Source organism: Blastomyces dermatitidis (genome assembly GCF_000003525.1).
Source record: "Blastomyces dermatitidis ER-3 genomic scaffold supercont1.1, whole genome shotgun sequence".
Lineage (NCBI taxonomy): Eukaryota > Fungi > Ascomycota > Eurotiomycetes > Onygenales > Ajellomycetaceae > Blastomyces > Blastomyces dermatitidis.
The window spans coordinates 709,446-773,514 of NW_025544774.1; the positions used below are offsets into that span (position 1 = coordinate 709,446).

The window sequence follows — 64,069 nt, forward strand, 5'->3', positions numbered from 1 at the left end:
TTTCATTTTAAAATCTGATATATAGTCACTTTGCATGTTTTTTTAATAACTAGTCTCAGTGAGATTCATGTCAAGAAATGTATGAGATCAGATCAAATGAGATTAAATGTGAAATTTATAATCTCAGCAGTCAGTTTAGTAAGAACATCTTCAGAGCTTTTCTGACTGTACATGTATAGAGCTCTATGTTAATCAGAACATCTTTATAAACTTCAACTATTAGAGCTTTTATTAAAGTGTCTGCAGTCATGTTAATAATATCTATTTATATGATTTTGAGAATGCCTGCAGCGGCAGTATCACAGACATAGTAATATTTGATATTGATATAATATACATTACAAGTGATCTTCTCATCATTTACTACAGTGATTACTTCATTGTTGTCAATATATAGAAGAACTGTAAAATCAAAGAATAGAAATTCAAGCTTCACAAGTAGTTCATACAGCTAGATTACAGTTTTGAGACTCTCAGAGACAGATATATATTCTGCTTCTGTAATACTCAGTGCTACAATCATCTGCTTGATGAATTTTTACGTAATTAGTCTGCTAGTGAGACAGGTGAGATTAGACTGACCGTGTGACCGTGTCTGAGATCAGGACCAGATTTTTTGATAGTCTCATTGCCAATTCGACTGATCTCATTACACAGTTTTAACATTAGATAGTAGTTTCATACTGTCTCAGTGAGACTTACTGTCTACTCTTGTCACATTTTTCAAATGAGATCATGATTTCCACTTCTCAATTTAAATTATTTTTATTGCTTTAAATGACTTTAAATCTCATTTGAGCATTATCAAAAAGTGTTACTTTTTAAAAAATTAAAAATAGTCTAAAAAAAACCTTAAAATGTCTAAAATAGTAACTTTATGCCAAGAATGAGGACTAAATAGAATCAAATGAGATCACTTTCTCATTTTTTTCAAGTCATGATTTCATTTTAAGATCTGATATATAGTCACTTTACATGTTTTTTTAATAGCCAGTCCCAGCGGATTCACGCCAAGAAATGTATGGGACCAGATCAAATGAGATCAAACATGAAATTCATGATCCCAGCGGCCAGTCTAGGTGAGATAATCTAATATAGATTTACAGTCATCAATGTCATCTGCTTAATCAGAATCTGTAAAGACTTTAAAGTTAAGCTCTTCTGCTCTGATGATATAATGAATATAGTGATCAGTTATACTGTAAATGTAGAAAAAGAGCTGTTTAACTGCAGTTCAACATGCTTATATAGACTTACTTAATTAACAGATAAGCTTAGCAGTTGTAAAAGATATATTGAGATAGACTGACCGTGTGACCGTGTCTGAAACCAGGATCAGATTTTTTGATAGTTTCATTACCAATTCAACTGATCTCATTACATGGTTTTAACATTAAATAGTAGTCTCATACTGTCTCAGTGAGACTTACTGTCTACTCTTATCACATTTTTCAAATAAGATCATGATTTTCACTTCTCAATTTAAATTATTTTTATTACTTTAAATGACTTTAAATCTCATTTAAGTGTTATCAAAAAGTGTTACTTTTTAAAAAATTAAAAATAGTCTAAAAAAAACTTAAAATGTCTAAAAATAGTAACTTTATATCAAGAATAAGACTAAATGAGATCAAATAAGATCAGTTTCTCATTTTTTTTAAGTCATGATTTCATTTTAAGATCTGATATATAGTCACTTTACATGTTTTTTTGATAGCCAGTCCCAGCGGGATTCACGTCAAGAAATGTATGAGATCAGACTAAATAAGATCAAATGTGAAATTCATGATCCCGGCAGCCAGTCTAAGCATGTCTGAGACCAGAACCAGATTTTTTGATAGTCTTATTATCAATTCAACTGATTTCATTACACAGTTTTAACATTAGATAGTAGTTTCATACTGTTTCAGTGAAACTTACTGTCTACTCTTATCACATTTTTCAAATGAGATCATGATTTTCACTTCTCAATTTAAATTATTTTTATTACTTTAAATGACTTTAAATCTCATTTAAGCATTGTCAAAAAGTGTTACTTTTTAAAAAATTAAAAATAGTCTAAAAAAACCTTAAAATGTCTAAAAATAGTAACTTTATGTCAAGAATGAAACTAAATGAGATCAAATGAAATCACTTTCTTATTTTTTTCAAGTTATGGTTTGATTTTAAGATCTGATATATAGTCACTTTATATGTTTTTTTGATAGTCAGTCCCAGCGGGATTCACATCAAGAAATATATGAGAGCAGATTAAATGAGATCAAATGTGAAATTCATAATCTCAGCAGCCAGTCTAACTGTGTCTGAGACCAGGACCAGATTTTTTGATAGTCTCATTATCAATTCAACTGATTTCATTACACAGTTTTAACATTAGATAGTAGTTTCATACTGTTTCAGTGAAACTTACTGTCTACTCTTGTCACATTTTTCAAATGAGATCATGATTTTCACTTCTCAATTTAAATTATTTTTATTACTTTAAATGACTTTAAATCTCATTTAAGCATTGTCAAAAAGTGTTACTTTTTAAAAAATTAAAAATAGTCTAAAAAAAACCTTAAAATGTCTAAAAATAGTAACTTTATACTAAGAATGAAACTAAATGAGATCAAATAAAATCACTTTCTTATTTTTTTCAAGTCATGATTTCATTTTAAGATCTGATATATAGTTACTTTGCATGTTTTTTTAATGACTAGTCCCAGCGGGATTCACATCAAGAAATGTATGAGACCAGATCAAATGAAATCAAACGTGAAATTCATGATCTCAGCGGCCAGTCTATATCGAGATGAGTGTATATAATAAGATATTGAAATAATTCAATAACTTGCTGATATTTGAACTTATTAAAAGATTCAGAATTGAAGAGTGAGTCAAAGATAAGTTTTATAAGAGTTGTTATAGTCTGAGAATCAGTCATTCTGAATTTCTTCAATATTGATTTCATATAGATGACTTATGACAGCTTGATATCACTGTTATTCTACTCAATCTTCATACTTAAATAGTGATTTACAGATCTCAGATCTTTCACTGTGAATTGATCAGTAATTTAATAAAACATCTATTCAATGATATTCATGTTAAGACCTATTGACTTGATATTATTTATATAGAGAATGAGAAATATTTGAGAATCTCTTTTGAATCAGAGACTCTTATTATAATGAGAGGATTCAAAGCTGATATTCTTAAGATGACTTGTAGGTAAATTGAATCACAAGTAGAGAGTCTGTTTCCGGCTGTAGAGGAACTGCAGAAGCAGGTATATATAATCAGTATCATTATTATTATTATTGTTATTATTCTTTAATTATAGATGTATGCAGTCAGAGACTATGACATCTATCTGAGAACTTTTACTTCTCAGAGTTTTTTCTATATCTATAAAGTCAACTATTATACATTTATTAATTTCAGATATGCAAAATCAGAAAATTTCAGCTCAGAATATAAAAACTGTTTATAAATTACAGTATTTTAACATCTTCTGATACTTTGAAATCATTTGACAATATCATGACAAAAGAAAAGAGAACATAGTCTTAAAGATAGACACATTAAATAGATAGATAGAAAAGAATAGAAAGAAAAAAGTAAAGTAAAGAGAGACTATAACAAAATAAACTATTAAAAGATAGTATATAGCTGTTTTAACAGACTATATCTGATCAATTTCCTCCTCTTTATATTCAGATATTTCTGAATTTAGCTATTTTCTTGTAGCTGCTTGAGTTTCTGATAGAAAGTCTATTAAGTATTTAATTCCTGTCTCAGTTAAGAATAAGAATCTCATATTTAATTAATTTAGATTATACTTCTCTTTCAATCTGACTCTGAGACTATTGTATAATGCATAGTGTATTATAATATACTCAGAATTCTCATTTACATTGCAGAATGAGCATTCTATTGAATCAAATCTATCATCAAATATTTGTATATAAGATTTGAAATAGTTATGTTCTAGTTTCAGCTGTGTTATAGATGAGAATATTTTCTTTTTACATTTAATTGAATAAGATTTTCACTTAAGTTTTATTTTAAATCTTGAATAATGTATACTCTTCTTTTATTTCTATCAGCTTTTATTTCACTTATCTAAACATAATTCTTTTATCTTTCTCTTTATAAAAATCAGGATATAATTTTTTAAATTGATCTGCTTAATTCTAAGCTCTTTTTTACAGCTGAATCAGTCAATTCATTGTTATGAATATTCATATGAGTAGAAACTCAGTACAGATGAATTATCAGTTTTAATATTCTTCTTTTTTAAATTTTCAAAACAGAGTTTAAAATCAGTTCAAGATTCATTTGATCATTATAAATCTGACTATTTCTAAGTCTTTTTAAAGTAGCTTGACTATCAGAGAATATTCATATCTCTTTTGAACTATTTTCTCTTTTATGAGATTTTATTTCAATGAGTTTAAAAGCTTTTACTATTATAAATAGTTCAGTATCAAAGACTTCAGATTCACAGTCTAAATTTCAAAAATCTGAGATAAAATTAATATTATCTTTAGTATAAGTAATATCTGTGTCTAATCTATTCAAGTTCTTATTTTTTAAGTCATCTGAATAAATCAGAATAGAGTCTTTTATACTAATTGTAGAAATTCTCTTCAAATTCTATTCATATTCTCTCTCTTTAGATAATTCACTTATTTACAAGTCTATGAGAGATTCAAGCTTTTCTCTTCAGAGAGATATCTTCTCATGATTAACTTTTTCAACATTTAATAAAGAAAATTGATTTTTAATCAGTGAGTATAGTCTGTATAGTTGAGAGAGTATTTTCTTTAAAGAATTATTTTCATTTCAATCAAGAAATCTATTTCAATTCAGTTCATTCTCAGAGTTAATTAATGAAAATAAAGAAGAGACTCTTTCTCTGATTATATAATTTAAGCTCATCTTTATAACTCTCAGAGTATAGTTTATACAGATCTTCTTAAATCTAATAGTAGAAGAGAGAATTAAAGCTTCAATTTTCATTACTTTAATAGAAGATGATTTAAATACTCTCAGAATTCTTCTCAAAGCTCTGTTTTACAGACTTTGAAAGAGTTCAGTGAAATTTTCTTGATTATTTTATTAAACTTGAACTTTATAATCAGCTACTGAGATAATACAGACTATATATAACTGTCTCATAGTCTGAAAGAATAGATCTCTCTCTGTATTTAATAGTTTAATTATACTATTCAATAGTCTTTCTATCTTGATAGTTCTTTGTTGAATATAATATTTAAAATTCAACTTGAAGTTTAATTATACTTCTAATTATTTGATATTTAAACTGAGTTTAATCTCTCTATTTAAAAGAGTTAGACATAGTTCTTTCTCATTGAATTTAGAAAAGAAATGAATTAACTCAGTTTTATTCATATTAAATTGAATTTAATTAATATCTACTCTAATAAAGATTTTCTTTACTACTTTTTCAATCACTTCTAAATTCTCTTTGATTATTTTTAAACTGTAGTCTAGATCAATATTATTCATATAACTTAAAGATCTTACTATTTTCATATCTCTATTCTTTAATAGATATGCAGTGTATATTATAAATAAAATGAGTGAGATTGAAGATTCTTACAGTACTTCTATTTTTATCTCAGTTTTATCTTATTTCATTTCATCAAAGAATAGTTATATGATTCTTTTAGATATAAAACAGTTAACTCATTTTATTAGAGAAAGTGACAGTTTTAACTAACATCTTCAAAGTCTGAATTAACTTTGACTTTGAAACATGATTGAATGCTTCTTTTATATTAATAAAAACTGCAGTTGAGATCAGATCTTCATGCTTTGCTATTTAAATATTATAAATAACTGAAAGAACAGTGTTAATTACAGAGCATTGTTTTCTATCTCTTATTTATTCACTGAATAGAAGAGAATCATTAATAGAGCTTATAAAAGACAGTGAAGTAGCTATTATCTTTTCTAAAATCTTTTCTAGACAGTTCAATAGATATATTACTCTATATAACTTAGAAATTAAAGTTTTTCTATTAGATTTTATAAGAATCACTTCAGTGACTTCTCTTCAGTATTCAGAATAATACTCATTTTTTAAGAGATTGAAAAAGAGCTCAAAATATTCATTCTTTAAGTAGAAATATATATTTTGAATAATTAAGTAATTAATTGAATCAGGCTCTGCAGCAGTTTTAACTGAACTTGAGAAGATAGCTAACTCTAATTCATCTTATATAAGCTCAGACTATTTTCAGTCATTTTCATTAATATAGTTATGAAGTGATATATTCTCTTTCTCTCAATCTAAATCTGATGAGTTTTGAAAGAGAATTCTTATAAAAGCTTAACATTTTTTCTCAAAAGAATTTGCTGCATATAATTCATTCTAAAACTCATATTCTAAGACTGAAAGTTTTACTACACTTCTTGTTTCAGTATAGTTAAAAGCTTTAAAATCTTTCTTTTCTTATACTTCTTTAAGAAATTTGTTTCAACAGTCTGTTTTAACTCTTTTAATATCTGAAAAATATTCATTTCTGATAGCTTTAAACTTTTTATTAGATATTATATCATTCTTTCAATCTCTTCTAACAGTAGCTAATTGTTTTCTTTTAGATATAATATTCTTATTTTATCAAGATTTGAAATGCTCAGAAGACTTTTTCTTTAAAATATTATCTCTAACACTTATTAAAATAATAGATGTAATGAGCTTTACTCTATTCTTAAGTATTTCATTTAAGATATCTTAACTGAGATTTCAATATAGCTTACTCTACTTTTCAGATTTTAACAGTTTTATACTTTCTTCAACTGCTTTTCAATCAGCTTTTTTAAAGTTATACTGATTAGAGAGAAGAGGATTTTCACTTATTTATTTTTCACTCAGTTCAATATCAAATTAAGTAATCTTATAACCTGATTTCAATGTCTCATTTGAATTAATAAATCAGTTTACAAGTCTTTTTTCAATTAGATTTTATGATATGAAGATTGAATCTATAATAGATTTCTGTTTCATATCTTTTCTAAAGAATGTTTATTGATCAGACTTGTTAACTAGATCTATTGAATAGTCAAAGATTCATTTAATTAGATTATCTGCTCTTACTACTCTTTTACATTCTGAATTTCATCAGAGATAATATATATTAAAATCTTCTACAATTATAGAGTTTCTTAACAGAGTTATGTTTTAAAATCCTCTATTAATTATTCAGATATTATTATTTTTCTTCAATAACTTTTCATTATAGATATTTATAAGCTGTATAGTATCAAACTCATTCTCTTTATATATAATATCATTCATCAGAATATCAGAGTCAGATATAATATTACATCTTAGATTAAATTATTATCTTGATCTCTTTCTTTCATAGATCACTACTCTTGACTTTATCTCAGACTTTTGAGATAGAAAGCAGTAGTAACTTGAATGAGAAATAATGTATTTTTACTCAGCATTAAAATTCAGTTTCTGAAGAAGTATAAAATGAACTTTTTATTCAAATGTAATTTAATGATAAGAATAAATACAATTTAAGTTTCTATTCACATTGTTTTGAATAAATGTGATTTTTGAAGAGTTTTTAAACTTTTTTTATTATTTTTGTTATATATTCATACTAAAAGAGAGTAGAGATAGAGTAGAATCTAATCACTATCATCAGATAATAGATTATAACTATTTTAAAAAGTAGAAATCTTAACTATCTGTATTATATCTAGTTTATTATCAGAGTTATTTCTCAATTCTATAATCTTAATAGAAGTTTGAGAATTCACATTCTATTTATATTTAGCTGAAGAATTAAAGTTTGAAGATTTAGATAGTTAAGAGTTTCTTCTTTTTAAGCTTGTAGTTGCAGATTTACTGACTTGACTATTCTCTTCAGTTCTAGATTGACTTTGAGCTTCATCTTTTCTTCAGTTCTTTTGAGTTCTTGAAGTAAATATACATTCTTTTGAGCTAGATGCATGTTTTTCTTTGTAATTAAAGCACTTAAGCAGAGTGTGTTGACATATTTCATCACTTTTTGAGCATATTTCATATTTATACTCACTAGTTTTGTGATCTCTAGCACAGAATGCACATTTTGAGTCTCTAAAATAAGAGATTATAAAGTGTTCATATCTTTGACAGTTTGAACACTGTGTTTAAGCTTTGAGATTCATTCTTGAGTCTTTGTAATCATGAACTCTTATTTTCAAATCTGTTACTCTTACTTCAGAGATCTTTGATTATTCAAGTGTTTTTATATATACTAAAACAGAGGCATTTCTTCTGCTTTATCTGAACTCAATTGAATTTAGTCATACAGACTCTTTTCTCAGTTGAATAGAATTGTATTCTTTTAATTCATTTTTGAGAAGTAGTATTCCTTCTTCACAGTTAAAAATTTGAACTCAAATATTATGAAGAATGAATTTGTTTCACTTTTCATCTCTCTCAGATAATCAGTATCATCATTGAATTCAGTCAGTTGTTTTACATAGAGCTGCTCATTAAATTACAGATCTGTATTTAGAAATGCTGTGATGAAATCAACTTAATAAACATTTCAAGTTTTTGCTGCTATCACTGTAAGTATAGCATGAATAAGAGAAACAGAAATAATAGAGATATAGATATTATTAAAATCAATACTCTTTCATTGATGAAAACTCTGAATAACTCATCTTATCTTATAGAATGATATACTGCTGTTCACATTAATTTTAACATGATAAACTCAGTGACTGTCAAGAATCTGAGTTTTTATAATTAACTTATTTATAATCTTGAAATTTTTATACTCAGCTGCAGAGTCAAGCTCTTTCTTTATAACAGCTGTTCAAGTATCTTTTTATGAAGATGTAATTGTCTTCTTATATATTTGCAGAACTTTAATCCCTGTAACAGTCTCAGAGTCTCAGTATATGATACAGATCTTGAACATATAATAGAACTGAAATTTAATAGCACTGAATGTCTTCAGAGTAATAAGATTGAAAGTTGTAATATTTTTTTAAGATCTTCTGTGTCTTTTTAAGATTGCAGGTGACTTCTTACTAACTTTATTATAGAGATATCTGACTTTGCAGCCTGTATGTGACGGGCTGCGCCCGATCAATTATATAGACTATTTCATTACATTTCATAGATTTCGCTGAAAGCTCCGATTCTCAGTCACTAATTCTCAGCTGAAAAACTCACAGAATTTCTATTCTTCTGCTCTGAAGCTTCACTATATACACATATAAATATTCACTCTGATCACTGATTCTCATACTTTCTCTTTTTTCCTTCTCTAACATTTTTCACTTTTATATTATAAGACTTATATATTATACTGATCTATTTAGCATAGGCCTCTTACACTTGAAAAACATTCATCATCTTCTTATTAGAAATGATTATTCACACTCATTGTCATCTCATTAGAAATGATTATCTACTGAGATATCTGAATATGTAACAATGTGTAAGAAATAGAGAAATAATTAAACAGTTAAATGAATACTGAGTCTCTAGATAAAAGCCTGCTCATCAGTCACTCTGACTCTGTAACAAGATTTTATAAAGAGAATATCAGTGAAAGATCTAAGAGTTCTGACATCTTAGATATATAAGATATTTATACAATTACATTTCTTCTGACTTCACAGATATCACACATTTGATGAATGATACAGCTATGTCTACTGATAAGATGAGAGAACTCTTGAACATGAGTATAGATGCAGTGTCATAGTGACTCTGAGTAATGTTGAAATTATAACAGCAACAGTTAGCTGATATGCATGTGACTTAATAATATCAATATGAGAAAATTCAACAATTATCTCAACTAGAAACCTCTGTATAAGCAATTTCAACACTGACTGAATTAGATATAAACATGCAAGCACTGAAGAAATGTCTAGATACTTCTGCATATTTTAATACTTCTAATCTCACTCTCTATTCATTATAGAGATTGAAAATGCTTGTAAAACTAAGTGTAGATAAAGATATCATCTGTAAGAAGTCTACGTCAAATAGATCAGTATAATAAATAGAACTTATATAACAAAGAGAAAAACGTTAGAGAAGGAAAGAAAGAGAAAGTGTGAGAATCAGCAATTGAAGTGAATATTTATATGCATATGTGATGATGTATGCAGTGAGACTTTGAGGCAGAAGAATCTATACATGTTTGTGACAGCTGAGAATCAGTGATTGAGAATGACTGAGAATCAGAGCATATATATTCATAGCAGCTGAGAATTGATGATTGAGAATGACCAGAAATCAGAGTGTATATATTTGAGAATGAAGTGATTGAAATCTGTAAAGTGTAATAGAATAGTCTATATAATTGATCAGATGCAGCCTGCTATACTAGTTTCTTTCTTTCAGAAGCAGTTCTCATCAGTCAAGAACTACTGTTTCAGATAACACAGAACTCAGAGTTCAGATTGATTGATTATAACTGACTCATTTCACAAGGTATTATCAGCTGCAGCTATATAATCTCTCATTGAGAATATCTTCAATCTCTTACTTAAGCTTATTATCTTCTTCTATAGTCTCTGACAGTTGTCAGTTGAAAGTCAGTTGAGAAGAGAACAGGTCAGTGATAATATAGTGAAGCAAGCTTGTGTGAAAGATATCATGAATTTCTGATAATATGTCAAGATAGTAGTTGTGACTATCTAGAACTTCTATCACTTTATATCTAATATAACAGTAATCTAGTATATGAGATGAATATGTGATTTGTATATTTTTAAGATTCAATTATATCAGATCTTCTATCTTATATTATTTGATGAGATCTGAGTGAACATTGATTCAATCTTCTTAATTCTGTTTAATACTTATTATGAAGACTTCTGCTCAATCACAGATATCTCAGAGTTTTATTACTATATTATCAGTGATCTGAATCAGACTGTGAGAGTTCAGTGTGAACTGTGTGATCTCTAGAAGATCTAACATCTTTATATGATAACTATGTGTAAGAAAGAACAGACTTACATCTGTTGAAACAGCATCTCAATCATTGATAGTAATCTCTGTGTGTAGAAGAAGATCATGTCAATCATCTTATAAGTGATTACAGAATTTATAAAGATAATTCTTTACAGTCTGAATTATTCATTCTAATGCATTATCAGTCTCAGAGTGATAAATAGTTAATAAACAGTGTGTAATCTTAAGAACTTGACAGATTCTTATTCAGAGAATGCTTATGAATTAATGACTCTGATCTAATACTATAGATCTTGATAATTCATATATCTGATAGAATGAGCTTCTTAGAAAAGCTTCAGTGACTTGTTTAATATTTATCTTATCACAGAGTTTCAATATTACACTGTTACTTAATTAATTTATAATGATCAGAATGTTTCTACAATTCTTACTCTTAGAGAGATTAACAGTGAAGTCAATTATCACATCTCACTAGATTCTATTAGAAATATTGAGTAGTTTCAGCAGTTCTTTTCTACAGTTCTTTCATAAGATAATGAAAGAACAATGATTGCAGTTTCAGATAAAGTATCTGATACTATTTAATATCTCAGATCAGTAGAACTCTCAGAAGATTATTCTATACAGTTATTCACAGTCTGAATAATCAGTTATATATGAATTATACATCTCTTACATTATCTGAGTGTGTAAGAGTTTGAAGTGAGAGACTCAGCATCATTCACAGAATCATAGAGTATTATTATCATCAATTGAATATTCTGAGATATCAGTTCTTATATATAGTTCTGAGGGAAATTGAGTTACTTCTTGCTGTACTTCTTTAATAAGTGCTTGAAGAAGTTCATCAGTTTGAGCTGCTATATATCACAATTCATTCAGTGTAGGTTCAGAGAATGTTCTGATCAGCAAAGTGTGTATAGTATTATGAATAATCTTATCATAATCAACTAATATCTTCAGATTCAAGAGTCAGTGTTCTTGATTCATTCAGTGTATATCTCTTATATTGAATAATATATCTTGTTCTCATTATAAGAGAGTATCTGTCATTGAGTTCTGACTGTCAGAGCATTAGTGTATTATAAAATGAAAGTGACTTAGAAACTCTGATCATTGCATCTGTCATTCAGTGAGTTTACAGATCATTGTAAAATGCTTGAAATTCTTATAATCTGTGATTATCTTAAATTCAGAGATACTTCAGAGTTCAGAGTCTCATTCTTCTAGATAATATACAATTGTAAGAAGTTTCTTATCATAGATCTCATAGTTGCATTCAGCAGAACTCAGTTTCTTAGACATGAAGATGCATGATCATAAGATGTCTTCATTATTATATTACAATATAGCTTTCTCTATAACATAGTCAGAGAAGTCAGCTTCAATAACTGTTTTATAATCAGAATTAAATGTCATTAGCAGAGAGATATTAATGAATATCTTCTTTATCTATGTGAATACAGCTTCAGTGTCTGCTAATCACTGAAATACTGAGTTCTTTCTGATGAGTTCTGTAAGTGATCTCACAATATCTGAGAAGTTTTGTATAAATCACTGATAAAAGTTAGTAAATCTGATGAAGCTTTATACATCTTTCACAGTATATAAAGCTTCTCATTCAAAAATGATGAAGACTTTCTCAGGATTTATTTGAATTCTCTTGCCAGGTTCTATGATAAAACCTAGATATTTAGTACTCTTGACTTCAAAGTCATACTTGTCAATATCTATTGATAGTTCTGCTTCTCATAATTATTATAATACTCTTTACACATGTTCTTGATATTCTTTTCTGAACTCATCAGTGAAGATGAGAATGTCATTAAGATATACAGATACAAATTTATCAAGGAAATTCTGAAGTGCTTAAGTTGATATACTTCTGAAATGTACTGAAGACATTAATCAGTTCAAAGAGTGTAACTATTCATTCAAAGAGATTATAACATGTTTAGAATACTGTAAGTCATTCATCTTCTTCAGTAATACAGATTTTATAAAACACAGTGATAATATCTAGTTTTATAAACTATTGAGCTTGTCTGATATGAGCTAGAGTTTCATTGATAAGAGATAAAGAATAGTGATTCTTCTTGACTAATCTATTCAATTCTTGATAGTTCACACAGAATCAGAGTTCTTTATCTAGTTTCTTTGTAAAGAGAATAGAAGCTGCAGTGAAAGAGTTACTAATATATATGAATTTCTTATTCAACAGATTATTGAGTGTCTTTCAAAGAAGAAGAAGTTCATCTTGAGACATGTTATAAAGAGAATCTCATAATGACTCAGAGTTCTTATTATTTTTCTTTTCTATCTTGATACTGTGATCTACTTCTGAGCCTCATAAGAGGAGTATATTCATAGTGATGTCTTGTTAGAAGTCATCTAGATATTCATAATATTATTAAGAAAGTTTTGTATAAGAATCTATTATTATAACACAGAATAACTTTTCTAGAGTCTTTTTAATATCAGTCAGACTAATGAAATAGATTGACACATGATTCTGCTGTCAGTGATTCTTTCAGCAACTTCTTTTTTTGAGCATTTTATAGATATTAGTACAGATCTGTGTCAGATCTATAGTCTTATGAATATGATTCTTATGAATTCTATCATTGTTAAAGAATATTAAACTCCTGTTTCAAGTATTCAATAAGATGTCTTATTCAGATAGTCAGATAAGTTCTAACATAAGATTATAATCAAGATTATTAACTTTATATGCATAGATGTCTTCACACTGATATTCTTCAATATCTATGTAGTTTTATCATGTAACAGATGTAAACATCTTTTGAATCATTGAATTCTGCAACAAGTCAGAGTTTTGATAAGAAGATATACTGAAGATTATAACATCTTACAACTGAAGATTTAATCATTACATAGTGATATAGACTGCTGTCTATCATGGCTTTCATATTATACATATTATTAATCACAGTAGATACAAGAATCACATTCATTATTATTTTCTCTTTAAATTATTATTATCTGATCTCTTCAAGCTTCTGTTTACAAATTTGAACAGAAGCTAATCTTTTCCCTGTTTCACTGAGACATTCTTGTAGTTATCTTCTGAATCTTTCTTCACTGCAATGTAATTGATGTGAACAGATACTGATTCATTCTTTGAATAAGAAGACACTGATCTTTCTCTTGATTGAGAAGATATATAGATTAATTAACAGTTGAAAGTAATGTGTTCTGATCAGTTACAGTTGATGTATACTTCATATTAATGTTGATCAGTGACTTCTTCGGGAGTGATCTCAGAAACTCAGAAGCCTGTTTGAATAGCAGAAAGTCTTGCTTATGTGTAGACATTCAAGTCTACTCAATTCATAGCATCTGCATCATTGTTATTCTTCAGTGCAGGTGTGTGAGTGACTGAGTTATTTCTCAGTGCAGATGTGTGAGTGTAATATCTTCTATCACTGTTCTGTATACTCTTGAGCTTGATAAGACAGTTGTTCAATATCTGAAGCTGTGTGCAGAAATCTTCATAAGTCTGGTCTTTATCTATGCTTACAAGAGCCTGTAAGAGTTTGAAAGTTAATATCTTCTTAAGCATGCTAATCTTTATTCAATTCTCTCAAGATTAATCACCTGCTTCTAGAATCTTGATATTGAAGTCAGAGATAAATGTTATAAGAGAAGTATTTCTCTGTCAGACACTCTGTAATCAATCTAATACTTTCTGTTATATGACAGTGTCTTGAAACAGAATATCAAGATGTTTGATAATATTATCAGGCATTTGTAATGCTGATTCACATACTTTCATTCATGAATAAAACTTCTGTTTTATATAATCTTTCAATTATTCATTGATATATCAATCTTGATTGATTAGTGAACTGATGACATCTTTATTCACACTCAGCTTTATAAGCATTTTCATTCTTCATGATAAGTAGAGAGTGAGATCAGAAGTATTAAAATATGTAGAAGTATCTAAGTATTCTTTCAGTGCTTTTGTATTTGATTCTGTAAATGCTGGAATTGCATGAGTTTCTTATTAAGTTAATTATTAAATTTCCTTGTATTGAAGTTGTTAAGTTGCATGCATATCAGCTATCTGTTACTGTTGTAATTTCAACATTGCTCAGAGTCACTGTGATATCACTTCTATACTTGTATTTAAGAGTTCTCTCATATTGTCATTATATATGTTGTTCATTGAGTGTATGATATCTGTGAAATCTTGAAGAAGTATAATTGTATGAATATCTTATATATCTAAGTGTCAGAACTCTTAGATCTTTCACTGACATTTTTTTTGTAAGATCTTATTATAAGGTCAGAGTGACTGATGAGCAAGCTTCTATCTGAGAACTTAGTATCTGCTTAACTGTTTCTCTTTCTTACACATTGTTACATATTTGAATATCTCTCAATAAATAATTGTTTCTAATGAGGAGATGATGTATGAATAATCATTTCTAATAAGAAGATGATGAATATTTTTCTAGTATAAGAGACCTACACTGAATAGATCACTATAATAAATAGAACTTATATAACAAAGAGAAAAACATTAGAGAAGGAAAGAAAGAGAAAGTGTGAGAATCAGCAATCAGAGTGAATATTTATATATGTATATAATAATGTATATAATGAGACTTTGAGGCGGAAGAATCTATACACATTTGTGATGACTGAGAATCAGTGATTGAGAATGACTGAGAATCAGAGCATACACATTCATGGCGGCTGAGAATCAGTGATTGAGAATGGCTGAGAATCAGAGTGTATATGTTTGAGAATGAAGCGGTTGGAATCTGTGAAGTGTAATAAAATAGTCTATATGATTGATCAGGCGCAGCCCGCTACATCATCAGTTTATTAACTAATCAAGATCAATATATCAATGATCAATTGAAAGATCACATGAGACAGAAGTTTCAGTCATGAATAAAAGCATGTGAATCAGTGTTATGAATATCTGATAATATTATTAAATATCTTGATATTCTGTTCTGAGACACTGCTATGTAACAGAAAGTATTAGATTAATTACAGAGTGCTTAACAGAGAAACACTTCTTCTATAACATTCATCTCTGACTTTGATATTAAGATTCTAGAAGCAGGTGATCAATCTTGAGAGAATTGAATGAAGATTAGTATGCTTAAGAAGATATTAACTTTCAAACTCTTATAAACTCTTATAAGTGTAGATAAAGACTCAACTTATAAAGACTTCTGTATATAACTCTGAATATTGAATGACTGTCTGATCAAGCTCAAGAGTATACAGAACAGTGATAGAAGATATTACATCTCAGTCACTTATACATCTGTACTGTAGAATGACAATGCAGATGCTATGAATTAAGTGAACTTAAATATCTATATATAAGCAAGGGTTTTCACTATCTGAACAGGCTTCTGAGTCTCTGAGATCACTTCTGAAGAAGTCACTGATTAACATCAATGAGAGATGTACATTAATTATAACTGATCAGAATATATCACTTTCAACTGCTAATCAGTCTATGTATCTTCTCATTCAAAAGAAAGATTAATATCAGCAGTCTGTGCTAATCACATTGCATTGCAGAAAGATTCAGAAGATAACTATGAGAACACTCTGATAAAACACAGAAAAGATTAGCTTCTGTTCAAATTCATAAATAGAAGCTTGAAGAGATCAGATAATAACAATGTAAAGAGAAAATAATAATGAATACAATTCTTGTATCTACTGTGATCAATAATATATATAATATGAAAGTCATGATAGACAGTGATCTATGCTACTATACAATGATTAAATCTTCAGTTGTAAGATATTATAATCTTCAGTATATTCTCTTGTCAAAACCTTAACTTCTTACAGAATTTGATAATTTAAAAGACATTCATATCTATTACATGATGAAACTAAACATAGATATTAGAGAACATTAATGTAAAGATGCTTATATATACAAAGTTAATAATCTTGACTATAATCTTATGCTAGAACTTGTCTATCTGAATAAGATATCTTATTAAATGCTTAAAACAGAAGCTTAATATTCTCTAACAATAATAGAATTCATAAAGATAATATTCATTCAGAAGAATGTATAACTGCTGAATAATAACACAGTTACTTTTAAATAAGCTTACAAATTTAAAGAGGCTCTAGCAGCTGCTAATTAATTTACATATAAGAAGTCAGTGTATGCTTGTAATCTTATACTGACTTAAGTAATCTTTAAATCATATCAACATCTGTATTTTCTTCTGTACAATTAATACTGAATCTGTATTTAATATTATATAGAAACTCATCATAAGCTCTGCTTGTATATAAGTATAATGAAAAAATAATAATAATAATAAATTTTCATAATAAATGCTTAAATTATAGTGAATATTAATTATTACTTAGCTTCTACTTCAGTCTATCACTGTGTACACAAGATAAACTGACTGCTGAGACTATGAATTTCACATTTGATCTCATTTAATTTGATCTCATATATTTCTTGATATGAATTCTGCTGAGACTAATCATTAAAAAAACATGCAAAGTAACTATATATCAAATCTTAAAATGAAATCATGACTGAGAAAAAATAAGAAAGTGGTTTCATTTGATCTTATTTAGTTTCATTCTTGGCATAAAGTTACTATTTTTAGACATTTTAAGGTTTTTTAACCTATTTTAAATTTTTTAAAAAGTAATGCTTTTTGATAACACTTAAATAAGATTTAAAGTAATTTAAAGTAATAAAAGTAATTTAAATTAAGAAGTGAAAATCATGATCTTATTTGAAAAATATGATAAGAGTAGATAGTAAGTTCTACTGAGACAGTATAAGATCACTATATAATCTTAAAACTATGTAATAAGATTAGACTGATTATATAACTGTGTCTGAGATCAGAATCAAACTTTATAGTTATTATATTATCTAAAAGTATTACTTCTGATCAGAATTTGTGTTCATTACATTGATTTCAAATCATATTATTTCAAATATTAAAGATTTCAGATTTACTTTTCAAATAAAAATCTAGTCTTAGATAAAGAATATATTTGAATTCTTTGTCACATTTTCATTTTGATCTCATTATTGAGAATGATATTAAACAAAATCATGAAATTACTTCTCACTTACATAATATCATAATATAGTACTCATTTGTTGAAAATTTAATAAAGAGTGTTATCAAATATCATTACTTTTCTAAACACAGATTATAATTCATATAATTTTAATTATGAAAAAAATATAAAATATAAAAAATAAAATAAAAAACAAAAAATAAAACAAAAACAAGAAAAAATCAAAATGAAAAAAAAATAAAAATAAAAATAAATAAAATAAAAATAAAAAAATAAAAAATAAAAACAAAAAAAATCAAGATTACAGAACTACAGTATCTTTAAAATACTCACTTCTCAGAGTCTTTGCAATATTTATCATCAACTATGTATTTCTCACAGTGAGAATAACACAGCTGTAATAAGCTATTATTTTAATATCATCTAATAAATAATCAGTATATATCTGTATAAATGTGAATATTTAGAAAATATACACTTAAAAAGTGTAATCAGAGTGAACTCTGCTGTCACTTGAATAATATCAAGAGTAGAATGCTGGAAATGATAATTCTCTCTATTAATTTCATAGATAAGATGTGTGAAGAATTAAGATAATCTTAAGATATATAAGATTCTCTGACTTCTGATAAAAATAAATCTCACAGAGAGACTCTATTTTCATAATATCAGAGACTGAGTATTATTAAAAAGTATTACTTTCATATAATATATATACACTTACTGTAATGATTCACTCTCTGTGTATGTAACTGAGAGTTGTAGCTTTTTCACATTATATAACTCTTTCTGAAATGCTGCTGCTGATTTATAATCTATGCAGTCTCTCAGTTCAGTATGTACTGTATGTATACAGCTCTGCATGCTGAGATCATGTTAATCATTATAATCTGATATGATACTCACTTTTCACAGATCATATTTCATTTGAGAGAGGAAGAGAAAGATATAACTATGATTTTATTAAGAGAGAATGAATAATTAGTAATATTAAATATAATTTAATTAGTCTATACTCTTCAATTTAGGAGTTTCTAAGAGTATTTTAATAGTTTTCATATCAGCTTGAACTTAGTGATGAATTGAAAAAGAAGAGAAAAGAGAGAAGAAAGAAATAAGAATAACTTATCTTTATAATGTAAAAACAGAGAATTGCTGCAATCATTCTCTCTAGTAATAAAGATCTGTTTTCTGCATATATCTCTGATATAGATTATATAATAACTGTATACAAAGAATATTAACAGTGTATGTATTGAATGAAGATAATGTTACTATGTAATACTATAGCTGTTTCTATACATCTCTGAAAACTGTTAATATTTTCTTTATCTCTTTATATTTGATAAGTCAGTAACATATTTCAATACACTCTCTCTTTCATTATTATTATTATTATTATTATTATATTATTTCTGACTATCTCTTCTATCTTCATCTCTCTTTAACACTTACTGAAATCAATTATATTATCTCTCTTCAAATATTCTGCAGTTCTGTGAACTATTAAGACACATAAGCATTATCACAGATTCAAGAAAGAGAAGAAGAAGATGTTTAAGTAAGAGAAGATAGATTATAAGATATATTATAATATCTTGAAGAGACTCTGTAAGAGAGTAGAATAATAATAATTTTAAGTAACACTTCTAATAGATTTAGACTAAACTAAGTATAGAAATAATACAGATGATACTGTCTATAAGAGATTGAAGAAGAAGACAGTGAAGAGTCTTATATAGTAGTAATGAAATCAGAAGAAGTTCTGAGAATAATTTGAGTTCAAGATAAAGAGAGAGAGAGAGAAGAAGAGTATTACTATAAATAAGTAATAATAGAAGAAGATTAAGAGAATGTTGAAGTAAGAGATAAAGAAGTTAAAACTAGTAAGTTTTTTATTTATTGAGAGATAATAATTTTTAATAATACTTCTATTCTCTAATTAATTAGCAGGAGTTAACAGAGAAGAAGAGAATTAAGATCTTATTCAGATCTTAAATACACTTCATAATTCAGAATATTAAGAAAATAGTTCTACTCTCTGAGTATGTTAATCTACTTACTACTGAGATGAAACCTGAGACAGCAGATCAGAAAATACAGGCTTTTGAGACATAGATTAATCTGACTGAGAGAGAGCAGTGAGAACTCTTCTCTAGAAAGATAGTAGAGAGAGATTTTAAGATAATTATCATCTCAGATGAGAAGAAGAAGAAGAAGAAGAAGAATAAGAAGTGAATTATAAAGAATAATAAGAAGAATAAGAAAGAGAAGAAAAATAATAAATAGAAAAAGTTTTTTTTCTTTTTATATTAGTTAGTTATAAGTTCATAATTATTAATAATTGAAATTGATTTTAAGTTTTTAAAAATTATTATACAAGTTGTAATCAAGTCAGGAATAATATATATATATATATATATTTAACTATCATGATTCACAAATTACTATAATATATAAGTATCAACATTTTTTCAACATTGATATTTATAATATTAATATATTTTTAATAATATTATCTAGTAATACAATTTGATAAGACTCTCTTTTATAATATTAATATATTTTAAGAAATATGATAGAGATTAATCAAGATTATTTATTTACTTTTATACATTAATGATATTCAATCTGAGTTAGTACTAAAATTATAACTAAGCTAAGAAATAAGATTATTTTCTCTTATATTAATTCTTCTTATATACATCAGTGATCAGTTATTGAAAATAAATTATTATCTTTCTTAAATTATTATTATATCTTCTGAATTTACTTCTTTTACTTCTTTTACTTCTATTGAAGATTTATAAACTCTTTAAGAAATTACTGTGAATTACAAAGTCTATATTATTTATAATTCAACACAGAATACTCTCTTTTAATTATAATAAATAATTACTTCATTCTTCACATCTGATTTCAGACTATGAAATTTATGAAAAACTCAATATAAACACTGAGATGAACTATGAAATAATTATTAACAGATTGTATTATAGATTACTGAAGAGTTATCTCTCTACTATAATTACTATAACTTTATTCAGAAATATTCATTATAAACTGATCATGACACTGAAGAAATTTTCTGATGTCTGAAGTTATCAGAATACAGATAATAAAAGAAAAATAATCAGAAAATTACTACTGAGCTGATAAGTTACTCTATCAGATAATAATTTTTAATAATACTAACTTTCTAATTTGAAGAAAATCATGTGAAAATAATTATATATCAGTACTCTGATTTCATAACTCTTATCTGATAACTTCTATGAACAATTACTTTGTATATATATATCTCTGAATCTTTCTCTTCAATCAATTGAAAACTCTGAATTCTGAATACTTCTTCAAATACTTAATTCAAATCTTTATATTTCACATCAATTCTGTCTTCAGTTCAATCTCAAGATATACTACAAAGTTAATATACAATATCTAGAATCAGAGTTGAAGAATCATCAAAGAGTATCTCTCACAGTAAATGTATAAACTAGTATAAACAATCTTACATTTATAAGAGTTATATGTTATTATATTGATGAGAACTGAACTTATCAAGAGATATTAATTGAATTTGAATCATTGATTAGTAGTTATACTGAGAATTATATAGCAGAGATATTAATAACTGTGATTAAAAATAACTATTAAAATATTAGTCTTAGTCTTCTTATAATTATAACTGATAATGCTGTGAATAACTACACTATGATGAAGAGTTTAAAGCAAAAATTAACTTTGCATTTCTGAAATAATAAACAAGATCATATTCTCTGTATTGCTTATATGATTTAACTTATAATATAAACACTGATAAAGAATCTTAATATTGAGATGAAGAATAATGAGATAGCTGATTCTTGAAATGAGAATGAGATGAAAGTGATTACTTAAGTAACTTTTATATTCACTTTATAAAAGATAATATTTTTCAATAATACTTTTTAATATTGTTTTTTAATAATGCTTTTTAATAATACTACTGTTAATTTTTGAATAGATTGACTAATAATTTAAATATTACAGAATTGAATCATTGTTAATACAATTTGTATCTTCTCTAAATAATAATAATAATTTCATGATATTTAATAAATAAACAAATCAGTCACATCACTGAATATAATACAGAATGTTAGAATACAGTGAAGTTTAATAGATAAAATAGCTATTTAGACTCTTTGATTATATCAGATGATTAATTATTGAATATAATACTCTGATTAAGAAAAGATTCATATATTGAAACTTTCTAATATAAAGTAAACTCAGTTGAAATATATGATTGATTTACTGTTTCAGTTTTATAAGACAATGAAGACAGTTTTAATCACTTGTACACTAATACTGCAGTCAGTCTGATAAGTGTATAATAGTTTATTTACTTATCTTAAGAAGCAGTTAAATCACTTAAAAAGAAATTCAGTCTGAGATAATACTATAGCACAGACTATTATTACTGTAAGAAATAAACTGATTTATTACTACAGTAAAACTGAACAATCTTTTACAGAGTACTATACTGTAGCAGCTCTACTAGATTTCTTCTATTAAGTTAATATCTACACTTCTCAAGATTGAATAGAGAAGAAATGAGACTTATATATTAAATTAGTCTGAGACTACTATAATGCTAACTATCAGAGATATGAACAAGCAGATATTTGAGATATAAAGACAGTGAAATACAATTCTCTAGTAAGTAACAATCTTTGATAATACTTTATATTATATAGAACTATAATACTAACTTTGAAACAGAACTTATATACATTGACTACAACTGAAAATTAGACAAATCTATATACTTATAAAACTGAATTTAATTACTATCTTTAAGATAATTTGATAAATTTACACATCAAATCAATTCTAGAGTTATAAAAAATTATTAAGAGTATATATTCAACTATTACACTGATGATATATGATATGCTAATAATTTCATTAATAGAGATGAGAATGAAGTGAAAGTTCAACTCAAGTTAAGATATTTATCACTATTACTGAGAATAATTACAAGAAGAAACAATCAAGAAACTTATAATTATAAAATATAAAATTATCAGATAGTTTAATACCTCTAATCACAGTATATTAGAGAAGTGTAGTTTTTATAAGAAAGTGAAGAATAAATTTATACAAGAATGTATTTAGTTATTTCATAAGTGTTATTAATAATCATTATCAAATTCTGATTATATAAGTAATCACTGAATAAACTGAATATGACTGATTTTACTCTTCAGTCTCAGTCTTATTCTGATTTTAAAAGAATGATCATCTTTCACAGTTTATTCTGAGAAATTACTCTCATTTCACTGTTCTTGAATTAAATCTGGTCATTTTTCATGTCATTTCTCTCAGAAATGATTCATTTTCAGATTTTTTTAAGGCTTGATTCTTGTGATGGGCTGCGCCTGATCAATTATATAGACTATTCTGTTACACTTCACAGATTTCAATCACTTCATTCTTAAATGTATACACTCTGATTCTTGGCCATTCTCAATCATTAATTCTCAGCTGTCACAAACACATACACTTCAATTCTCAGTCATTCTCAATCACTGATTCTCAGTCATTATAAATACATATAGATTCTTTCACTCTAAAGCCTCACTGCATATATTATCACATACATATATAAATATTCACTTTAATTACTGATTCTCACACTTTCTCTTTCTTTTCTTCTCTAATGTTTTTCTCTTTATTATATAAGTTCTATTTATTATACTGATCTATTCAGTGTAGGTCTCTTACACTAGAAAAACATTCATTGTCTTCTTATTAGAAATAATTATTCACATATCATCTTTTCATTAGAAATGATTATTCATTAAGAGATATTCAAACATGTAATAATATATAAGAAAGAGAAACATAGTTAAGTGAATATCAAGTTCTCAGATAGAAGCTTACTCATCAGTCATTCTGACTCTGTAATAAGATCTTATAAAGAGAATATCAGTAAAAGACCTGAGAGTTCTGACACTCAGATATATAAGATATTCATACAATTATACTTCTTCAGATTTCACAGATATCACATATTTAATAAATAATATAATTATGTCTAATAATAATATGAGAGAACTCTCAAGTGTGAGTATAGATAAAATATCACAGTAGCTTTAAGCAATGTTGAAACTATAACAATAACAGATAGCTGACATGCATGCCACTTAACAGCTTCAATATGAAGAAATTCAACAATTAACTCATACAACTTTAGCATCTACAAAAGCACTGAAAGAATACTTAAATACTTTCATATATTTCAATACTTCTGATCTCACTCTCTACTCATCATGAAGAATGAAAATAATTATGAAACTGAGTGTGAATAAAGATGTCATTAGTTCACTAATCAATCAAGATTGATATATTAATGAATGATTGAAGAATTGTGTGAAACAGAAGTTTCATTCATGAATGAAAGCATGCAAATCAGCATTGTGAATGCCTGACAATATCATCAAATATCTTGATATTCTGTTTCAAGACACTGTTATACAACAGAAAGTCTTGAATTGATTACAGAGTATCTGACAGAGAAATACTTCTCTTATAACATTCATCTCTGACTTTGACATTAAAATCTTAGAAGCAGGTAATCAATCTTGAGAGGATCAAATGAAGATTAGTATGCTCAAGAAGACATTAACTTTCAAACTCTTACAGGCTCTTATAAGTGTAAATAAAGATCAGACTTATAAAGGTTTCTACACACAGCTCTGAATATTGAACAATCATCTTATCAAGCTTAAGAGTATACAGAACAGTGATAGAAGACATTACACTCACACATCTATACTGAGAAATAACAACAATGATGCAGATGCTATGAACTGAGCAGACTTAAATGTCTATGTATAAGTAAGAGTCTTCACTATCTGAACAGGCTTCTGAGTCTCTGAGATCACTTCTGAAGAAGTTGCTGATCAACATTAATGAGAACTATGTATCAACTGTAATCAATCAGAGTACATTGCTTTCAACTGTTAATCAGTCTACATGTCTTCTTATTCAAAGAATGAATCAGTGCCTATTCACATCAACCATGTTACATTAGAGAAGAATTCAGAAGATAACTATAAGAATGCTCTGATAAAACAGGGAAAAGATTAGCTTCTGTTCAAATTCATAAACAGAAGCTTGAAGAGATCAGATAATAATAATTTAAAGAGAAAATAACAATGAATATGATTCTTGCATCTACTATGATTGATAATATATATAATATGAAAGCCATGATAGACAGCAGTCTATGTCACTATATAATGATAAAATCTTCAGTTGTAAGATGTTATAATCTTCAGTGTATTCTCTTATCAAAACTCTGACTTCTTACAGAATTTAATGATTTAAAAGATATTTGTACCTGTTATATGATGAAGCTGATCATAGATGTGAGAGAACATCAACATGAAGATGTCTACATATATAAAGTTAATAATCTTGATTATAATCTTATATTAGAACTTGTCTGACTATCTGAACAAGACATCTTATTGAATGCTTAAAACAGAAGCTTGATATTTTCTAACAATGATAAAATTTATCAAGATGACATTCACAAGATCATGAATCTGACACAGATCTCTGTCAATACATATAAAATGCTTCAAAAAAGAACTCACTGATAGCAGAATTATATATCAATCTATTTCATTAGTCTGACTGATATTAAGAAAGCTCTAGAAAAGTTATCTCATACTATAATAATAGATTCTCACATAAAACTCTCTTAATAATATCATGAATATCTAGATATCTTCTGATAAGATAACATTATGAATATATCTTCTTTATAAGACTCAGAAGTGAATCACAGTATCAAGTTAGAAAAGAAGAATAATAAGAACTCTGACTCACTGCGACACTCTCTTTATAATATGTCTTAAGATGAACTTCTTCTTCTTCAGAAGACACTCAATGATCTGTTGAATAAGAAATTCATATATATTAGTAACTCTTTCACTGCAGCTTCTATTCTCTTTGTAAAGAAGTCAGATAAATAACTCTGATTCTATATAAACTACTGAGATCTGAACAGATTGATAAAGAAAGATTGTTATTTCTTATCTCTCATCAATGAAACTCTAGTACATATCAGATGAGCTTAATGATTTACAAAGCTGAATATCATTATCATGTTTCATAAGATTTGTATCACTGAAGAAGATGAATGACTTACAGTATTTTGAACATATTATAATCTCTTTGAATGAGTAGTCACATTCTTTGAACTGACTAATATTCTCAGTATATTTCAGAAGTATATTAACTAACCACTCTGAGATTTTCTTAATGAGTTTGTATCTGCTTATCTAGATGACATTCTCAGCTTCATCAATGAATTCAGAAAAGAATATTAAGAGTATATATAAATAGTATTATAATAACTATAAGAAGCAGAACTATCAATTGATATTAATAAGTATAATTTTGAAGTTAAGAGTACTAAATACTTAGATTTCATCATAGAAGCTAGTAAGAGCATTTGAATAAATTCTGAGAAGATCTCTGTCATTCTTGAATAAGAAGCTTTATATACTGTGAAAGATATATAAAGCTTCATTGAATTTGCTAACTTCTATCAGTGATTTATATGAAACTTTTCAGATATTATGAGATCACTTACAGAACTCACTAAAAAAGACTCAGTATTTCAATGATCAGTGAATACTGAAGCTGCATTTATACAGATGAAGAAGATATTCATTAATATCTCTCTACTGATAACATTTAATTCTGATTATGAGATAGTTATTAAAGCTGATTTCTCTGACTATATTATAGAAGAAGCTATATTACAATATAATGATAAAGATATCTTATAATTATATGCTTTCATATCTAAGAAACTGAGTTCTGCTGAATACAATTATGAGATCTATGATAAGAAACTTCTCACAATTGTATACTATTTAGAAGAATAAGACTCTGAACTCTGAAGTGTCTCTGAATTTGAGATAATCACAGATTATAAGAATCTTAAATACTTTATAACTACTTATAAACTCACTGAATAATAGATATGATGATCTGAGTTTCTAAGCTACTTTCATTTTATAATACACTACTGCCTCAGCAGCCAGAACTCAATCACAGATGCACTCTTTTAATGAAAACAAGATATGCTGTCTGATGGGACAGACATGTACTGAATGAATTAAGAATATCAGCTCTTGAACTCAAAGATATTAGTTAATCATAATGAAATCACTCATGAAACTATACACACTGCTCTGATTAGAACACTTTCTCTTCAAACTGACACTGATATCTTCACTTCTTCTACACTGAATGAACTGTGACATACAGCAGCTCAGACTGACAAACTTCTTCAAACTCTCACTGACGCAGTATAATAAGAAGTATCTTAATTCTCTTCAGAATTACATATAAAGATCAATATCTCAGAATATTTAATAGATAATAGTAATACTCTGTAATTTTATGAATAACTCTGAGTTTCTCACTCTGAATTCTTATACATCTGAATAATGCAAGAGATGCATGATTCATATATAACTGATTATTCAGGTCATGAACAACTGTATTAAATAATCTTTTGAGAATTCTACTGATCTGAGATATTAAATAGTATCAGATGTTTTGTCTGAAATTGCAATCATTGTTCTTTCATTATTTTATAAAAGAATTATAGCAAAGACCTGCTCAAATCACTCAATATTTCTGATAGAATCTGATAAGATGTGATAATTAACTTTACTGTTAATCTCTCTTAGAGTAAGAACTGTAGAAATGTTCTAATTATTATAAATTAATTAAGTAAGAGTATAATATTGAAACTCTGTGATTAGATGAATACTGAATAAGTCACTGAAGCTTTTCTAAGAAGCTCATTCTATCAGATATATGAATTACTAAGATCTATAGTATTGAATCAGAGCTGTCAATTTGTAAGTACTCTCTGAACAAGAATCTGGCAAGTTCTTAAGATTATATACTATTTATCAACTATCTATCACTTTGAGACTGATAATGTATCAGAATAGATAATTCACACTGTAAAGAATTATTTTTATAAGTTCTGTAATTATTTATAAGATAATTGATATAATCTTCTTCTATACATAGAGATTACTATTAATAATTGAGATGTTATTTCAACAGATATAAACCTGTTCTTTCTTATATATAGTTATTATATGAAGATATTAAATATTCTAGAGATTATACAGTTCACACTGAATCTCTGCAGTTTGATTCAGATCATTAATAATATAGTAATGAAACTCTGAGATACTTATAATTGAGCAGAAGCCTTCATAGCAAGTGCTAAACAGAATTAAGAAGATTGAATTAATGTTCACTGAGATCTCACTAAACAATATAAGATAGAAGATCTGATATAATTGAATCTTAAGAATATACAAACTATATATTTCTCTCATACACTAGATTATCATCACATCAGATATAAAGTGATAGAAGTTCTAGATAGTTATAACTACTGTCTTAACATATTATTAGAAATTCATGATATTCTTTATATAAGCTTACTCTACTATACTGTCACTGATCTGTTCTCTTCTCAACTGACTTTCAACTGACAACTGTCAGAAATCATAGAAGAAGATAATGAGCTTGAGTAGAAGATTGAAAATATTCTTGATAAGAGATTATACAGCTGCAGCTGATAATATCTCATGAAATGAGTCAGCTATAATTAATCAATCTGAACTCTGAGTTCTACATTATTTAAAACAGCAGTTCTTGACTGATGAGAACTGCTTCTGAAAGAAGAAAGTTAATATAATGAGCTGCATCTGATCAATCATATAGACTATTTCATTACACTTTACAGATTTTAACTGCTTCATTCTCAAATGTATATACTCTGATTCTTGATTATTCTCAATCACTGATTCTTAGCTGCTATAAACACATACACTCTGATTCTCAGTCATTCTCAATCACTGATTCTCAGCTGTTATGAACACATATAGATTCTTTCACTCTGAAGTCTCACTGTGTACACTATTACATACATGTATAAATATTCACTCTGATTGCTGATTCTTATACTTTCTCTTTCTATTCTTCTCTAATATTTTTCTCTTTGTTATATAAGTTCTATATATTATATCAATCTATTCGGCGTAGGCCTCTTACAGTTCTGATGAGACTCACGTCAAGAAATGTATGAGATTAGATTAAATAGAATTCAATATAAAATTCATAGTTCTGTTAACCGGTCTAAATAAGATCAGTTAAATTGATAATGAAACTATTAAATATTCTAGTTCTAATTTCAAACACAGTCACACAGTCAGTCTAACACAAGATTTCAATTTTATTTAAGATTCTTACTACAGAGCTTTATTTCAGATTTTATAGTTTTAACTATTTCTGTTACTATTTTAAGTAAATATTTCAGAAGATTCTGTATACTTTCTGATTCAAACAGCAGAGAAAAGTGTTATTTATATTAATTAAAGATGATATTAATTTCAGAAAATTTTTCATTGATTATATAGTATTTTTTATTCTTGTTTTATAACTTGTGTTACTGTTATACAATTCTGATAATAATTATCTCTCTTGTTATTCTTCTGAATAAAGAGTAAATTTTTTCAAATTAGTATTTACTGTTTCTTTCTCTCTTATATCTCATTCTGTTTATATATATAGCATTCATCTGAGTGTAGAGTTTTTCTTAATAAGTAAAGCAGTATTAATTAGATACTTTTTCACTCACTAATCTTTTATACACTTTTATTCTGAGATGTTTAAAATCACTTTAATATTTATAACTACAAATTGCTTCATAGATAGAATTATTATATTTCTGAGAAACTTACACTTCTCATCAGTTTTTAAACATACTATCAGATATAATTCAAAAGTTGTCTGAGTTAGTGTAAGATTATAAATATACACTAACTTCTTAAATATTAGATAAAATAATTTATGAAGCTGCTAGGGATTTTTATATTTATAAACTGTGGCAGGCTGCGTCTGATCAATTATATAGACTATTTCATTACACTTCACAGATTTCAACCACTTCATTCTCAAACGCGTATACTTCAATTCTCAGCCATTCTCAATCACTGATCCTCAGCCGCCACGAATGCGTATGCTTCAATTCTCAGTCATTCTCAATCACTGATTCTCAGCTGCTATAAACGCATGTATATTCTTCTACTCTGAAGCTCTACTGTGTACATCATTACATACATGTATAAATATTCATCTTAATCACTGATTCTCACACTTTCTCTTTCTTTCCTTCTTTAACATTTTTATCTTTGTTAAATAAGACTTATCAATATAATATCAATCTATTCAGTATAGATCTCTTATACTATAAAAATATTCATCATCTTCTTATTAGAAAATAATTATTCACACATTATCTTCTCATTAGAAATGATTATTCATCAAGAGATATCTGAATATGTAATAATACATAAGAAATAGAGAAACAGTCAAACAGTTAAGCAGACACTAAGTTCTTAAATAGAAGCTTACTTATCAGTCACTCTGACTCTGTGACAAGATCTTATAAAGAGAATAAGATCTTATAAGAGAATATCAGTAAAAGATCTGAGAGTTCTGACACTCAGATATATGAGAATATAATTACACTTCTTCAGATTTCACAGATATTATATATTTAATAATTGATATAATCATATCTAATAATAATATAAAACTCTTGAATATAAGTATAGATATGACATTACAGTGATTCTGAGCAATGTTGAAATTATAATAATAATAAATAGCTAATATACATGCAACTCAATAACTTTAATATGAAGAGATTTAATAATTAACTCATGTAATTTTAACATCTACAGAATTGAATATAAAAGCACTGAAAGAATGCTTAGATACTCTCATATATTTCAATACTTTCAATCTCACTCTCTACTCATTATAGAGAATGAAAATGCTCATAAAACTGAGTGTAGCTGAAGATTTCATCAGTTCATTAATTAATTAAGATTAATATATCAATGAATGATTTAAGAATCACATGAAACAGAAGTTTCATTTATAAATAAAAGTATACAAATCAGTGTTATGAACATCTGATAATATTATCAAATATCTTAATATTCTGTTTCAAGACACTATCATACAATAGAAAGTATTAGATTGATTACAGAGTATCTGACAGAGAAACATTTTTCTTACAATATTTATCTCTGACTTTAACATCAAGATCTTAGAAGCAGGTGATCAATCTTGAGAGAATTGAATGAAGATTAGCATGCTTAAGAAGATATTAACTTTTGAACTCTTATAGACTCTTATAAGTATAAATGAAGACTTAACTTATGAAGACTTCTGCACACAGCTCTGAACATTAAATAATTATCTTATCAAGCTCAAGAGTATACAGAATAGTGACAGAAGATATTACACTGCAGTCACTTATACACTCACACTGAAGAATAATAATAATGCAGATATCATAAACTGAATAGATTCAAATATCTATATATAAGCAAGAGTTTTCACTGTTTAAACAGGCTTCTGAGTTTCTGAAATCACTCCTGAAGAAGTCACTGATTGATGTTAATATAAAGTATACATCAAATGTAACTGATTAGAACACATTGCTTTTAACTGCTAATTAATCTATGTATCTTCATATTCAAGAGAAAGATCAGTGTCTTCTCATTTGAAGAATGAATCAGTGTCTGTTCATATCAATCACATTATATTAGAGAAAGATTCAGAGAATAACTATAAAAATATCTCAGTGAAACAGAGAAAAGATTGACTTCTATTCAAATTTATAAACAGAAGCTTGAAGAGATTAGATGATAATAATTTGAAGAGAAGATAACAATGAATACAATTCTTATATCTACTATGATTGATAATATATATAATATGAAAGTTATGATAGACAGCAGTCTATATTACTATGCAATGATAAAATCTTCAGTTATAAGATATTATAATCTTCAGTGTATCTCTTTATCAAAATTCTGACTGCTTGCAGAATTTAATGATCTGAAAGATGTTTGTACTCATTATATAATAAAGCTGATCATAGATATGAGAGAACATTAATATAAAGATATCTATGTATATGAAGTTGATAATCTTGATTATAATCTTATATTAGAACTTATCTGACTATCTGAACAAGGCATCTTATTGAATGCTTAAAATAGAAGCTTGATATTCTCTAACAATGATAGAGTTCATAAAGATGATATTTATAAGATCATGAATCTGACACAGATCTCTGCTAACATGTATAAAATACTCTGAAAAAGAAGTCATCATTAAAATTACTGACAGAGTCACTGACAAGTTCACTGATAGTAGAATTATATATCAATCTATTCTATGAGTCTGACTAATATTAAAAAGACTCTAGAAAAGTTATTCTATGTTATAATAACAGATTCTTATATGAAAGTCTCTTAATAATATCATGAATATCTAGATGTCTTCTAATAAGATAATATTATAAATATATCTCTCTTATAAGGTTCTGAAGTGAATCACAGTATCAAGTTAGAGAAAAAGAATGATAAGAACTCTGAACTGTTATAAGACTCTCTTTATAACATGTTCTGAAATGAACTTCTTCTTCTTTGAAAGATACTTAATAATCTATTGAATAAAGAATTTATATATATTAATAACTCTTTCACTGCAGTCTCTATTCTCTTTGTAAAGAAATCAGATGAAGAACTCTGATTATATGTGAACTACTGAGATCTGAACAGATTGATAAAGAAAGATTAATATCTCTTATCTCTTATCAATGAAACTCTAGTATGAATCAGATAAGCTTAATAATTTATAAAACTAGATATTATCACTGCATTTCATAAGATTTGTATCACTGAAGAAGATGAATAATTTATAGCATTTCAATCATATTATGATCTCTTTAAATGAATAGTTACACTCTTTGAACTGACTAATACTCTCAGTATATTTCAGAAGTATATTAACTGAGTACTCTGAGATTTTCTTAATAAGTTTATATCTGCTTATCTAGATGATATTCTCATCTTCACTGATAGATTCAGAAAAGAATACTAAGAATATGTATGAAAGATATTACAATAGCTACAAGAATCAGAACTACTGATAGATATTAATAAGTATGATTTTAAAGTTAAGAGTACTAAGTATCTGAGTTTTATTATAGAAGCTGATAAGAGAATTTGAATAAATTCTGAGAAAGTCTCTGTCATTCTTAAATGAGAAGCTTCATGTACTGTGAAAGATGTATGAAGCTTTATCAGATTTACTAACTTCTATCAGTGATTTATATAAAACTTCTCAGATATTATGAGACTACTTACAGATTTTACTAAGAAAGACTCAGTATTTTAATAATTAACAGACACTGAAGCTGCATTTATACAGATAAAGAAGATGTTTATTAATATCTCTCTACTGATAACATTTGATTCTGATTATAAGACAGTTATTGAAGTTGATTTCTCTGACTATATAATAGAAGAAGCAATGTTATAATATAATGATGAAAATATTCTATAATTATATATTTTCATGTCTAAGAAACTGAGTTCTGCTGAATACAATTATGAGATCTATAATAAGAAACTTCTCATAATTATACACTATTTAGAAGAAAGAAACTCTGAACTCTGAAGTATCTCTGAATTTAAGATAGTTATAGATTATAAGAATCTCAAATACTTTATAACTATCTGTAAACTTACTGAATGACAGATGTAATAATCTGAGTTCTTAAGCTACTTTCATTTTATAATACACTACTGTTCTGACAGTCAGAACTCAATGACAGATGCTCTCTTATAATAAGAGCAGAATATATTATTCAATGTAACAGATACTTACTAAATGAACTAAGAGCACTAGCTCTTAAATCTGAAGATACTAGTTAATCAAGATAAAACAGCTTATAGCACTATATATACTTCTCTGATTAGAACTGTTACTGATATCTTAACTTCTTCTGAATCTATATTAGATGAGTCATAGCATATAGCAGCTTAAACTGATGAACTTCTTCAAGCAGTCACTGAAGCAGTATAATAAGAAGTATCTCAATTTCTCTCAGAATTATGTGTAAGAACTGACATCTCAGAATGTTTAATTAATAATAATAATACTCTATAATTTTGTGAATAACACTGAGTCTCTCACTCTGAACTCTTACATATCTGAATAATGTAAGAGATGCATGATTTGTATATAACTAATTATTCAGACTGTGAATAACTGTATAGAATAATCTTCTGAGAGTTCTATTAATCTAAGATATTAAACAGTATCAGATGCTTTATTTAAAACTGTAACTACTATTCTTCTATTATATTATAAAAGAATTGTAGAAAAGATCTATTGAAATCACTTAATATTTGTAATAGAATCTGATAAGATGTAGTAATTAACTTCACTATTAATCTATTTAAGAGTAAGAATTGTAGAAATATTCTGATTATTATAGATTAATTAAGTAAAGATATAATGTTAAAATCTTATAATAAGATAAATACTGAATAAGTCACTGAAGCTTTTCTACAGAGCCTGTTCTATCAGATGTATAAATTACTGAGATTTATAGTATCAGATCAGAGCTGTTAATTTATAAGTACTCTCTGAACTAGAATCTGTCAAGTTCTTAAGATTATATACTGTCTGTTAACTATCTATCACTCTGAGACTGATAATATATTAGAATGAATAATTCAGACTGTAAAGAATTATCTTTATAAGTTCTGTAATTACTTATAAGATGATTAATATAATCTTCTTCTACACACAGAGATTACTATCAACAGTTAAGATGCTGTTTTAATAGATATAAGTCTGTTCTTTCTTATATATGAATATTACATGAAAATGTTGAATCTTCTAGAGACTACACAGTTCACACTAAACTCTCACAGTCTGATTCAGATTACTAATAATATAGTAATAAAGCTCTGAGATATCTGTAATTGAGCAGAGGTCTTTATAATAACTGTGAAATAAGATTAAGAGAACTGAATTAATATTCACTGAGACTCTACAGAATAATATAAGATAGAAGATCTGATATAATTGAATCTTAAGAATATATGAATTACATGTTCATCTCATACACTAGATTATTATTATACTAGATATAAAGTGATAGAAGTTCTAGATAGTTATAACTACTGTCTTAACATATTATCAGAGATTTATAATATATTTTATACAAGCTTACTTCATCACACTGTCACTGATTTATTCTCTTCTCAGCTGATTTCTGACTGACAGTCATCAGACATCATAGAAGAAGATAATCAGCTTGAGTGAGAGATTGAGAATATTCTTAATAAGAGATTCTGTGACTGCAGCTGATAATATCTTGTGAAATGAGTTAACTATAATCAACTGATCTGAACTCTGAGTTCTGTGTTATCTGAAATAGTAGTTCTTGACTGATGAGAACTGCTTCTGAAAAGAGAAAGTTAATGTAGCAGGCTGTATCTGATCAATTATATAGACTATTCTGTTACACTTCACAGATTTCAATCACTTCATTCTTGAATACATATACTCTGATTCTCAGTCATTCTTGATCACTGATTCTCAGCTGTCATGAATATGTACACTCTGATTCTCAGTCATTCTTAATCATCAATTCTCAGCTGCTATAAACATGTGTATATTCTTTCACTCTGAAGCTTCACTGTGTATGTCATTACATACATGTATAAATATTCATCTTAATCACTGATTCTTGCACTTTCTCTTTCTTTCCTTCTTTAATGTTTTTATCTTTGTTAAATAAGATCTATTAATATAATACTGATCTATTCAGTGTAGGCTTCTTACATAAATATATTTAAAAGCAGTTATAATTAGACTGACTATGTGACTGTGTCTGAGACTAGAACTAGATTTTTTAATAGTCTTATTATCAATTCAACTGATCTTATTACACAGTTTTAACATTGAATAGTAGTTTCATACTGTTTCAGTGAGACTTACTGTCTACTCTTATCATATTTTTCAAATGAGATCATGATTTTCACTTCTTAATTTAAATTATTTTTATTGCTTTAAATGACTTTATATCTTATTTAAGTGTTATCAAAAAGTGTTACTTTTTAAAAAATTAAAAATAGTCTAAAAAAAACTTTAAAATGTTGAAAAATAGTAATTTTATACTAAGAATGAGACTAAATGAAATCAAATGAAATCACTTTCTTATTTTTTTCAAGTCATGATTTCATTTTAAGATCTGATATATTGCCACTTTACATGTTTTTTTAATAACTAGTCTCAGCAGAATTCATATCAAGAAATGTATGAGACTAGATTAAATAAGATTAAATGTGAAATTCATAATCTCAGTAGTCAGTCTAGTTATAATATTATTCAGTGACTGAACATTTCTTCTAGATTATACTTAAAAATAATCTTATTTAAAATTTTCTTTATAACTAGGTTAAATTTCTTATTATCTGAGTTTTCAAAAATAATTTTTTATAAGTTTATATTTTATAAAATTTCTTAAGTATTAATATTTTAATTTAATATAATAATTATTATTTAATCAACTATTTCTTGAATATTCTAAATAATTAAAATTATGAAATACAAATGAATACTGTGAAAAACTAATAGTATATAAAAAATAATAAATAAAAAATATATTTAGATATAAATAGAGTTAATCACTGAAGAAGAAAGAAGAAGAGAAGTATTCTCTCAGACTTCTTCAGTGCTAATTTACAGATATATATAATTCACTTAAATATAAATTTTAATATAGATTTAAATATACTAGAATTAAATCTTAGTTAATATCTAATTTTATAAAATAAGTAATATAAGTAATATCAGAACATTAAACAGATTACTATTTATATAGAGAAAGATGACAATAATGAAGATTTACACTGTTAAAAGATTAATATTCACTTTCTATACATCTCTGACAGACTGATACTGTTTGGAGAAAATTGCTGAACAGGCTTTAATCAATCATCATTTTTCCAAGTTTGTGCATTTATTTGTGTCACTGTGATAACAGTTCTTTCTTTCTTTTTTCCCTTTGTCATTTGTATTTGAAAAATAATAAATAAATAAATAATAATACTAATTCCTGAATGGTACGAAGACACCGTTACACAGTAACGAAAAGCTGGAGTAAATTACAGCGACCTATTCTTCAGGGGAAAACTCCCTAGTCGCGCGGCAGACGGTTTTGACAACCGGGCTTATCCACTGCTAGGATCTTGGAAGGTCTGCCTGTGGCTTCGACCGGCTTGGCCCAATTTTGGAGTCGAATTGTGGCCTGGGGCATCGCGTGGCTCAAGTCTTGTGCAGGCCGGCCTCGCACTTTCCTGGCACTTGCATCATGGATCAGATCTCTGACTGGCTGCTGCGTCCCAGAGCTGCGGTTGAGGCTGAAAGCCGCGCGACTGGGCGGCAGGGATCTCTGGCCAGTCAGAGCCTCGCCTTGCCACGCCAACCCCGTTGGGTTTTCAGAAGCCAGTCAAATGCCCGTGACGGAAAACCGTTTTTATTCCCGTCAACCACTCACTCGTTTGATTGAGGGCGGGCAGTTTGATTGTGCTGCAGCGTTGGTTACCCACCTGACCTGACACGTCGATGATGGCCACCACGGATTTTTCATGGGAACAAAGAAAACATGGAAGCGAGAGCCACAGACGGCCTTTAGGCTACCATTGAAAGGGTGTGAAGCTTTACGGAGTAGAGGGATTGGCTTTAGAGCGACTGGATTGTTGAGAAGTTTTGACCACTTTGGCCTATCATCTATCCGTTCCTGCAAGTGAACGCGCTTATTCTAAAGTTTGCATCGCATCTGATCCCTACCGCCGTCGTCCTTCCAATGGTTTTCCCAGGCAGATATATTTTCGGATTTCTATCCCGTCTGGCGGTTCAGCAGGAATAATAATGAACACAGATGGTCATTACTGGTACCCGTTAAAATCGCTCCATGTGACCCCCTACCCGGAAGCCAATTCAATGTTACTTTGCTTGTTCTGTTAACCAAACTGGGCTTCCGCTACTAAGAACATTAGCATTTTATAGGGCCCAAGCTTGGGTCGGGTCGTAAGGCATCGACAACACAATAAAACGAAAGACAGCAAAACAAATAAAAATGACACTGATCAACCATTGGCGAGGCTGCTCTCTTTTCTGCGACAATGAGAGCAGATCGTACGACGCATGCCAAGCCCTACATTCTTTCAGAAGGTCGTCGCCGCTCGAAGGGAGAGAACTGATAAAACAACGTAGGCCGCAAACTCCTTGCTAGCTAACCTGTCTTTCAATCACACCAAAAGCCAAAGCTCGACACCGTCTGGCGACGTGTGATGGCCGGAGGGCGGTGTAGATTCCCAGATCTCACGGTTAAACACAGACATCCATTCTCTTGCCAACGGACATTTCCCAAAAGCTCAAAAGGTTAGAAACCCCAGGTCCCCTCCCGTGGAGAGTTTGGCCATGCGTTGAAGTTTGTCGATCCTGTAATTGCCGGCGCTTAGACTATCAATTATTTTCCATATTTTACAGTACTTTCGGTTGGACAATCAATATCATGGGATTCAATACAGTCCGGGTAGGTAAGAATAAGAATACCCCCACACTTCAGGGTCATGATAACTCTTTGAATTTGAAGGAAACCAAACAAACCTTTCTTTTTGAATTTGGCTCCTCCTCCTGGCCCCTCACTATTAAACCCTTGGTGCGGCCAGGGTCTAGTGTAACACTGTCTCTGATTGCACACGCTGGATCTTCCATCACCTCGTCAAATTTCTCAGAGTCACGGTTCCTTCGCCAAAAACATTGTTAATCTTAGGACTGCTTGTCCTGCCTCTTGGCATGGACACAGATGAAGCCCTAGACTGTGTTGGACGGGATGAAGCGATAAATAGCAGAACGCCACAAAAAAGCGGCGTCGACATGTTCAGGACAAAGGATCCCGAGAGAGTGAAAATTGGAAATCTTCATCCCGTCTCTATTCTGATGCCAGGCTACAGGTAGGATCCATTTACGTATGCATCGTCGTAGGGCCTTCATGCGACGTCTGCGAGAGCGTCATGTGCCTTGCTGGTACAGGACATGCTGAAGCAACTGCGCTCCGGACCTGTCTCCTGCTTTTATCGTTTCCAGAACGCTTTTTGTTATAATTCCATGTTCTGCCTTCTCGACATTTGTACTGCATGTGGCCTTGCTCTTTGCTCATCCTCTCGGATAGATTTCCGCAGCAAAAAGCTTTGTTCGTTTTGCCTTTTATAGGCGTACATCGCCATCCTATGAGACTACGGCGAGCACACAACGGATAAGGCTCACGCCTTTAGTCCTGCAAATTCTAACCATGCAAACATGCCTACCACCGCCACATTCCATTTTACATGCGACAACGATCTCTAAACGACATCGACTTAGTTTCCGTTTCATTTCACTGGTCGAAACAAAACCGTCATGGCCTGGTGTTCCATCACATTTTATGGCGGAAAATAAAATAAATCCGGCAAATGTCATTCCCTTAACGATGTTCTCTTTCGCCCTCCGTGATTCCGCTTTCGTTCTACATCAGGATATTTCCCTGATCTACATGTTCTCAGTGGCATTTTTCCAGTGGTGAATTTCCTGGCTTGATGCCCACATTGGTACAATATCCTAAACAGCCCTTCGCAAATTGCAGATAGAGTGCACCACCTACGGATTACTGCAAAATCAATTCTGGATAGCGGGGGCACAAGAGAATATGAGATGAATATCTGCGGATACCCGGGAGCTTCCATCCCGCCATCCATGGGTGCTAGATTATTAGCACGCTGCCCTTGTCCCTTCGCGACTTGGCAACAGAGGGCGAACTCCTCCCATGAAGGGGAACAGCTGAACAGGTCAAGTGGGTTAACTTTCTCTCGCCGTCGATGTGGAACCGACACCGACTCTCGACTTAGTCAGTTAGCGGCCCCGCCAGCGATAAACTAAAATGGACCCATCACACTGCCTTTCCAGAAAGGGCTCCACACGAAATCAACATGCAAGGCTATTTTAGAAACGCGGTAAATTTGGGGCGAGCTTTTTGCGGCATGCGTCGAAGCTTGAACCCTTAAATTCCCGAAAAATAATAAAGGGGAGCAGGATCGGAACGGACGCCGCCGATGAGCCCTTCGTATTATTTCTACCTAAAGTGAAGATCAGTATAATGCTGCAGGATATACTATATTTATCCCATCTAGCAGCCAGGAGTTGAGGAAGCTTGAACTTTGAGCAAGCATATATGTGCGTAAAATAATGTTCCGTTAGCTCACATGCACTGTACCTCTCCTATCCATCACCAACAGTCGAATTCCGCCCTTGGACAGGGAAATTTGATGCCAAGTTGAATGTCAGGCACGTTTGGTTACAGTTAGGTAGGAATAGCGCAAGGTCTCTAGATTCCTGTCCAACCCCAATCGTATTTAGATTGGTCGTGGCGCTTGGTTCCTGATCTGCTTCTGACTGTTGAAGATACAGAACACGCATTTGCAACGCCGGGAATCGTATAAATCTGTGATTACGTTAGAGTAAGGTACCCACATCCGGAGCTGCAGCATTTCGCCACCAGCAAGTGGGAGATAGGGGATATATACTTTTGCGCCTAGTAATGTACAGATGTGCTCCTGTACATACAAACTGCCCGGTGACCACAGCAGAACCAATACACGCTGTTCGATTTCTCCTTGGCTGCCTTCTTGCAGATCATGGTGTGCTGGTTTCTGGTTATCGGGATAGGCTTATTATAAATTTTCTTTATTCCATTTTTACCTTTGCGGTAAGTCCAGCGTGTCTCGACCCGAGGGGGGAGTGCAAAAGTCACCAAAGCAACGATAATAATAACTTATATCTCGTGTTCGGGGCACGGAATTGTCAGCGCCATACTATACTATTATATTCGTCTCGTCTCGTCGTGAACTGGATGCTGAACACAATAATAATGTGTCCAGAGGAGTGCAAATTATGTTTTAAAATAGATGACCGCGCCACGAGTTACCACTGCAGCGCACCCAAACCCAAACAAGCATAAAAATAAATAAAATACAGCATCAACTTCCTGCACGTCGTTATTTTACGACCCGAAAATAGTCGACAGGGAAGGATTTTGGCGTCTAACTGGAGGCCTTCAACCCCATATTTCCGCCGTCTTCAAATGGCTCACTCGCCCTTGCCGGACTCTGCAGGGTTGCATCATTTGCATTCCATTCTAATCCATGTGAGCCCGGCGCAGAACATGTCCCACTTGGCAGACTAAATAAGGCGAAGACCGCGCCTGTAGGCTGGAGGCTGTAGTCTGTATGTAATTTAAAAAATCGAACCCATCCTTTATCTTACTTGCACAAAAACCAGTGTTTTCAAACCCTTGTCTATTTTTTCAATACGCCGCGGCGCGTTTGATCCCCGTTTTGCAGCAGTTCGGAGCCTCATACAAGGCCCTTTTTGCATTAGCCAACCAAAATCCCCCCCAACTCGCCAACTTCGCTGGACGCTTTGCCGCGCCTGATTGGTTTGTGGGATCGATCTCTTTGGCCCTCTTGCTGAGACTTGCGGAAACTTCAGGTTCCAGCCAAAGCCGCTGTTCGTCGCTTTCGTCCGATTCTCTCCTCCCCCCCCCCCCCCCGGGACGACACCAATAATACCTTCTGTGACGTGGGGTTCTGCAGAAACACGTTCGAGTCATTTCTGGGACGGTGGCAACTGAATGGCTTGGCTTTTCAAAATTAGCAGCAGCAGCTCAGAAGGCGTAGTTATCAGCAGCGGCCTGAAGCTGCTCTTCTTTCCGCTAGCGGTTTGCGGCCGCCCTCCTGTCAGCTTGCAATCGTTGCAGAAACCTGCAGGTTTGGAGTGGGCCATGAATCCATGACGGGGAGAGCAGAGGAGGGGTGTGGCGGGAAAGGGGGGAGTGGCACTGCTCTGTGGGGTGGAGATTAAAAAAAAGGAAGCAGAAGGTGTGGTTTTTTCCTTACGTATATAAAATACCTGCATGATTATCCGCTCGTTAACTAAATAAATAATATGCGAATATTACAGCGGCAGATGTATCAAGTAAGGTGATGATTACCGTCGCATTGGGACTTTGTTTCCCTACATTATTCTTACGCTGGCTGCTAGCTCTTGATTTACCCAGTCCAACAGCCCAGTTAACAAGGACCGATGGCTTTCTCTATTGCTGTTTAGGGTTTATGAAGAGCAGAAAAAGCCGCCTGGGCTGGGCTCCATGCATATTATTACGGGTATTAAGCACTGAAAGAAGCGCAGGCGGGACGAATGATGATAATTTATTCATATAATAAAACAGTGCCGCGCCCTCCCTCCGACTCCTCCACTGTGGACGAAAACGAGGCGTCTCACTCTCTTATCCTCTATTTCCTTTTTAATTATTTTAACCTGCTTAAGGCCGCCTCTACATTAAATTTCAGCAGAGACTATAAATATAATCGAATCCCGCTTCGCTGGCTAGTACTGACGCTTCTTTTTTGTTTTTTTATCCTGAGACGATAGTATAGATCGGCCCCCATCTCGTCCTAGCCCAACTATCCTGACTTCTCCACAAGGATATCCAGCAAGAATACGACAATAGCAAAGTCCCAGGACATGGCCTGTTCCATATAAAAAGAAATACACTCCAGCTTCTCGAATAAACTCTAAAATTTGTTCACTTTATTCCACCCTGTTCTTCGTCTTGTCTGGCTTCTCGAGGGAGCTCGATATCGACTTCGTACAGTATATACTGGAACTTCCCACTGGGCTCACTACCTATTCATCCCTCATCCCTCGGGTTTGCTCCAATTCCAACTTATCAGCCTGGTCAACCCCAAGGATTACGCCTTTGCCGGGAGCAAAGCTTCCCGCATTCCCCTTCGATTCTGGGCTGATCTCGTGGACGATACTTTTCTCTCCTTTTCAACAGGCATCACGTCAGTGCAATGAAAGTAGCCGTACCAAAGCAAAGCAACCTCCGACTACATTTATCCTCCTCTTTAAATTTATAAGGATATAACCGCACTTAAGTGCTCCATCTCTTGCGGACGTCAAAGCAAGTGAGGAACTTGACTCCTCTTTTCTTGCACGCAGCGACCAACGAACCTGCTATAGACAGTTTCCTTCAGGGGGCGAGGAGAGAGACAATATGGAATACAGCCAACGACGAGCCCTATACCCTCCTCAACCAGCAAATGATTCACAAACCTCTCGAATATCCATTGGTGCTCTGCTAAATCCACCCCGGCATACCTCTGACTCCACTTCCATCCCTCCAACTTCTCCCCGCCACTATCAGCAACATCAACACCAACACCATCATCAAAACTACTCAGACCTTCCCTATCGTCAATCACATTACCACCCAGCTCAGAATCACACCAGTAACCATCAATCCATAGAAGGCCATACAGGATATTCAGATCTCCACCAGACCCCACGCTCCTCTTCCGCACACTCTTCTCCAGGCCTCTACCCGAGAGAACGCTTCCCATCCGTTTCAAGTAGCTCGTCTGCGATTGTCGAAAGACGCCGTGCGCCACGGCCCAAATACGATGAAGAAGAAATGTATTTCATCTGGTACCATCGCGTTGATCTACGCCAGGAGTGGAAGGAGGTCCGTGAGAGCTTTAACGCCCAGTTTCCCAATCGCCAGCGGAAAGGGTTCCAGGGCATTCAGTGTAAATACTACAGATTCATAAAAGAGAAGAACTGTCCGACGCTCCGAGAACAGCGTCGCAGACGCAGCGGCGGCAACGGCGGCGGGAGCGGCGAGAATGGCAGTGAAAACGTGAGCAGTGGTAGTGACGGGAATTCCAGGAGTGATTTCAATGAGGATTTACCGCAATACGGGGTTATCAAGTGGACGGGAGTCAGGTTTCCGTGGATGAGGGAATGGCATGGTTCTCAGTGAAGTTGTTAAACATACCTTTTTTAAACGATTATGATCCATCCCTTTGCTTATCGTGGCAATTATATACCCTGGACATTCTGTTTCCAGTTATAACGAGCCAGTTCCATTATTATTCTACGACTCTTTTGTTTCCTGGAGCCTTTCGATCCCACCGTCGCATATTCCATCGCCGGGCCGGACAAGTAGAATTCGGCGGCTCGGAACATCTTCGGCTTCTCCACCTACCATTCTGTTCTGTGCCTGAACCGCCAACATCGCCATATCCAGCATTACGATTCTCTCGCATTTACACAAAGATTTCTTTTGGTTTGGTTTTCTCTACTTACCGGAGTTAAAAAAGGAATTGCTTGGGCCTGGCGGCAGGATGTAACCGGGGTGAATCGTCCCATGTGCAGCGAGCGAATTTAGACAGGGGCAACTTCAGGCTATCTACTTATAAATCATCGGCGGCCTGGGGAATGGGGGTGTCTGTCATGTTCTCGCGCACTTTTTTGTTTTAGTCTTTGTTTTGTTTGTTTTGGTTCCCTGAGATGGCTCGGCGCTCTTGTTTTTATCTCTATACTCTTTTTAGTCCCCTTCATTTCACTCTTGTTGTCTTATATTATGATTTTCTACGCCTCTATTATTTACTCGTTCCATTGGGTTTTCCGTTTTATATGTATAAAGATATCTGCTCCAGCATCTAGCATTGCATTTTAGCACCACCGATATTTATATATTATTTTTTTGCTTCCGAGTCCTGTCCCATCGGCATATAACTACATCCCTTCACTCCTACGCCCTCCTCTTTCTTCTAAGTGCCGAATAATTCCCTCCATCGGCCCACGGACAGATTCCACAAAATGTCCCCGGCCTTCTTGCTTCGCGCGCTCAAGGGATTCTGCCGACTCCTCACTGAGTCCTCACTTAGCCCCCGCTAAACTCAACACGGAATTTTGAGATCCCATACCTGACCCACTTCTAGTTTAGCTCTCGTTTTCCAGCTATCTCGAGCGGCTGACGGACCCCACCTAACGCCCACTTTTGCTCTCTCTCCACTCCGCACCGCCTGTCTCACAGGAGGCCAGATTTCCCTCGCTTCGGACGCTCGCGGCTCCGTGTGAAGAGAGAAGATTAACCCCCAGCTTCCGCCTGTCCATTCCACACGCCATTCTACAGTAGGAGCGCTGACGTGATCGGGGCCGGTCGCTTTAGACCCCGTTGTGTGGAAGCCAACGGAATATCCCCTCAGTTTTCCTCAGGCGTGTGCTATTGCTTGCTTCCTAGAGGCTATGAGGCGTTTTTTTTTCTTCATAATGATGTAGTTAAGTTAACTAATCTTCATCTCGAATCTTTTTGTTGGTTGAAGACCCACAATTCTGAGCACTCCCTCTAAAATACACCTCACCCATATTACACACACTCTGTCAACCCCCCACTCAACCCTCTTTTATCTTAGTGTAGAAGGATAGATTAGAGAGCTCATAATTAGAATTAGAATTAGAATAAACAAGAAAGAGTTAGAGTCTTTGAAAAATATGAAAAATCAATATTATGGGGGTGCAGAGATGATGATGTGCTGAATATGTCCAGTGCACAACAACTTGATTGCGACGAACAATGCTGATTTAGTAAGATCTTAATACCATATCCCATGCATCACCTCACTACCATTTTCCCATCCATGACTAAATTAATTTTCCTTCTTATATATACTAGCACGATGAACAACACATTGTTTTGGTTTCTCAAATCTAAGACGCTCTAGCTCACCACTACCTACTCCCTTGCCGGTGACGTGCATTAACCACCGCCCTCCTAGGCCAGATCGTTGCCTATATATAGCAGCAAATCTGTTGTATGGGGGAAATAGAATATGCTCATTCGCAGCTGAGTGGCAATACTTGGAAAGTAATGTACATGTACATCCAAACTGCATTGGCAAGGCTACTGACAGTGACCCTAGTCAAATGATTCACGCCTTGTGGTCAAACCTCCTGGATCTGATTTCTTATCCCTGGCTGGGGGTTTGTAAGGCCTCAAATGGGATATGCGTGAAGGAGTCAAGAAGGATCTACATGCTTGGTGGCCCTGGAGAAAGATGACGAAAGGGCTCGGCATAAATATATGGACGATTATTACTATTATTATTATTATTATTCCTTTTATTCTCCTATTTCAGTCAGAGACTATGCAGGAGACTCCCCCCACAGCATCTTAGTCTGAGGGCAGAATGTATTTCCAACCACTCATCTGGCTACCTCCACTGAGGTGTATGCAGATCTCAAGCAGTCTTTTACTCTAATTACATGATTTTTGTGTGTACATCATCGGTCAGGGGAAATCCTCCAAGACTCCAAAATATAGACGATATTGCGGATGAACCTGATTTGGCCATTAATCACCAACTGACTCGCCGCACATAATCTTAACATGGTACTACATAGGTGAAGATTCCAAGCAGGTATGTACAGGCAATTTTCCAGTACCAATTACTACTACAACACTGTCTGTCATTCATTCAACCTCTACGAGAGGGGCTCTTGTAACCTCAAAACTATATATATGTAAACCTTCTTACCAAAGGTCATCTATAAGTCTGTATATATTAAAAATCCAGCAGAAAATCCAGATGGTTCACTCGTCACGTCCTAATACAGCCAATCGCCTACCCTCTCTGCATAGCCCCGAATATATATCACAAAGCGCTCTATATTATCGTGCCCAAAATACCCTCAACTGAAACAATCGTCATTAACCACGCGTCCACGTATTTGGTGGGGGGAATGGGCAAGTTTTATCGTCCCTTGATAAAGGCTACAGGATTACCATAGGTTGCCAAACCAACTTTGAATTCCCCGAAAACGGCTGAGAAGCACGTTCAGCTCCCTTCAGCTACTATTATACTTTATTATACTCTGCTTCCGGAATAAAAATAGAAATTACAGATATGACAGAAGGATAGGGAGGGGAGAGGGGGAGAATCCTCTGCCGTCTCTGTTGTATTTGATATAAATATATTTAGATATATGTATAGAGTATTTGCACGGAATACATGTATATGGACGTCATAACAGACCTAGATACAAATTAACTTGCAAAAGATCCCAGACCCGTGCACACACATGGAATTTCTTTCGAATTTCTTTCTTTTCTTTTCTTTTCTTTTTCTTTTTTTCTTTCTTTCTTTTTTTTTTTTTTTCTTTTTTTTTTTTTCTTTTTTTTTTTTTTTTTTTTTTTCTTTCTTTTTTTTTTTTTTTTTGGAAACTTCCAGCATTGCGCCAAAGGCAAACTTACACTGAGACATTGTAGGGTGTATCTATCCCAGTAGGAGTAAGAGAAAGCTTAGACCACAAAAGCAGGCCCCCATCTGCTAATATTGTTTTAACCTGCTATTCAAGAAAAGTCCACACACATGTTATTCTATTCCTGCAGTGGCTCTTCAACACGAGGCTAGATAGAATGCAAAAGTCCGAGGCCGAGGGTGATATCACACTGAGTAGAAAAAATAAGTCAGACCTATCTCCATACCTCAGTTGGCTTCTCGACTCGATCCCCCTGTTATCTTACATATACATACAATCCATGCACGATTAAAAAAAAAAAAAAAAAAGAAAGAAAAAAATCATGTAACCGTTGTGGCCCCCTCGTCCCCTTCTCCCCCGGAGGGTATAACACTAACCTAGGACAACTAGCATCCCAAATCCTAATAAGCCAGTTTAGCGACATGTAAACGTTAGAAAGACGTCTCCAATTTCATTTCACGTTGTGGCGATGTTTTGAAGTTATGTAAAGCTAGCCGTATACGTGCTAAGTTGGCGCGAGACGGATTTCCAACCAACTACGTAATCCGTCTAGTAATCATCATCGGAGTCGCCGCCATGGGAAACACCACATCCATACTCATAATTCTCATAGTCTGGATCAAACTCTTCATCGTCAGACGCATTGTGGCGATAATTTCTGTAAGCCGCATTGGTGTCATCAAATTCGTCATCGAAGTCTAGGTCCTCATCGGGGTATTCATTTGCTGGGTTATCTTCAGCTATAACAGGAATAAATGTCAGCAACCACCAGAAACTAACGCCTGGGTACCGTACGAGTGGCAAGGAGGAAGATAGTTGAATGAAAAGGCAAATGAAAACAGCAAGGTAGGTGAGGACAAGGAGGAATATTTCAATTAGAGAGCGTAAAAAAGTAAAGTACCATTAGAATCTTCATCTTCCGAATCCCACCCTTTCCCTTCCTCGTCGGATTCTGCAAAGGCTTCCCAGAAGTGAATATCTTCTTCCGTAATCACTACCACACCAATATCTTTCGGCGCAATTCCATGTTCACTAGCCCACTCGCCGTTAAGAAGATGGGCAGTGTTTGGATCAGCAGCGACTTCCGCAACGGGGCGCCTAATAAATTCATCGTAAACATAGCTCTCGTCATTGTCATCCTCACTATCAAGGTCGCTAGCTGTTTCAAACGTCGCAATCTGTTTCTTTGGTGGGATGAAGTTGCTGTCCCTAACGTCTACCTCATCGTGCTGACGTGGTAGCTCAACCATTGAAGCATCCGTAGATAGGGCAGCATCTATGAGGTGCTTCACATCACCAGAATCACCTGCTCCGTCAAAACCTGTACGTGATGTCCCTAACGAATCATCGCTCACTTTCGGAAGCCGCGGTCGATGTGTAAGAACGTGTTTGTTCGGGGAGATTCCAACGAACCGACCTGGCCTTCGTGGAGGAGTTCGTGGAGGAGCCTTAGGAGAAAATCCAGACATTTCGGAGTCAGCAGTTATTTCATGGGCAAATTCTGCCAGCTCCGTAGCAAGCTGATCAGAGTCATGGTCCCATAAGCTTGGATCTTCGTGCATGGACTGAGCACTTTTCATTCTTTGCTCCTTTTCTCGAGCTTGCTGCGCTCGATCGAAATATCGGGATGCTTTAGATTCTGCCCTCCATCGCTTCTCGGCATCGTTGACAACATGACGCTTTCTTGGAGTAGCAGGAGTGGTTGATATCTCGGCCGTAACAGCTGACTTGGTAATGCCCTTCGGGGCTGTAGGTGACGCTCCCGGAGCATCACCACTGACTTTAACTTCCCCTATCTTGGCTGCTAGGTCATCAAGTACAATCGACGCCCTCACATCATCTACTTGATGAGGTCGCTTTTCGATGACCACTGCCCGGCTCATTACCCGATTACCTCTATTCTTTTGGATGCCTCCCGAGACCTTATGTAGAAGCTTTCGGGAGGGACTTGTAAAATCGCCACTAGGAACGATTATATGAAACCGACGTAGAGCAGAGGAAGGGGAGCTTATAACCGAAGAAGACCCGGAGCGATTTTTCACTGGAGTAACAGAGCATTTAGCAGCATGCGAGGTTCGCAAGGCCGATGATGACGATGCGGACGGAGGGGTAAGGCCTTTCCCTAATAAGCCTTCCTTCTTTGACATAATTGGCTTGTTTTGGAACTCTGATCTAGGAACCGTCGCTCGCACAAGCGGTACCCCAAGTCTGATATTAGACGTACTCACTGACCTGGGGCCCGTGATAGACTCCCCAGGGGAAAGTGTGGGTGATGCGTCGACACCGGCCTTGGCTCTAACACCGCCATCAGGCGTTCGCACGACACGCTGAAAGCAGAAGTCCGTGTACCGCCTTTTGGGCTGATGTATCTGAGATTGAATATCTATCGATCAGTGAGTCAGAAGGGGAGAGTCCTGGGCAAAAAATAAAAGAAAAGAAAAACGAAAAAAGGCCGGTAAACGCGGAGTAAAAACATTAGAACCCAACAGCAGAAGCCTGCCTTTCAAGATACCGATTTGAAACTTGAGTGCTTCATAAATGGTAAAACAAGAACACCAGAATTTCGAATACATGCGGCCTGAAAAGCTAGAAATGGATATCTAGCCATTCATCCAGAGCAGCAATATACGCCTGGCAAGCCACGTTCAAAATTGCATTCAAAACAAGAGGGTTATATAAAAAGGAAAAGCACCCACACAAAGTTTCAACCGGCTCCTCCTCTCTCCTCCGCTTGATTCGAATATGTTCCGGCGGCAACGACATGTTTATCACTTTACGTTTCTTTCCTATATAAAAAGGACGGAAAATATTGCGCCCTCCCCCTTGATCTCCGTCACAAAGTAGCTTGCCTCGCTCCCCCAATATCCTTACGCTGTGTATATGATACGACTTTACCTGCGCAGCGTTAAAAGGGCAGACACAGACAGCGTTTGTCACGAAGGATCGAATAGGTCAAACCACAAAAGTAACAAAGTCCTCGTCAAGTTAATGCGGGTTCCTGATAATAAAAGGGTTGAAGTTTAGCCGTGTGGAAACATAGCTTCCGTTGAGTTCTATTTTTGATGTTGACGTTATTGTTCTGCGGCAAGAATGAGAGATAAAGCCTAAAGCTTGGAAGGGCTAGTCGTTCCGGTGCATCACATGATATAAAACCTTAAACTTCAGGTCATAGCGAGACCTTTTTATTGAATCATAATTAACCCTGTTTTGTATTTCTTCCTATCGGTAACTGTATATAAGAATATTTTAATAGTAAGGGGAAGACTAGAGGGTATCACAGGTTATGCCCCCTGTCAAGCAATCCATTCCAATTTCAACGAGCACTCTTTTAAGCAGCATATGACCAACGAAACAATTGCGCTTTGTCAACCGTTACAGCCTTTTTCTGCTGATTTGAAATCTTTATCTCTTCTATAAATTCCTCTCATCTTCCATGTATTAACTAACCTGCACGTAGGGGGCAAACGGAACCAAAAGGGAGAAAATAAAATAACTACAACCAAAAACCAGTTCATATACGTGGTGGTTGTGATAATGATGATGACGATGACGACGATGATAGCAATGCAGATGCAGCATAGTCCAAAGCAGAAAAAAGTGGGGGGAAACGGAGGTATTAAATAAATTCTCGAATACGGCATCGTAAAATAGAATAATGGTAGATAAAAAAAACAAAAAGCAAAACAGAGCAACATAGATAAGATGAGATAGGTTTAGAACTAGCATAACGAGAAAAGGGAAAGAAAACAAGGGCAGATAAACAAAGCTAGAAAGAGAGGCATGCAAAATGAAGGTTTCAAATGAAGTTTCATGAAATCCAAAAAAAAAAAAAAAAAAAAAAAGATAGTAATAAGGCAACCATATGGTCTAGGATGGGTGTACCTTGTGCTCAAACCCTCGTCTTCAGCTTTTTCGCTTCCTCGGATTAAAGTGCTGGTGAATCGATTAGCAACCGGGAGGGCCGCGTGTCAAATAAGCCGCAAGAAAAAATTAAATTAAAAATGAACAAGACACGCCGGCCTTTGGGCGCATCATGGGGGAATGAAGGCTAGGTAAGGTTCGCGAAAATTAAGTCAAAATTTAAACAACATAATTATAAACCAATACAAGAATAGGAAGGTGAAAAGAAAAAGTAGGGTAGTCAAATAAGTAAATGAGATACAAAAATAAAAACCTGAAATGAAGCCAAAAAAGGTTAAAACAAGGGCATGAAATCGAAACGATTAAAAGTTCAGGACGAGTTGCGGAATGGCTCATTTCGCCCCAAGCTCTTCTTCAACCCAGCCAGGGAGAGACCCTTCGTTAGGGATAGACAACCCAAATCCGTTGTGGTTCAGCCCACCGAGACCGCCGCCAAAGCCTGAGAAGCTCCCCTGAGCTTGGTGATGAGCTATTCCACCGCGGGTTTGGTGCGGTTGGCTTGAACCCTGACCGAAAGCCTCTTGCGAGAAAGATGGGAGGCTGACAGCGCGAGAATGTTGTGATCGCGGGACATTCAGGGAATTACCGCTAGTGGCGTGGTGTGTCGACGTTGGTGTACCAGCTGAAACATTCAGAAATCCGTGAGTGGATCCTTTGGACTGATGCATTGAGTTTCCATTTGACAGGTCATTTGATCCTGCGCCGTTATAGAGGGTGGCTTGTTGATGGGCGAGTGCTTGCTGTTGTTGCTGCTGAAGGGTTGCCAAAGCAATGGGGTCATTCATACGGTTCTCTTGCTCCTGCGCCTGTTGCTGAGAAAGTTGGTTCAGATATAGTGTCAGGGGATTGTTGCTTCCAGCATTCAAGATGGCAGACGGGGTTGGGGCAAGTGGGATTTGCCGGCCATGTCCATTTTGGGAATGTGACCTTGTGGATCCTGGTGCAGGGGATAGCGCTGGCCTCGTTGGGCTTGATTGTGATCCGTTTTGTTGTAAGTTCCCGTTCAAAGTAGGGGAGGACTGATGGCCATCACCTCTGTTCTGGCCATTACTGTTGATCTGGCGGGGAGGGTTCCCGCAACGATCCTTTCCAAAATTGATTTTGAAACGCTTGTATTCCTCCCGGCTGCGCATTGCCTCAATCGCCTTGATGGCATTGGCAATGTTGGTAAAGTTGACGAAAGCACAACTCTTCTCACGCAAGGCATTGACCAATTCGATTTCACCATACGAAGAGAAATCTTGGCGAAGGCGTTCTTCGGTCCAGGTTTCATCCAGGTTGCCGATATACACATTGCGCGATGCCCCGCCACTAACTGCCAACGCGATGGCAGGTGGAAGAGCGCCGGAATGTTTGCCCCAACCAATCTTAAGTCTCCTGTTATGGATCATCAAACCCTGTAAGTTGCTAAGAGCATAGAAGGAGGCGGCAGATGTCGGGTCAATAAACGTGACGAAACAAATGTGTTTGTCAGGAATGTAGCGGATGTGGTGCAACAGGCCGCCTCGTACGACATTGCAAATCTCCTCAATCGTCGTTTCAGGGTGGATATTTCCCAAGTAAACGGTTCGGTTTCCCAGATTGTTTACACCACCAGCGGAGGTGGCAACAGCGGCCGCTGCAACAGATTGCTGGGCCAATGCATTTGAGATCAGATCACGATCAGCTGAGTTGAGAATGTGAGCATATCCTGGAGCGATGCCGAGATACTGGGCAGCATTCTGCTGCTGGGTCTTGGAAACATAGGCGCAGCGGTCCTTCCCATAGTAGACACGTTTTGGCGCTTGCCACTTCGTCTCTTGGGGTAGCTGGGTAACAGCCTTAATCGCATTGCTGATGGACAAGAAATGCACAAATCCAATCGACTTCTCTTTGACAATCTTGATCGTATCGATTGGCCCAAATTTACCCAGATCTTCCCGCAACTCCTCCTCAGTAACATCCTCCGCGAGATTCCCTAGGTAAACGTTTCTCGAGGCTCCGGATTGCTGGACCGCCAATGCCACGGATGTTGGTACCTGTGATGGCTTACCCCAGCCGATTTTGATATCATTTCCCTTAATAGCAAGTTTCTTCAAAATCGCATCGGAGTGAAAGTGAGTGGCTGAACTGCTTTCCAAGAACGAGATAAAAGCACAGTTCTTATCCGGAAGCAACCGAACTGACTCGATCTGGCCACTACGAACATGGCCTAGGATCTCCTCTGCCGATGTTTCGGGAGGAAGGTTTCCCAGATAAACGGTCCGGCTTGTTCCCGAGATAATCCCTGGTCCCTGGAGAGTGACATTCGCGGCACCAAAAGCTGCATTGGCAAATCCAGGGAAAGAACCAACTGGAGACTGAGGGCCAGCCATGAGCTGAGAGGCATTGAATCCATCTGGTGACATCAGGCTTTGGTACAGCTGCGGTGAGAGAGCGTTCTGGTGAGCCTGAGTAGGGCTGCCCATCTGGTTCTGGTTCTGGTTGTGTCCTGACCCATTGGCCTGGGGGAAACCTTGGAATCCAGTGAACTGGGGAGAAGTGAAGGCAGACGGCGTGCCAGGCTGGAATGGGCTTCCAAGAAGAAGCTGAGATGGGAGGAGCGGGGTGAAGTTCATATCAAAGGCGGCCGTTCCTGGGGCAGTCACCTCCGCAGGGTTTTGTCCATTCATACCGGTATTGATGGAAGGGATATTGGCTCTACGAGAGTTGCGATCGCCAAATCCCATGTTGTTTGAGGTGTAAGCTCCGTGAGAGAAGCCAGTGGCGTCAGCATTCATAGTAGGAAGTTTAGAACCTGGCTGCTGCATTGTAGAATTTGGTGATAAGACGGAATTATGGTCGAGTACGATCCAGGACGGTATTATATTGATCGTGTTTGATAGGATCACAGAGAGAAAATATCAGCGGTTCCAGTTATATGACACTGCTGGGTTCAGTTGCAGGAGATTGTAATTAAAAGAGGGTATGTAGTAAATGCAGCCGCTTATGGAATTCGACGGGGGAAACGAAGAGATTTGTGTGGGAAAAAAGCTAGGTAGAGACACAATATTAGTTAAACTGAAGAACAAATCCATGTTATGGGCATGGAACGATGGGAGGAAGTTGGCAGGTGAAGTCAATGTAAAGCCGGAGAGGGGGAGAGGGGGGGGGGCGTGAATGCGGTTGGCATTTCACTGACACCATCCTCATGCTATTTGAAATGAGATACAGGATCCATCCGGGATGGGCTCGTTTGGGGGCTGTTGTTCCTTACATAGATCCAGAATACAAAACCACGTTTCCGTTTTGCTAGGTTTATGGGCGGGAATCTCGTCCAAGACAAAGAATCGGCAGAGCAGCGGATATCCTCCAAAACGGACTGGGTATGGTATGGTGATTTGGAAGGGCGAGATTAACACGATATCGCGAAAGGTGAAACAAATTCCGGTCAAAAAACAAAAACAATGAATATATATAAGGATAAGAAGGGGGTATGGTATTATAGGAAGTGAGCCAAAAAAAAAAAAAAAAAAAAAAAAAAAAAAAAAAAAAGCGAATAGAATAAGAAAAAGAAGAGGGCTAAACGAATGTCGAGAAACGAGAGTGGGTAAAATGAACGAGAGTCGAAGCGATGCCGAAGCACCGATATAATGATAAAAACAAGTAATTAACAATGTAGAGACAGGTGGATGATAGAAGAAGATGAAGAAGAAGAGAAGGCGGAGAGAGGATGGGGCATGAAGAGACGAACGAGCGAGAAGAGGAGGGAGAGGAAGAGGAAGATGAAGTTGGAGATGAGCAGGCGAGAACGAAAAGGAGAAGAAGAACAAGCGGCGAGTGTGGTATTATTGGCCGTATTCCTGGTATTGAGGTAATACTGACGTATCATGTACTGTACTGTATATACGAATACAGATCCCCCTTTGCCGCACCTCAGCTCGGCAGTTGTGAGGTGATTTCGGGCCAATCCATCCTTTGATTCTTCTGGATGCGGTTGACTATTTATTCAGAAACAGTATCAATTACTTTCAAGCACCTGCCCTGGCTGTTCATGCGCAGAAGATATTGTAATCCTTCAATTCTGATGCCCCTAGTAAATTTAAGTGTTCAGTCCGTCTGGGTATGGATGACAATACCCATTCTGCCAAGTAACTACCATTGGAACTTCCTGGTTGGATTGAGCAGCGATAGTCACTTAAACAGCTCACTTAAGATTCACAATTGAATATCTGTACAAAATATTTGATGTCATTGATGGAGTGCTAACTTCTTCATTCTAACCTCCACCCTCAATTTGCCTACATATCACCATACCTTACTGGCCAGCGCCTCAGGGGAAGAAGCCAATAAACAGGGTCAAACTCCCTGTCAGCCGCGATGGTGCCTGGCTATACCTAGTTAATAGTTAGTTACAACCTAGCGTTGTTCTTTTTATATTTCAACATTTCTCATTTATACGGCGCGCTTTTCATACGAGTTTACATACTCCGTACATACTCCGTACATACGAAGTTCCATCCCGCCGACCTGAGGCTTCAATGTTTTTTATATGCCCCCTTTGTGGGCCTGACTTATTTCTTTACCATCATTCTACATCTTCGACAAAGAATATCCACCGCTTGCAGCTGGGGAATAATACAACCTATCAAATGCGATATCCAGTGCGCTATCTCTCCTAGCGCGGTGGTTCCCAGGCAAGCAGGTCCTGTTTCAGTGTCTGGTGTACCACTCCTAATAATCATCACACTCCGGCATCAAGATATTTATATCCCTGAGTGGATCCGCTCGAAGGGCCCGAGTTTCGATTGAGATGTTTTGTAAAAAGAGCAAAGGGGCCCCTCGTTCATTAAAGAGCAAATCCAGAGCGTGCTAAAAAAGCCCCCTTGAGAATGGCACCGCCATCAAAAATCTCATGCAACATCATTCAAATCAAATACCTTTAAAATTAACCTTCCCCCCCCCGAAAAACTCACTTGCAGCAATTCATACATATGCAGGCGCTGATGGCGGCTGTGTGACAGACTGTGACCTAGAACGTCTCCCTTGTCTTTTCCTCCGTCCTAGATTCCTAGTTTCTGGGGTGTTACGGATTAATATATGCGTTGAACGCAGCAGCAGCGTATGCCAGAGCGGGCGACCGTGCATAGGATGCCTATGGGTTTCCTGTCCACATGGGAATGTGCTCGGACTGCATGTGCATGCTATCTATGTATGTGATGTGTCAAAGGCAAATCTGCAAACATGATATTCACCCGCCCGATCACCATGCCATGAAAAGAGGTTTCACGTTCTGCATCATGGGTTCCCTTAACAGAAAATCCTCTCCAATATGGTCGGTGGCGGGCTTCTCTCTAGCTATTTCAAAAAAAAAAAAAAAAAAAAAAAAAAAATACTTGTCTAACCGTGCCATGCTTACTCACTCTCTGTAGTGAGTGCGCCACAGCGTACGGAAAACCACACTGTAAAGAAAATATTTTCAATATCTTCATTCTTCATCTTCAAATAATCATCATTAATTATAACCATGCCTAAATCTTCTAATTACACTGAGGAGCAGTTGCAAAGAGCTGTTGACGCGTACAAAAGCAATTCAAAATTAAAAATCACATCTCTGTCGCGAGAATTCAAAGTCCCATATGCCACCTTGTATGGGAGGATCAACGGGAAGAAATCAAGGACTATGAGGGTTCCACTGAATCGAGCATTGAATGACAGCCAGGAAGAGGTAATTAAGATATGAATTCATCAGTTGGATATTATTAATGAGGCCGCCTGCTACAGATATGAGCAGTATAATGACAGACAATTCCTTGCTAATCTGAAGAGTGTCTGACTGTAAGCATTCAAACCTGACACTGTGAGAGCTGGCTTTGCTGACTGTGGAATGTATCCAGTTAATTGCGATATAATTCTCAATTGATTGAGACCTCTTACCATTGATGATGCCCCGGATCTCAACATATATGATGGTGATGATGATGTATGCAATCACTTTACCCCGCCACTGTCTCCTTGCAATTAACCTCCTCAGAGATGGTTGCAAAACTATGTCATCAAATCAATGCAGCAGCCAAGACCTTAGAAGATGTGAAGAATACCCTTACACCTGGTTTGACAAGGTGGTTGAACAAGATCTTCAAGGGTAGCATGATTCAGGTGGAATTGAATGCGCACCGTGAGGATGAACTTGCAGTTCATTATCAAGCAAATAGATGTTGGATTGTCAAATCCTCCCGCAGGCAGGTGCAAGTAGGTGAAGTCCTCACTATTAAGGATGTCAATTGCAAGATCGCGACCTGTAGAGCAGATGAGATGAAAAAGATGTTCAATAAGACTCTTCAATTGATTGGAATCAAACCTACAAAATCTACAGCCACTCAACCACAACAAGATAATTCTATAGAATCTCAATCTACAGTGGATTCTACACCTTCTAATGAGTATATAGATAATCTTTATGTTATAGATAGATGTGGTGGTGATTATTAATTAATTTTTGAAGATCACTATATTCAAAATATTTTCTTTACGGTGTGGTTTTCCGTACGCTGTGGCGCACTCACTACAGAGAGTGAGTAAGCATGGCACGGTTAATAGTAAGGAGAGGAAGCAAAGAGTCGAAGGGCCACTCAATGCGTGACTGACTGGCTGGCCCTTGACCTGGAGCAATACCTATAGAAGCCCAACCCTGTCAGATACCACAGGATATCACGAGCAGAATATCAGAATGTCGAACATACCTAGGCAGATATAAACAATATTCAAAACATCTCATGACTGCTCTACCCTTTCTGCCCCTTACATCACACTTCCACAACATAACGAATCTCCTCTGCACCTGCGGTAACTACTCGAAACAGCGTGCCGAGAACGGATGGTTTGTGCAAGCGTCGTCTGTGCTGGTAATATCTCTACCCCCGCCATCAGCTTTTCTAACGAGAACGGCAAAATGCCCGTATCTACTCTGTAGCTCCGTTGGAAAGAAAGAGCTTCAATCAGCAGCTGCCCGCCAGGTTTACCTCTCGCCAAAATCTCATCTGCTCTTCTCGCTCCTCTATTTTAGTTTTTCTGGCTTGCGGGGAAATGGCATTCATGCATCTCTACTATATCCCTTCCTCATCGCGGAATGACATAAACGCGTATGATAGTAACCTCCTCCCTGTTATTTTCTTGTATCAGTCACTACGAATCAACATCGATCATCGAGAAAAATGTCGTTTACACCGTTTTTGTCGTGTGGATTGATCGCGATGCTGGCTGGTTGTTAGCTCCGCTACCGTACTTACTAGACAAGCGTTGCTCTCATGAAATTCTCGCTGGCATCAGTTGACTACCATGTATGTTTCTTTCGCATCACTACATACCTATACGCCACACAGGGGGGGGCTCTGTATCACAAATCCCTTCATAAAAGGGGGCAAAAATATCGATCGCAGTTGCAAACTCGTGAGAAAACTTGGACAACGCATATCCATAGCGTGGCCACCCGTTACATGAATTCTTTTTCGCAATGATGCTAGCCCATCGCATTTTAACAGATGATGGTATGTATGATAGACGGGAAAAAAGAGGGAAGAGCGTCAAAACAGTCTCGCTGTTGCCCATTACCCTGGGTTCTGGGTGGGTCTGTATTTATATATGAATGTGTGAGATCGGCTACATCCACATCTTCAAATTTGGGCATTCAGGGCGGGGACGCGGGTTTTTGGCTGTGTCTAGGATTGTAAGGCGATAATACCTAGACGCCTATTAATGATTGACATGCTTCTTTGAGAAACCCGTGACGTCAATATACGCATTCGCCCTACGAATCTTCGCTTGAGCAGTTTCTAACCATCCTCCCGTGGCCAGACGTTGCATCACTAAGTGGTCTGCAGTCTTGCGTACCTGACTTTGGCGAGTGATTGGATATGTATCAATTAGCCCAATCTTCCGATCTTTTCAATTCATGCATTCCCTTTCGTTGTCGTTTACCAGCCACGAGACAGCAGGGGCTATAGAGGCAGGGAGCTGCGGCGTGTGATGCGCAGTGCTAGATTGACAAAGAGAGATCAGATGTTTTCCGCGAGCAGATGGGTCCCAGTCAAACGTATCGGCTGGTAAAACGGCTTTCATCGATAGGGATTGATTGCACACACATATGTGTCTATCTATCTATGCGGTGTGAATTTGAGGAATGGATGCGAAAGAAAGCAAACAAAGGCAGGCAAGTAGGACCCTGCACCCTGAAAAACGGGTGAGACGACACTAATTGGACGTTTTATTCTGATGCTCCTTTCTCGTCCTCACCCTGGCATCACCATCTCAACGGATTGATATGATTCCACATCCAGTAGAAGGACATCGGCGTAGACCGAAATTGTTCTCAGTCAGATTAATCTATGCTTTAAAATCCTTCATTTTCTAGTCTGCTGTCTCAGGTTTCATTTCAGCAGTAAGTAAATTGATATGTTCAGAGAGCAGAGCTGCCTTCTCAATATTCTGAATCATGAAACATATTCAAGATTTGAATAAAATTTCAATCTTCTTTTTCTCTGTCAGCTTCTGTTAATTAATTAGAGAATAAAAGTATTATCAAAATTCATTATCTTTTAATAAAAAGTTTATCAATTTTGACTTTTTCATCTTCTATTTTAACACTCTTTCAATTTTCTTCTATTATTATTTATTTACAGTAACACTTTTCTTCTCTCTTTTTTTATTCTACTCTTTTACAGAGTCTTTTTCAAGTATTATAATGTGTTTTACAATCTGTTTTTATATTATAAAGATAAGTTGTTTTTATTTCTTTTTTCTCTCTTTTCTTTTCTTCAAATCATTACTAATTTCAAGCTAATATGAAAAGTATTAAAACACTCTTAGAAATTCTTAAATTGAAGAGTATAAATTAATTAAATTTTTAACAAATGTAGAAGAAATCAAATTATTTTTTATTATATTAATTACTTACTTTTTCTTATAAAACAGCAGTTATATCTCTCTTCTCTTTTAATTAAATATAGTCTGAGAGAAGCAATTGCTGTGTTAGATTATAATACTCAATACACTCTCAGTATACAGAGCTGTATATATACAGTGTCTGATGAATTAATAAGTTATATAAGTTATATATCAGTGATAACATCTCAATGAGAACTGTGTAGTGTAAGAAAGCTGCAATTCTCAGCTATATATATAAAAAGTAAATCACTGAAGTAAGTGTATATATATTGTATAAAAATAACACTTTTTAATAACACTTAGTTTCTGATATTATGAAAATAAAGTCTCTCTGTAAGATCTGTTTTTATCAGAAGTTAAGAAATTTTATATTTTTCAAAATCATTTTCACATGTTTTATTCATAAAATTAATGAAGAAAATTATTAATTTCAGTATTCTGTTTTTAATATAATTTAAGTGACAGCTGAGTTCACTCTGATCACACTTTTTAAGTGTATATTTTCTAATTATTCACATTTGTACAGATATATACTGATTATTTATTAAATAATATTAAAATAATAACTTATTACAGCTATGTAGACTGACTGTGTAATTATATCTAAGATCAGAATCAGAATTTTTAATAGTCTTATTATTAATTTAACTGATTTCATTACATAGTTTTGATATTAAATAGTAGTTTCATACTGTCTTAGTAAGACTTACTGTCTACTCTTATCACATTTTTCAAATGAGATCATGATTTTCACTTCTCAATTTAAAATATTTTTATTGCTTTAAATGACTTTAAATCTCATTTGAGTATTATCAAAAAGTGTTACTTTTTAAAAAATTAAAAATAGTCTAAAAAAAACCTTAAAATGTCTAAAAATAGTAACTTTATGTCAAGAATGAGACTAAATGAAATCAAATAAGATCACTTTCTTATTTTTTTCAAGTTATAGTTTCATTTTGAGATCTGATATATAGTCACTTTTAGACTGACTGCTGAAATCATGAATTTTATATTTAGTCTTATTTAATCTGATCTCATACATTTCTTAATATGAATTCTGCTGAGACTAGTTATTAAAAAAACATGCAAAGTGACTATATATCAGATCTCAAAATGAAATCATAACTTGAAAAAAATAAGAAAGTGATTTCTTTGATCTTATTTAGTCTCATTCTTAGTATAAAGTTACTATTTTTAGACATTTTAAGGTTTTTTTTTACACTATTTTTAATTTTTTAAAAAGTAATACTTTTTGATAACACTTAAATAAGATTTAAAGTCATTTAAAGCAATAAAAATAATTTAAATTGAGAAGTGGAAATTATAGTCTTATTTGAAAAATGTGATAAGAGTAGATAGTAAGTCTCACTGAAATAGTATAAGACTACTATCTAATGTTAAAACTGTGTAATGAAATCAGTCAAATTAATAATAAAACTATCAAAAAATCTAGTCCTGGTCTTAGACACGGTCACACAGTCAATCTAGTCAATTTGCATGTTTTTTTAATAATTAGTCTCAGTGAGATTCATGCTAAGAAATGTATGAGATTAGATTAAATAAGACTAAATATGAAATTTATAGTTCTAACAGTCAGTCTACAGCTGTGTTACTCTCACTGTGAGAAATACATAGTTAATAATAAATATTGTAAAAACTTTGAGAAATAAGTATTTTGAAAATATATGATTCAAAGATTAATTGAGTTAGTGTAAGATTACAGCTGTACACTGACTTCTTATATGTAAATTAATTAGTGACTATTAGAGATCTCTCTTATATTTATAAGTGTATTCAGAAGCATCTGTATTATTATTCAATAGCTGTATATTCTTTTAAATTACATTCTCTTTTATCAAATTTAGTCACATTTATATAATTATAACATAAGCTCTAACTTCATGTAAATTAGTATACTACTATTATTCGCGATTATACAGTCTATCTCTAATTTAACTAGTGTCTTACTATTATTATTATTATTATTCTTTCATTATACTCATATGCAAGCGGAGCTTATAATGAGTCCTTGCATAATGTTAAATACAGGTTAAGTGTTAATTATACAGAAGGAAATACAGGTGTTAAGATCACATCAAGATAACAAGAACATAGGAAATACAAAGAAGTGATAATTAGATACATGCAATAATAACTTCCCAGCTCAGAAACATAGAGTGATTTATTGAAGTGATTTGTACATCTCTGTATTTATTAGAAATCTGAGGTGCTTGAGTTCTGAATTTAATGTATTCTCTGCGGGTTTCAAACTCACACATCTTGGTTTCCCACGCCAAGGCGCTACTGAGTGGCCGTATTAATCATTCAGTCACTGAGGCACTAGTATCTTACTTACACTCTTATAAGAAAGCTTTTACTATATTATATTACTTATTTACTAACTTTTATCATTCTTTAATCATTATTACTATCATTATTATTATTGAATGTTATTATCTTATATAAGATTTCTGCTCTCTCTTTTATTCAATACTTTTTCATCTATTTATTTATTATATTATACATGTTTTTGATAATAGCTCTCTATTTTCAAAGCAAGCATTATTATAATACTTATACTAAGTAGTTTATTAAGAGTAAGTGAAATATATTATGAAGTATGAATAGAACTTGTTTTTCTAACTATTATCAGAATATATTATTATAAATAACATATTTTCTTTACTCTTTTATACACTCTTGACTCTTTTCTTAGTGAGTATCTAACTATATTTTCTGACATGATTTTTATATAAATGCAGATGCTGATTTGTTTATTTTTATTTATAAAGAATCTTCATATATTGTCAGATCTGTGTCTGCTGATAATAGTAAATATCTCAATGTTGAATTATTAATTGAGAACTTAAAGACTATAATAATGAAGAAATTGTCTGTATTATATTATATATATAACTGAGTCTTCTATATTTCTCTTTGTCTCTTCTACTACTGTTTCTCTCTCTGTTACTTCTTCTTAATCTTCTACACTTGTCTCTGTGTTTAGTTCTTCTGTCTCTGCTACTTCTGTTCTCTCTGTCTCTGTTACTTCTGCTGTTATTACTTTTGCTTCTACTACTACTACTTCTGTCTCTGCTATCTTTGCTGTCTTAGCTGCTGCTTCTGACTCTTCTGATTTTAAGAAAATATTATACAGACTCAGTGAGCTTTATTTCTCAGTATATATACTCTCACTCTTTTTATCAATCTCTAGAATAATTTATTATATAAAGACAGTATATAACATAACTATCTGAAGTTCAGTTGCAGATACTGATTATTATATTTATTTTAAATATGTATAATAACATAATTATATATTCATTTCTCAGAATTATCTTCCTTCTTAACAGTGTTAAAAGTATAAGTCTTCTCTTTTTCATCTTCTCTTTCTGATACTGATTTTTCTATTCTTAGAGAAAATTATTATGAGTTTTATTATGTACAAAGTCATGATATCTACAGATATTAAGAAACTTTTTATAACTGTTAAATTCAATATTATAAATATATTTACTCTGATAAATTTCTTTAAAATAATAGACTTTTATCAGTCTATTCTCTGATATTTATTATCTGACTTTGTGATGCATAGACTGGCCGCTGGAATCATGAATTTCACATTTGATCTCATTTGATCTGGTTTCATACATTTCTTGGCGTGAATCCCGCTGGGACTGGCTATCAAAAAAACATGTAAAGTGACTATATATCAGATCTTAAAATGAAACCATGACTTGAAAAAAATGAGAAAGTGATCTCATTTGGTCTCATTTAGTCTCATTCTTGGCATAAAGTTACTATTTTTAGACATTTTAAGGTTTTTTTTAGACTATTTTTAATTTTTTAAAAAGTAACGCTTTTTGATAATGCTCAAATGAGATTTAAAGTCATTTAAAGCAATAAAAATAATTTAAATTGAGAAGTGAAAATCATGGTCTCATTTGAAAAATGTGACAAGAGGAGACAGTAAGTCTCACTGAGACTAGACTGACTGTGTGACCGTGTCTGGGA

General features: G+C 33.3%; 5 protein-coding genes across 6 annotated transcripts; 2 read left to right on the plus strand and 3 right to left on the minus strand.

Annotated features, from left to right (window-relative positions):
- Window positions 1–37,223: 37,223 nt before the first annotated feature.
- Window positions 37,224–40,809, minus strand: BDCG_00076 (uncharacterized protein; the record flags this gene model as incomplete). The annotated part of the gene is made up of 5 exons (XM_045415584.1): window positions 40,651–40,809; window positions 40,330–40,568; window positions 38,699–40,203; window positions 37,584–38,530; window positions 37,224–37,478 (listed from the first exon to the last, which is right to left on the minus strand). The coding sequence occupies exons 4-5, from the start codon at window positions 37,674–37,676 to the stop codon at window positions 37,224–37,226; spliced, it is 348 nt and encodes a 115-aa protein (XP_045271504.1). The 5' UTR covers window positions 37,677–38,530; window positions 38,699–40,203; window positions 40,330–40,568; window positions 40,651–40,809.
- On the plus strand, window positions 37,593–46,915 carry BDCG_00079. 2 transcript variants are annotated; one of them, XM_045415585.1, is made up of 7 exons: window positions 37,593–37,980; window positions 38,096–40,431; window positions 40,535–40,832; window positions 40,932–42,003; window positions 42,086–45,839; window positions 45,895–46,392; window positions 46,552–46,915. In XM_045415585.1, exon 5 carries the CDS (start codon window positions 43,185–43,187, stop codon window positions 43,947–43,949), a length of 765 nt encoding a protein of 254 aa, XP_045271505.1. In that variant the 5' UTR covers window positions 37,593–37,980; window positions 38,096–40,431; window positions 40,535–40,832; window positions 40,932–42,003; window positions 42,086–43,184; the 3' UTR covers window positions 43,950–45,839; window positions 45,895–46,392; window positions 46,552–46,915. The 2 variants fall into 2 exon arrangements, with proteins under 2 accessions (XP_045271505.1, XP_045279009.1); XM_045415586.1 differs by lacking the exons at window positions 37,593–37,980; window positions 38,096–40,431 and having other exon boundaries at window positions 40,809–42,003; window positions 42,086–45,559; window positions 45,688–45,839; window positions 45,895–46,762.
- A 196-nt stretch (window positions 46,916–47,111) lies between these two features.
- On the minus strand, window positions 47,112–50,304 carry BDCG_00081 (uncharacterized protein). Its single transcript, XM_045415587.1, has 3 exons — window positions 49,930–50,304; window positions 48,135–49,616; window positions 47,112–47,973 (listed from the first exon to the last, which is right to left on the minus strand). Exons 1-3 carry the CDS (start codon window positions 49,994–49,996, stop codon window positions 47,783–47,785), a joined length of 1,740 nt encoding a protein of 579 aa, XP_045271506.1. The 5' UTR covers window positions 49,997–50,304; the 3' UTR covers window positions 47,112–47,782.
- Window positions 50,305–51,071: 767 nt separating this feature from the next.
- BDCG_00082 (differentiation regulator) lies at window positions 51,072–54,914 on the minus strand. The gene is made up of 2 exons (XM_045415588.1): window positions 54,390–54,914; window positions 51,072–54,166 (listed from the first exon to the last, which is right to left on the minus strand). The coding sequence occupies exon 2, from the start codon at window positions 53,941–53,943 to the stop codon at window positions 51,487–51,489; it is 2,457 nt and encodes an 818-aa protein (XP_045271507.1). The 5' UTR covers window positions 53,944–54,166; window positions 54,390–54,914; the 3' UTR covers window positions 51,072–51,486.
- A 2,110-nt stretch (window positions 54,915–57,024) lies between these two features.
- BDCG_16053 (uncharacterized protein) lies at window positions 57,025–57,614 on the plus strand. Its single transcript, XM_045425328.1, has one exon. It carries the CDS (start codon window positions 57,098–57,100, stop codon window positions 57,602–57,604), a length of 507 nt encoding a protein of 168 aa, XP_045279010.1. The 5' UTR covers window positions 57,025–57,097; the 3' UTR covers window positions 57,605–57,614.
- Window positions 57,615–64,069: the final 6,455 nt, after the last annotated feature.

What these genes read in the sequence shown, in the direction of transcription:
- BDCG_00081 (XM_045415587.1), bottom strand. Translation starts at nt 49,996, where the DNA reads ATGTCGTTGCCGCCGGAACATATTCGAATCAAGCGGAGGAGAGAGGAG. An exon ending in GGAGCCGGTTGAAACTTTGT is followed by an intron (nt 49,617 to 49,929) that starts GTGGGTGCTTTT and finishes ACTGATCGATAG; the next exon opens with ATATTCAATCTCAGATACAT. An exon ending in GGAAGATGAAGATTCTAATG is followed by an intron (nt 47,974 to 48,134) that starts GTACTTTACTTT and finishes TTCCTGTTATAG; the next exon opens with CTGAAGATAACCCAGCAAAT.
- BDCG_00082 (XM_045415588.1), bottom strand. Translation starts at nt 53,943, where the DNA reads ATGCAGCAGCCAGGTTCTAAACTTCCTACTATGAATGCTGACGCCACT.
- BDCG_00079 (XM_045415585.1), top strand. Translation starts at nt 43,185, where the DNA reads ATGGAATACAGCCAACGACGAGCCCTATACCCTCCTCAACCAGCAAAT.
- BDCG_16053 (XM_045425328.1), top strand. Translation starts at nt 57,098, where the DNA reads ATGCAATCACTTTACCCCGCCACTGTCTCCTTGCAATTAACCTCCTCA.